The 51,250-nt window shown below is 50.6% G+C and overlaps 1 protein-coding gene across 1 annotated transcript; it reads right to left on the reverse strand.

Moving 5' to 3' along the window:
• Window positions 1–1,757: 1,757 nt before the first annotated feature.
• On the reverse strand, window positions 1,758–28,898 carry ATP1A1 (ATPase Na+/K+ transporting subunit alpha 1). Its single transcript, XM_037135071.2, has 23 exons — window positions 28,622–28,898; window positions 18,868–18,972; window positions 18,212–18,271; window positions 16,317–16,520; window positions 15,502–15,615; window positions 14,931–15,065; window positions 14,711–14,828; window positions 14,026–14,294; window positions 13,319–13,517; window positions 12,962–13,071; window positions 11,054–11,188; window positions 10,394–10,586; window positions 8,963–9,138; window positions 8,029–8,165; window positions 7,095–7,245; window positions 6,472–6,640; window positions 6,190–6,344; window positions 5,755–5,878; window positions 4,392–4,537; window positions 4,149–4,279; window positions 3,885–3,986; window positions 2,459–2,550; window positions 1,758–2,110 (listed from the first exon to the last, which is right to left on the reverse strand). The coding sequence occupies exons 1-23, from the start codon at window positions 28,631–28,633 to the stop codon at window positions 2,082–2,084; spliced, it is 3,066 nt and encodes a 1,021-aa protein (XP_036990966.1). The 5' UTR covers window positions 28,634–28,898; the 3' UTR covers window positions 1,758–2,081.
• Window positions 28,899–51,250: the final 22,352 nt, after the last annotated feature.

The raw sequence follows: 51,250 nt of genomic DNA on the forward strand, positions 1-51,250 counted from the left end.
CAGGTGCTTGCTTGTCTATGGCAGGAAGGAGGGCTAAGGCAGAGGCCTGGACCTTGGACATCACTGTCGAGCGCTCAGCCTATTGAGGTGGCCAAAGGGGCATGTGGCCGTGCTAGGAGGGCACCAGAAGGTCATCAGGAGGACACACTGTGGAGGGTCCGCTGCAGACTTGCAGGATTAGACAGTAGGGGGGCACACACTCAGCACCGTTTGGGTAATGGGCCCGGAGCGGTCTCTAGCTCCCACAGACGGAGCCAAAGGGGCAGTTTGTGTGGGAAAGTGCAGGAATGAGCGAGGCTCTCACTCTGGCTGCTTCTAGAAAGCCTGGAAAAATCGGCCCAGGAGGCCTGGTTTTGGTACTGTCTGTACCCAATGTTTATCTGGTTTCTGAGACCTGACATTTGGCTGCAGAGAATTTTATTCAAAGCACTGTCAAAGAGAAAAAAGGCAGAAATGTCCCACCCCCCTCGGGGTGTTCCTGGAAATCTGGGGCTATTTCAAGGTGCCTGGGAAGCCTGGCCAGGACGCTAGCTGGGGTCATCTGCAGAGCCTGCAGTCTCAGGCTGCTTTAAGTGAGGAAAGCCCTTGACCTTCATCGCTGCATCGTGGTCACTGGTCAGCTCGCCAGAGAACAGGCACAGGGGGTGGCCTTGTTCCTGTCACACAGCTGAGTCAGTGCAGTGCGAGGTGTCCTTGGGGAGGACCCGATGACCATGCTCCTCCTGGCCCTCGGACCCTGGGGTCTTGGCCGGTTCTTTAGCTTCATCCCAGCTCCCTCCCCAAGGGGAGTTCAACGGGCTAAACTGGCTCCAAGAGGACGCGCTGCACATTAGAGACCATCCTGGAGAAAGGTCTCAGGAGCAACTAGCGGGTTAGACTAAGAAGTCGTGGTCCAGCTGGATAGGACAGTGGCCGGCCAGCATGTGGGAACTGGCCATCCCCCTCCAGTCTGCCTAGAAGTGACCAGTGCTCAAGAGCTGCAGACAATCCCTCAAAGGCATGAGCAAGGAATTCAGCTTTTCAGAGGAAAAAAAAAAACCTGACCCCAACCTCGGAGCAACTGGCAGATCAGGACCACAGCTGGGGGCCAAGGTCAGCTGCAGGTGTGGGTGCTCACCACCCTCAGGGTGGGGAACCGGCAGGACAGGTGGGACCAACTCACTCAGTCTTTGAAAACAGGAGTGTTCTCAAACTTGACCCTTAAGTAAACACATCTCTCTCACCTGTAAGTGCCTTCTGAAATGGAGCTACGTGATGCTAAATTAGGAACCAGTTATGTGGCAGGGTGGTGCTCTGTGATGTACACACAGGCGGGCTGTGCAGACTGACTGGCGGAGACACACGGGAGGCTGGTGTGGCGGCCAGAGCCAGATGGTGGGCAGGGCGGGGCCTCCTCTGCTGTTCATCACACAGCGTCTGCAAAGTCCTCCTCGGGACGTGTGTTTCTGTGAAGCAGCAGGCCTTGCGGCAGCCGGGGGAGGTACAGCCCACCAGGGAGGGAACCCACAGCAAAGTGGGGCAGGGGGCTCAGGCGCTCAGAGCAGAAGAGCGTGGGCAGCACGTTTCCTAGTCACCGGAGAGCTTATTAAAACCGACCACTGGTAGCTTCTGGTCCAGTGGCTCTGGGTCGGCCGTGCTAACGAGCTCCCAGGTGATGCTGACCAGGCTGCTGGCCCAGGATGTGGGCTGGGACCCCAGCACCAGCCTGAGCCCACACGGCCGTCGGGGCCACAGAAGGGAGGAGGGCACGGGAGAAGTTCCATTATAATAGCCATCTTTATTTGTAAAAATCCAGATATAAAATGTATTCTTTCAGTCTTTCCATGATTTCCTTTTTACAAAAACAAAAAGGCACATAAAAACCTTCCCCGCTGTCATTCCCGCAGACGGATGTTTGTCAGGCAGCCCTCCCCCCTCCCCCCACAGCTACATGCTTCATTCCAGGACGTCTCGCTTCCCCCACATGCTTCGGTGCTTTCCTACCAGGGTGGAGCTCCAAACTCCAAGACTGAAGTACACAGAGGGGGGCGGGTGAGGGGTGCAGAGTGTGGCGTGTCGCTCCACGGCGTGCAGGACGGGCTCTAGTAGTAGGTCTCCTTCTCCACCCAGCCTGCGGGCAGCAGAGGGGGACGGGGCGGGCTGCAGTGAGTCCTCCTCGCTCTAGTCCCCCCACCTGACAAGGGACCTCAACTGTGCTTTTCGAAGCCTTTTTAGGAGCATTGTGTTAACTGGAAGATGGTTTAGATTCCGACAAAGTTTCCACTGCAGCAGGTTTGGTTTGTTTGATGGGTACTAAAACCCTGAGATTGGATTCTAGGGATGGGACCGTGACTGCGGTCCGTAGGTCTGACAGCCTTAGCCTGTCGGGGGCGGGGGGCACAGAAGGGCACGTCACGGGAGGCACAATGGAAGCCCACAGCCCTGCCCTCCACCCAGACTGACCAGGCCTCTACTTTACCTCCAGGGCTTCGCCTGATGATGAGTTTCCTGACTTCGTCGTACACGAAGATGAGCAGAGAGTAGGGGAAGGCACAGAACCACCAGGTAGGTCTGGAAGAGAGCCAGGCACTGACTTCACGGGACGCACGCAGCTGCCCGGACACGAGACTCCTGCGGCTCTGCACGCCAGGAGGACGCAGACTCCGCACTTCACATGGGACCCCCCAGCCACCCTCAGTCTGGTTTCCAAAAGCAGCAGTTTACAAGGCACGTTTAGACTTTTTGGGTGACAATCCCTGGATTTTGATGACTGGACATTTCTTCCTTCTACAAAGTACTTAAGAAGCCCAAGTCCTCTGTGTGATGAGCTTCGAAGATAAAGGAGCCCCTACAGATCAGAGACCCGAGGAAGCCCAGGGGCTGCAGCCACAGTCCTGAGCTGGAGGCAGGGGACTGTCCTGTGTGTCCTCCACAGCAGCCAGTGGTGTCCTCACCTGACTCAGGCACCAGAGTCACTAAACCACCTTCCAAACTGTACAGAGTCTGCCAAGAGCAAATCCTCAGAGCCAGATGTCCTGAGGCCTGCCCCTGCTTTAGTGACATTTCTTGTCAGCCTTTCAGAAAGCTCTCGTTCACCTAGCCTGGGCTCAGTGAACAGTGGCCCCAGATGCTGGAACTCACTGGGGCTTGGCTTCCTCCCGCCATGTGCGGGCAGCGGCAATGACAAACGAGTAAGGCCACAGAGGAGGCGCAGCGGCACACACCCGGGAGGGCCAGAGCACCTGGGAAACCAGCCTTAGCAGACACACAGGCAGGGGACTGACCCTGGCTGGCCCTGCACGCTCCTGACACGAAGGACGTCAGTGGGGGAGGTGACGGCAACAGGCCGCCCAGACGGCTGAGCGGGACAGGAGACTGGTGTTCTGAGTCACAAGCTGGTGTCGTGTGGGTCCTACACTCGGTGGCTTTTCTTATTTTAATCAAACTGCAGCTGCTTAAGCTCAACCGGTGAGCAGACACCACCAAACACTCTCAGAGTTTCAAAAAGCGACTGGAGTTTGTGGTAAACCCGTATGTGAAAGTTCAAGTTTATCAGAAGTGCAAAGTCATGGTTTAAGCCACATCAAGATGTGAATCTGGGTGCCCTCACTCCAGGAGACCCTAGTCAGCCTCTAAAAAGGACTGGCTGGTCCCAGGGGAGGAGGGGTCTCAGTGCTGGAAGCAGCAGGTGAGCGAGGGAGCTCCCAGGCACGGGAGCTGGTTGCTGTCTGAGGCCCAACCCGAGCACCGCAGACTCACCGCCCCTGCGTTTGCTAGTCTGATTTACTGACGACCCGGCCTTTCCCAACTCTCCGCCCAGAGGAGCTCCCACACACGGCACCCCCCAGGTCTGAAAATCAGAGCTGCTGAGGCGCATCTCGAGGAGCGGGAAGAGGGCAACTCACTTGAGAGGGTACATCCGCAGGGCGACGCCCATTCCAGGGCAGTAGGAAAGGAAAGCAGCGAGGGCCGTCTCTTCGAAGAGGCCAAATATTAAGATCTTGTTCCTAAGATCAAGGGAGAGAGGAGACTTAAAACCTAGGAAACGACACCTTGCCTCCTACTTTGCCCCCCAAACTACACTCCCAGACCCTTGCCACCGGCTGGGTGCTGGGCTTTGGGCAAAGGGTTTGGAAAGGCGTCAGGACCCCGGACTGCCCGCCACTCACTTCATCCCCTGCTGGAAGACTGAGTTCCTCCTGGTCTTGCAGATGACCAGGTCGGCCCACTGCACCACCACGATGCTGACGAAGAAGGCCGTGTGGCAGGTGAACTCCACGATCTTCCTCTGCTCGTAGGTCTGAGACGCGGAGGCAGAGAAAGCTGAGCCTGACGCTTCACCCCCGGGCCGCGGGCTGGGCGGCCAGCGGCCACTGGCCGAGACGGGAGAAGCCGGTCAGAACCTCACTCACCCACTGCTGCCCGTAGCTGTCCTCCACGTCGTTGACCCAGCGGTCATCCCAGTCCACTCGGAGGCCCAGCAGGTGGATCGGGAGGAAGCCATTCTCAGCCAGGATCACAAAGTAAGTGAAGAACCCCCCAAGGGCCTGGATCATCCCTGAGAGGGTGGACCGACAGCGACTTTAGTGTGGGAGCCCGGTGTGAGGCACCCACACTCTGCCTGCTGTGGCGGGCCTGGGAGGGCGGGCTCTGTCACTGGTTCGTGAAGGCTCGGGGTGCTGCCTGCTGTGACCAGTGGGATGGAGGACCCCAGGCACACTCCTTGCCCAATGCCCCCTCCACTCTGAGTCACCTTTTTAGAGCTTAAAGGGATAAGACACATGGGCCCTACTCTTCAAAACCCTCGGCTATGACCTGATCCTCATTCCAGGCATGAATGACCCTTGAGGAGAAAAACCACTTCCCTACTTTTTAATCTCTTAAAAACTGACTTCCCCCATCTCTCAAAAGCTGCAGCCTCTACCAGCCACTGGGGCAATAACGAAGGCAGCGCACCCAGGGCCCTTCTCCCCAGCACCCAGACTGGCCTCACCCCTAAGTGCCTCAGACAAAATTTCACCCCGCGCTCTGGACCTAGATGTCCTTCTGCTCAAAATCAGGTCTTCCTGGCAGAACCGGGATGGGCTACCAGCTGAGAGGCTGTTGTCGGCAACTATTCCATGAATCCGAGCCCCATCTTCCTAACCAACTCACCTGTCCTGTTTTCCCCGCAGGGTCACAGCGAGGCAGCCCATGAATCCACAACAAGGGGCTCATGGCGGCTTCGCCAGGTGCCCCCACAGGGACTAGGCAGAGGATCCAGACCAAAGGCCTTTTCACTGCCCAACACCTAGAGCTCGCATTAGTTGGTCAGGCTCCCCTGGTGGGCGGAGACCAAGCACCAGGGGTAGGGTGCAGGGTCACCATTGGGTGGTGACCGACCAGACAAACCTTTAAACCCACGTAATTTCTCTAAGCCTATCCCTATTCAAGCTAGTGACGGACACTGTGTACCCCAGACAACAGCCCACGAGGTAACACAGTTCCCCAGTACTGGGCCCAGCGTTCCAGCAGGCTCGGGGGTGGGCGGCAGCCTCGCTCTCAGGCAGAGCTCGGCCCTGTGCAGAGCTCAGTCTGGACCGCAGTTCCCATATACCACTGGCCGGGTGGCCAGCTCAGGTTTCTTCTCTCGTGGAGGAGAACTACAAGACACGCCCAGTCTCGCCCTACGTCACAGCTGACCCCAGAGCTGAAGTCTCAGATGTCTGAGGTGGTGCCCCCACCAGAGACACTGCCAACTTGCCGGCTCCCTGCTCGGTGCCGCGTGCCGCTCACCAATCTGCCCGTAGGCCATGCTGATCAGCCGCTCGTTCACCAGCTTGTCCGTTTTGGGGTTTCTGGGCTGTCTCTTCATGATGTCGCTCTCAGCCTGCTCATAAGCCAGGGAGATGGCAGGGACCTGGGGAGGAAGGGATTTAAAATGACCAAAAACCGGGACACTGACACTGTGACCTTTTGTTATAAAACCCTCGCCCTCCCTTTAAAACCCCGTTCTTCATACCATGAACTGTCACAGCACCCCCCCCCCCCCCCCCCCCACCCACCAAAACACAGCAAAATGAGACCCGTCCAGTGGGAGCTGACAGTCGCCCTGAGAACACCACTGGCTCTCTGACACTGGGTGCCGCTCCCGAGAGCCTCTCTTCCTAACGGCGGTCACGTGGACCCTGGGGGCGCAGCACTGGGCTGTCTGGACACTGTGACACTCACCATGTCCGTGCCCAAGTCGATGCAGAGGATGGTGACGGTCCCCAGTGGTAGTGGAATGTTGGCAATAATAAATATCAGGAAGGGAGTGATCTCTGGAATATTACTGGTTAGGGTGTAGGCAATGGATTTCTTCAAGTTATCGAAGATCAGACGACCTGAGAGAGCAAGACGTTCCACTGCTGAGCTCCAGGAGGGAGACCACCCCCACCCCCCACCGTGCAGGAATGGACACAGCCGGCGGCAGCGGGGGGTTTCTCCTGAACACCTTCAGTGTGCCCCCACCTTCCTCTACTCCAGTCACAATGGAAGCAAAGTTGTCGTCTAGGAGAATCATGTCAGCAGCTTGCTTCGACACGTCCGAGCCAGCTATCCCCATGGCAACCCCAATGTCCGCCTTCTTCAAAGCCGGGGAGTCATTTACCCCATCACCAGTCACAGCCACGATAGCACCCTGCCGGAGAGAAGGGGTGCGCGCTGGCAACCACGGGGTCCGAGACAAGCCAGCTAGGTGCGTGCCCCCACCTGCCTCTCCTCCTCAGACACTGCTTTTGTCCCACGGCCGCCTGGGCCGAGAAAAGCTGCTTTTGTCCCAGAGGCGCCTGGGCCGAGAAGCTGCTACGGACCGCAGACTGGAGGCAGGACAGCCTAGAGCATCACCTCCTTTCAACGAGGGCTACTCCCAGTCTCGGTTTGGGTGAATGGCATTCCAAACCCCCCCTGCTCTCATGCCCCGCCCGCACCCAGGGCTCTTCTAGGGCACTTCTCCTGGCCCTTCCGTCGCCAGGGTAGACTCAGAGTCTGAAGAGACTCGGACTCGGGGCACAGTGCAGCGCATGTCTCTGCTAAACCATCACCGAGGCCCCTCTCCTCTGTGCCCGGCGCCGCCCGGCCCAGCCCGCACTGACCTGCCTCTGGCAGCCTTCTACGATGATGAGCTTCTGCTGAGGAGAGGTCCTGGCAAACACGATCTCCGTGTGGTACTTCAGAATGTCATCCAGCTGCTCGGAGTTCATGTCCTTCAGGTCACCTCCATGGATCACGCAGGCCTTGGCATCTCTAGGATCAGGACCGAGGACAAAAAGGTCACCCACCACTTCACCAGTGCGACACTTATCCCCAAGTGGGGATGTTGTCACGTGATGCAGAACATTTTGTAAATGACACAGAGCCGGAGGGGATTTCCCCCATCAGGTGACAGCTAGTATCCAGTATTTTGTGGGTTACAAAGTATCTCCATGTATAGTGTTATCTCGTTCAGGACTCCCAACAACCTGCGGGGCAGCCCCGCCTGGCATGTCCCTGTCCTGTGTTTATGAAATACAGGAGGACCAAGCTTTAGACAGGAGCTGATGGAAGACGAAGCCCTTCCCTAACCCCTACACCCGAATAAAACAGGAAAAACAAATTTGTCTCCACATCTGTTTTAATTTACTGCCAGAATTTTCCTTTCTTGTCCTAAAAAAAGTACCTGGGCAATTGTACCGTCCCCATTTTATTTATTCAGTCGGGACCTGGAGACAACAAGGTACTTGGTAGTGTGCCCAGTGGGTGACAGCAAAATCAGACGCCAGACTGCTGTGAGCTCGGCCCAGCTGAACCTCAGCTGCCCCGCCCTGCAAAGTGGGACTTACACCTACCTTACAGGTCACAGTATCAAGTGCTTAGAACAGTAAGCACCGCCTAAGAGTTGGCTGCTATGACTCGCTGAGGTTGCTTTTCAGAACTGGAGGAGTGTTCCCTATTCAGAGCAGACCCTGCAGAACCTGGCTGACGGTCTTCCACCCCCCACTGTTTGCACATCTGAGGCCGACGACGATGGCTCTGAGCTCCCTGCCTTACCTGGGGTTCACCTGGTTTACTGGGATGTTGAGGCGAGCAGCAATGTCCTCCACGGTCTCGTTGCCCTCTGAGATGATGCCCACGCCTTTCGCAATGGCTTTGGCTGTGATCGGATGGTCTCCAGTGACCATGATGACCTGCAACGAGGAACAAGACAATATACTGAATGAGGCTGCTAAGCCACAACCTTTGAAGGATCTGTAGGTTGGAAAACCTTACTGTTGAAGGTGATTCTACTGGGAAAATCAAACACGTGTCCACAGAAAGAAAATACCAAGCCAGAACCCAGGCTTTATCTTGGTACATGATTACATAGGATGTACAATAGTTTTCCTTTCCCATATTCACATAAAACTATTCAAATGCACCCAGACCGGTGGAAACAAACAGAAATCTGGTGCTGCTGGGACTGCAGGGCAACGGAGCCACAGGGGCCTGGCCGACATCCCCAGAAGGGCCCAATCTGGGGGGGAGAGCAGGATGCAGTAAGAATTCCAAGTTGTTCCTACTCTTTCTGACCCAACAATTACATTTAGAAGAATATATTCAGTGGGGGGGGGGGGGGGTCATTTTTAGTTTTTCAGGGCAGCGTGATTCACGAAAACATCAAGGACGGCTGGTCGGGCCACCCAGGACTGGGACGTCTGAACAGTAACACCCCCCAGAAGACACTCAGAAGGTAAGCATTTCAAAGCCTTCTGCTTTCTTTTGCTCATGCCTTTCCCCAAAAAGAATTATTAAAGCCCTTTCATCTGTTTCTACCAATTTTAGCACCATTTGGTTTTTTTCTGGAGGAAACGAAAGTCTTTGAGACGGAATGCTCCGGGGGAGAGAACCAGCTGGCCAGGGGGCTCCCCAGGGGCAGCCTCTCCAAGCAGGGTGCCCCCAGGCATGAAGGGGTGGCGGTGACGCCGGGGAGGCAGGCTGGGCCTACCTTAATGCCAGCGCTGCGGCACTTGCCCACGGCGTCGGGGACAGCAGCCCGTGGAGGGTCAATCATGGAGATGAGCCCGACAAAGCAGAGGTTCTCCACGGGGAAGTTCACGTCGTCCGTGTCGAACTGGAACCCTTCGGGGAACTGGTCGTCCGGCAGGTAGAAGTGGCAGAAGCCTGCAAAGGGACAGCGGGCAGCCCGTGAGGCCCTGGGACGGAGGCTGTGGCAGGACAGCAGCCCGCTGCCCACGGAGTCTACCTTTTGCTGAATGTTTGTTCTTGGTATCTTTAATGGTCTAGACGGCTTTGTTCAACACACACAAACAGTACAGTCATTTAAAGCAAACAACTAGCAAAAGGCAGACCAGACTCATAGGAAGAGGAACTCAGTGTGGAGAGGAGGACAACGCGTGAATTCCGAGTGCCGGGATCTGGGGCTTCAGACCTGCCCACTCTGTTCTTAGATTTGGCCTACTGTGTAATTACTTGTCTCAGCTGCCCTCTCTGGAAAAACTGAGGCCACGACTCTGCTCACTGTTCATTTATGGAGAATACGTCACACTGAGCTCCGGTGCAGGCCACGGCGATGGCCGCGTAGAGGACGAACGCAGAGCAGACGTGTGCTGCCCAAGGGGTCTAGTCCCGGCACTGAAGGCACTCCCCTCCTATCGGTGATGTCTGATAGTTACGACATGCTTTCACGTGCTCTATGGTGCCATGTGGGTTCGGGGGAGACAGGCTGCATCTACTTCGGGGAGGAGGATGGAGGTGGAGAAACACAAAGGACTTAAGAGTACAGAGCGACCTTCCAGCGGGACAGAGGCACAGACCCCTTGTGTGGAAAGGCAGCAGGTGTGAACGAGCGTCTGGGCACCAGGCAAGCAGTCCGAACTTGTCTAAGCTGAGCTACCTGTCAACCTAGGGCACCTCGCAAAAGCCGCCTTCCCAACCACAATGCACGGCGGGGAAAAGCACCTGTACTCCACAGTGGCTAACAGTGCGACCCAGGCCAACAGCTGACTGTTCGTCCCATTTACGAGCTGACAACCCAGGATCCCATGCAAACGCACAGCCATTCTGTGGCCGCCAGGAAATGGCTTATTCTAAATGCCCTAGGAATTAATTTTAATTTCACTAAGTTTACAGACCATGGATAGAACAGAAAGGTTAGATGGATAATAAAACTCTCCTCCCACCCTCCCAGGGTGTTTTTGGCAAAGAGAACGAACCAGTGGGAGACAAAGGTCTGAGTGTGAGTCAGGAGCGGACTGGCAGGAGACTGCTGCCCGTGGTCCAGTACACCAGACATTCTCGGGCACCTGCTGTTCCCACAACACCAGGGGCAAGTGAAGAAGTGGGAGGGCTGCTCCGGAGGCTCACAGGCCCCAGACCTCATGTGGCGACTCGCTTTGTCCCCAGGGGCCCCACGTACCGAGCACGCGCTCTCCCAGGCCGCCCAGCTCCAGGTAGGCGTTCTGGAAGGCGTCCTTCATCTCCTCGTCCAGGGGCTGCTCCTTGCCGTGGAGCAGGATGGAGCTGCAGCGGTCCAGGATCCTCTCCGGGGCACCTTTCATCACCAGCAGGTGTCGGGGCTCCGACGTGTTGGGGTTCTTATGGATGGACAACTGGAAAGGCCCATCTGGATGTGAGTGGGTGTGGCGGTCCGTGGAGGAACACCCGGCCTCCCGAGCCAGTGAGCGTTTGTTACGCAAAAGACCAAGGCGCCTCAGGTCTGAACTGGGAAGTGCCTCAGACCTTGTCACATATTGTGAATTCTATGGAAAACCCCAGCACAGTGACGTACTACATTCGTAAATGCCTGACCATGCTGGTACCCAGAACTTTCTGGGAGAAAACATTTCAAAGGAGACTTCATTTATCCTACTGATATGCAAATAAATTAGGATTTTCTGCAGATAGTCTAGGGTGAAATTGAAAGTTAAATCTTTCATAAAAAACTCCAAACAGCTCCTTTTTAGAAAGCATTTGTGCCTGCGAAATTCCCGAAGGGAGACTGGTCCTTCCGCTGGCACTCCTCCTTCCTTCCCCTCTGACCTGTGCCCCCCGGCCCCCCGTACCCCGCTCTTCAAACCTGGTACTTGTTGGTGGAGTTGAAGGGGATCTCGACGATCTTGGCGTATCTCTCTCTCATCTCCTTCACGGAGCCGCAGCAGAGCTCAATGCACTTCAGGAGCGCCGACTCGGAAGCATCGCCCGCCACAGCCCGCTGTGAACGGAGGTGACATCTGTTAGTTTCCCCCACGGCGCTGCGCCGAGCCACCGCTGCAGGTTGGGGAGAACGACCAGGAATGCATTCCACTCTCAGAGGTCAGGACAGGGGCTGACAGGACCCCCCACCCCCTTCAGCAGCCAACCCCTCTCTCCCTCCCCGACTCCACATCAGCCTCAAGTCAAAGAAGGGCATCTATCTGAAGGTGTCACCTGCTCTTGGGAGAAGCAAAACACACCCTTCTAACCTATTTTAGCCTATTTTTTTGTCTTCCCCTTGTAAGAAGTCTCAAAGCCAACACTATTCCCAGACACACATTTCTGGTCATGAATCTGAAAATACCTAGTGAGAAAGTAAATGTTTACAGCCCTCTTCATCACCCCACAATTTACAAGAAAATGCCTTAAATTCTCAGCACTGGGAACAAACTGTCTGGGCCAAGGGCAGAGCCGAGGACTTTATAGTCTAAACATAATCATGGAAACCTATCTGGGCCTGGAGGACACGAACAGGAAGGCATTACCAGCTGCAACAGACTTATCATCAGCCAGGGCTGCAGTTAAAATCCACGCTTCAGGTCACACACACTTACAATGCCATTAACGTGGTCCCAACCCTGAAATACCTAGAACATGTCTCCAGATAACCTTTCTGGGGCTCTGACTTCAGGAAAGATTTGATGCTCACGAGGCCCTGTGCTCGCAGCCTAGAGAACAACTTCTCTGAGGCAGGGAAAACACAAGGCTGGCATCTCAGGGTTGATCCCAAGATAACAAGAGCCTCCTGGGACTGATGACAACAGGGCCTCCTTGAGAGAATGAAGGAGCCAGCCCTATTGGCACGACAGAAGCCACCTCAGTCACTCTCTCTCTGACAGTCGTGTCTCTACCCAGAGCTACCACAGGCAGCCTGGCCGAGGACAAGCCAGGCCCAGGGCCGACCTCGGCTCCTCCTCGTCCCCAAGGACCCGGTACAGCTCGTGGCCTTTCTGACACTGTCTTCACTGGGCAGCACACTGAGGCCTCACGAGGCCCAGCTTATTTTTGCACCATTAGTAAGCAAGCTAAGAACAAATAAGATAAGAGAAATAGCTGAGCTATTTTAAGAAAATAAATGGCTTAAGGGATTTACTGGAATCCACTGTGTCCTAACAGGCAAACGGGCTTATGGAACCACACAAGGAGCCCCCGCCCCACCTGCTGGGCGCAGACAAGTAGTGACTCGGGGTTTCATTTACTAGGTTTTGTCTGAAGACTGCCTCCCGCCTGCCCCTGCCCCTCTTTGGTCGTTTTTTTTCACTGCAGACCTGCTTTCCCCGTCAAACTGCGTGGACTGCGGGTACCATGAACACCCCGGGGTCTCCAGGCCACCCAAGTCACACACCGCACAGCGTCATCACATGGACCACCCGTGTCCTATGAGGCCTGGATTTCCAGGCCACCGAGGTCATGTGCTGTTTGAAAGAAACGCTGGCAGCCCTGGCTGGTGTAGCTCAGTGGATTGAGCACAGGCCTGTGAACCAGACAATCGCGGTTCGATTCCCAGTCAGGGCAGATGCCTGGGTTGCAGACCAGTTCCCTGCAGGCCAATTCCCAGCAGGGGATGCATGAAAGGCAACCATACATTGATGTTTCTCACCCTCTCTCTTTCCCTTCCCCTCTAAAGATAAATAAATAAAATCTTAAAAAAAAAGAAAGAAACGCTGGCACGGTGGCCCTTGTGTGGTACTGCCCCCCCACAGCCCCCCAAGCCTGGGGCGAAGAGGCGCACCTTGAGGATGGGCAGGTTTTCCTGGTTGGCCTGGAACACGGCCCTGTTGCAGAGACCCGCGATCTTGGACAGGGCGAGCCAGGTGGCCGAAGACTTGTCGAACGAGACCCCTGAGGGAGTCAGGACAGGAAAATGCTGCATTAGCTTCGGACCCACGTCCCATTGAAACAGAAACACACACCTCACTGTCCAATTAATGAAACGAGCCGGTTTTGGGGACTTCTCAACCACAACTGTATGGCAAATGCAGTTTTTCTAGTAACATGCCAAAAAAAACGTGAGAAACCTACACCCTCGCCTCCTTCTCAAATGACTAATTAAAAAAAAAAAAAAAAAAAACGCGGTCTCGGGCCTCACCGCTCTGATTCTCTGTCGTGTCCGCTTCGTGGATCTGATTGTCGAACCACATGTGGGCCACCGTCATCCGGTTCTGGGTCAGAGTCCCAGTCTTGTCCGAGCAGATGGTGGAGGTGGACCCCAGGGTCTCCACGGCTTCCAAGTTCTTCACTAAGCAGTTTTTCCTCGCCATGCGTTTGGCAGTGAGGGTCAGACACACCTGGAAGGCGTGAACACCAGATCACCCCCCACTCAGCCGGGCTGGGGCGAGCACTGGGCCAGCTCCAGCTACACCCTCACTGAGAAGTTTATCTAAAACCGACTCCACGATCTCCCTCTGAAGTCTCGAAAAACAGTACCGGTTCCACGTATAGGGGCCTCTCCCTCCCGAATCAGCGCTACACTAAGACAAGTGGAAACCCAGGACTTAGCACATTCAGTGTCCCCCACCCAACCCAAGTTCCCCTTTCTCTGCTGTGCTGTTCTGGATTCTGTGGTAACACAGGAGTGAAGTTCGCGCTTGTGGACGCCCACCTTCCACGTCCCAGCACTGAGATCTTCCCATGGCCTGACCCTCCCACGGGGCTCTGAGGAAAATCTCCATATACACACACACACAATGAAACACAAGCTGGGGCCCCCCAGGAGAGGGGACTGGATGAGTCTTCCACACATGCAAGATGACCCGAGTCAGCCCTGAGTGAGCAGCACTTCCCCCGGCCTCTTACCGTCACCGTGGCCAGCAAACCTTCAGGCACATTGGCTACAATGATACCGATGAGGAAGATGACGGCCTCAAGCCAGGTGTATTCGAGGATCAGCGAAAGGATGAAGAAGGACACCCCCAGAAACACAGCCACCCCCGTGATGATGTGGATAAAATGTTCGATCTCTGCAGCAATGGGAGTCTGGCCACCTTCCAGCCCCGAAGCCAGCGTGGCGATTCTCCCCATCACGGTGCGGTCCCCGGTGTACACGACAATGCCGCGGGCGGTGCCTGAAAGCGGAGAGAGGGGTTCGCACCAAACTTTAACTAAGAAGCCACAGGGCGTGCAGCTACCCGGCGTGGTTAAAAAGGAAAACGCAGACACACAGGAAGGGCCAGCTCCTGGGCGTTGGTTTTAAACCGAAGAGCCTTTGGCAGAGGGACTTCCTCCACTGGCAGGAGTGGCTCCTGCTGCCAAGCAGAGGGGCGCAGCCACCGGAGGGGCTGGAGCGGAGGAGGAGGAAGCCGGCCGCACACTTCCCCGGGTTCCCTGCCGGCAGGGGAGCCGCTTCTGCTCTGTGCTTGACCGAAGTGGTCAGATGCGGAGTCAATAAAACGAGAAATCGTGTCTATGGCTCTTCTGGTTTTTGTTACTATGACTAAGACTAATGCCGTGCTGTGCCGAATCATGCCCTCAAACGGTCTACCTTCAACACAGTTGGTTGAAAAGAAGGCGATGTTCCTCGTCTCCAGGGGGTTTTCATTTGTGAAATCCGGAGACCTGGTCTGGGGTTCTGATTCACCGGTGAGCGAGGAGTTATCCACCTGTCGGGCAGAAAAGGAGTGAGTGTCGGCGTGAGCGCACTGGCCTCGGCACGGGTGCTCGGCTCCTGCAGCCCGAACGGCGGAGGCTCCACGCCGACCCACCTTGCAGCCGTTCGCAGATATGATCCTGAGGTCAGCAGGGACCCGGTCTCCGCCTTTCACTTCCACCAAATCCCCGACGACAACCTCCTCTGCATTTATGCTCATTTTCTCACCATTTCGAATCACCAGGGCTTGCTTGAGAAGGGGAAGAGTTCACGCCATTAAGTCAGACAAAAATAGACACCAACAAGCAGGTAGTGTCCATCCAAACACACACAAAATCAAGCAAAAATGATCTGTACTCCCAATTAACTGAATGCATCACAAAGTAGGAACAATTTTTATGTGTACCAATAAAAATATCATGAATCTTTTTATTTGTGCAACGTGCAAAAGCTTGCTCATCAGTGAGCTGAGAGACCATCCTCTCCTTCCTGTCCCGTGTGCCCCTTCAGAGGAGGACAGCTGAGCTCTGGGCTGTCAGGAAAGGTTTGCTTTGGGGTCGGAGGTGAAGGCAGCCCCCTTGCTGAGGGAGTCATGACCTCCTGGGAAAACCTGAACTTCATTCACACTCATTTGCATTCTTGAGGTTGTCAAGTCACCCGAGGGGGCAGGACAAACGAGCAGATACCTGTGGAACCATGTTCTTGAAGGATTCCATGATCTTTGAACTTTTGGCTTCTTGGTAGTAGGAGAAGCAACCAGTGATGATGACAACGGCGGAAAGCACCACACCGAGGTACAGCTGGGAGGGGACACACAGGTTAGGGCGGCGGGGCTCTGGGCACAGCACTGAGGACAGTCAGTTCATTTTTGACAGCATCAAAACAGATCTTTAACAGAGACCAAGGCTTCAGAAATACAGAACTTGTGTCTCCATCTCTCTCTGAGGACCAGGTCCAGGAGAGTCCAAAATGGAATCGCACAGATACCTGGCCGGCAAGACTTTGGGAAATGTTCTAGATTAGTTATTTTCTCCTGCTTTATTAAAACAAAGACATTTCTGGAAAAACTTGTGACTATGGAAAAATGGCGACCGAACTTCTGGACAGGTGTACGGGCCCGTATTAAAAGCAGCCGCCCGAGGCCAGGACCGGAGCAGAGCTGCCTGTTCTGAGCAGCAACGTGCGGGAGCACGGCCGTCGGGAGAAGGCACCCACCCACAGGATGGGAAGAAGAGAAGCCTCGGTCGAAGAACGGACACATGGGTGCTGAAGGCAACAGCTGCGGACACTACTCCCCCCGCCCCCCCCCCCCGCACTAAAAACCATCAAGAAACGAGACACCACCAAGAGGCTCCACGCCTGCCAGGGATCCTCAGTCTCTGGGAGCCAGGAAACCCTCCCTTGCAGACAGATGGCGTCTGTAACTGAAGGTAAATGGGCAGCAAATACCGAGGGGATGCCTATGCGTACACAATAATCCAAAAGAAGAACAGAGACTCACGTTATCGTTATCAGACTCTTCTCCCATGGCAGCCCGGATGCCGTAAGCCAAGAAACAAAGAATCGCTCCAATCCACAGTAACATGGAGAATCCCCCGAACAGCTGCCGACAGAACTTGACCCACTCAGGGGTGGTAGGAGGGGGGGTGAGGGCGTTGGGGCCGTCACGGGCCAGGATTTCAGCAGCACGAGCGCTGGTCAGGCCCTGAGAAGCAGAGGGACATAAAGAAGACAAACGGCTCCAGCACTTCACAGGGTAACGCACCCGCCCAATGGCGGGAAAGCTGCATTAGAGGATTTAGGAGGGAAGCGTTTCGGAAGCCGGGGAGAAACCGGACCAATTCTGGCGACAGTCCCCAGTGCCGGCTCATGTTTCCTTAGGGACCCTCGTCACCCAGTCAGAAATTGCTTCTAAACCTGATCCATGGCCAAATTTGAATCCAGTCTGGCCTCTTCTAAGGTATAGATAAGGGATTCATGGCAAACTGCACCTTTACCAAAATGCTGCCTATTTTAATTAATTGACCTGATTTTGCAAACTAAGTTTAAGCTCTGAATTTTCTGTATATTGAATTTGTCAGGGAAGGGGAAAAAAAGCCCTGTATAAACATCGAAGGAGAAAAATAAAACCTCTGCAGGAACCCAACCTATGACTGGGTTAACAACCCAGTTTTAAGCACAGAACTCTATTCTCTGGATATTAAAACAATGGTCTGGTAGGGGAGGGCTCCCATACGGGCACATCTTAGCTGCCCCTCCCCCCAGGGCCCCTGTGGTTTGTGAAGTATTCACTGGACGGGTCCACCCCACTTTCTACACTGGCCTTGACACCCAGATTCACTGACAGCGGACAGGAGACACAGGCCCCGAACACAAGGGAAAACGTGGACACTTTCACACTGTCAAAATGCCGAGTCAGGAAAAGAGACACCACGTTGACCGAGGTGCCTGTCAATACTACCAGTTTAGGTTCATGTGATTTTTAGTATCTACATTAACTGGGGAGCATGGTGAGATAAAAACCAAGCAGTAAGGGAAAAGGACAAGTTCCCCTTTCTGTTCAGGACCCTCCCTTCTCTGCCTCAAATGCACAGCGTGACCCGAGGCAGAACAGAAAGCACCACGGGCGGGACGCCTGAGCACATCTGCGGGCCGGGCACCGAGTCCAGTGCTTCCAGTCAAAGCACACTAACTTCACACGACAGCCCATTTCAGGAATCAGCTAATCTCACTCTACAAGTAAGGAGACAGATCCACAGCATCTGAGCACTCTGACTCAGGGTCACAGAGAACACACTTCACAGGAACCTCGTGAAGACTCAGGCTTCGGGGCCCACGGGACACACCCTGGGCCCGCCCCACAGTGCCAGTGGCCCGCGCCTCGGGGCTCAGCACCCAGGCCGGCCCGCGCCTCCTCAGAACTCAATCATTTATTGAGGGAACACCTGCTTTACTGAAAGATTTCTCTGAATTGTGTGTGGGGAAAAAAAGCCTTCGAATAAAAGAGCAAGGTTCTGCCCTACTTCAGGGAGCTAGCTGGAGGCGCGCCCCAGTTTGAATGGCCGGAGGCTCAGTTCACCGCGTGGAGGGGAGTCAAGGGCAGATCCGTCGTGGCAAGGCTGGGGTGACCCTGGCTGTGGCGCTCGTAAGTCTCAAACCCCGGTGCACCTGTTTACCGGATCTCACCGACTGTAAAATGGGGGACATAACGAGCCCTTCCGAAGTTTCATGGGAAATAATCTTTTTAAAAAGCACATAAAAGACCAAGCTCTGTGCAGACACCCAGGTGGTGGCTGTCGCCACGCTCTTCCTGGAGTCCCCAAGGCTTGGCCTGCGATGGGGGGAAACGTGACAGGGGAAATAGATTCTGTATAAAAATGTTTCAAATAAACATACTCGGTTCAAGTCTGTTCCATATTTGCGATGAAGTTCGTCAAGGCTAAGTTTATGGTCATCCTGAGGAAAAGCAGAAACAAACGAACCATTAAACACTGTACTACTAAAAAAGATTTTAAAAAAAAAGCATTATCACTACCATTAGGCTCAGTAAACAAGTGTTTCTTCAGTGCAGGCGCTGGAATACCTCTCACTGCTGCCTCGTGGCCCAGCAGCCACGGGGCGACCCACTGGGGAGCTCCCACGGCGCAGGCCTGCCCTGCATCACCAGCGGCCTCACCAGTCTCGGGGGGCGAGCAAGGAAACCCTCCCCCGCCTCCTCTGATAACCAGGCAGATTCCCAACAGACGGCGTGGCGGCTGGAGAGCTTGGAGAGGAAGGTCCCAAAGCCAAGGGCCCGCCACGCGGGCCACAGCTCCTCTGGTTATGATAGCCAGGGTGGGGGAGTAAGTTTTCCAGCCTTCAGACAACTTTTAACGCGAACTCTCTCCTTATTAACTCCTGTGATCTGGTAAGCTCTGTCCAAGTGCAATGACCACTTTATGGAAGATAAACAAGTCTCCGACTGCGGCGGAGGGGACTACGCACTCGAAAAGTCGGACACGATTACTCCTTAGGAGGAAAGCAGAAGCGATCCTCCTCCTCCTCGCACTCACCATAGAAACTTCTTTCTTCAGTTCATCTATATCCCTTTCTTTCTTGACCTTTTTCTTGTTGCCATGCTCTGAAACGGCTGCAGGCTCATACTTATCACGTCCGACCTACGGGAGAACAGGGTGAAGACACAGTTAGTTATAGAAAGCATCTGGAAACCTAACATTGGGAGCAGGGGATTCCGGCCGTCTTTAGGACAGTCGTCATTCCGAATATTCACTGGGAAAACCCTGATGGAAATGTGTGTGTTTGTGCCACACCTGGAGCAAAGCAACCCAGTACTAATGCTGACGCCATAAGCGCCAGACACACCACCGTCGGCCCCCAGGGCAAGAACACTGGCGGGAGAGTCTCCACACGGGCCTCAGAAGGGCCCTGTGCTCTCCCCCACGGGGTGAACGCGGACGGAGAGGGCTGTGCTCTCAAAATCGCTAACGATGAAGCCATCTTTACACTACTGACCTAGAACTTCTGCCTTTGCACCCCGAATCAGACAGACCGGACTTTAAAACCTGGGCTCTCCCACTTCCCAGCTGTGGACCCAGTCACTAAGTCTCAGTTTCAACCTTCTCCTACAGGGTGCACATGACAATAAGCTTACTTGTATTTAGTGTTGTGGAGAGGACTCAATGACACTACATGTCCAAATACCAGTTACTTTTACTTCAATTCTTAGCTTGGCAAAGAAGTCATTAGGTATCAAATGTAAATATTTTTAGGGCTCACATAAGGACTACTCATTAAAAAGTCAGCCTAAGGGTCCTTAAAACTCTTTAAATGAAAGAGCAGAAAAAGGGGTCCCCGCCCCAACTCCTGGCCTGGAAAAACAACCCCAAATGAAAGTCGCTGGAAATGTTTTGACATAAGCAGGATGCAGGAAAAGCATGTGCATTATCACAGAACTCACAGGATCCACCTACGCCTCCTGGAAACTGGAACAATTCTGAGAGCAAGTGTTGATTCTATAGTTTAAAGTTGGATTGTTCCACTCTCCCACCCCATTTAAAATGCTTCAGCTCATCTGCACAGAGCCAGAGCTCGGGGCTGCAAAGCTCGGTCACAGAGCAAAGGCCCGCACGCTCCCCCCGCCCCCCCAGGCACCATGACCGCCACTTAAGAAGGGCAAAGGAAGGAGGTATCATAATGTTCTTAAATGGATGATCTCTGCTGCTATTATTATTCTGTGGCTCTCTCTTACTAATTTTGAACTTTTGGATGTAACTGACCAGCTACTGTGCTGACAATATACTACAAAACTAGAGCAAGTTTCAGTTATAGCTGATACTGTCAAAAGTAAGCACAATATTCACATGGACTTTAAGATACGCTCTGAAGACTCTGCAGCGAAACCCCACCCCAAACGAGCTGGCGCTGCCCACCGGCAGAGGCGCCTGTCACTCACACTGTAGGTCAGCCTCTGCGGTCACAGCCGCAGTGCCCCTCAACTCCGAGCGCCTTCCAATGGAGAGGGCAGTTCTGTAGTTTCGGCCTTATCTGTTAAGAACGAAGCAGGTCTAAAGATAGCCAGCATTCCTGACATTCCCTCCACGATGGAGCAACTGCCCGGGTTAGTCCTCTGTGCACACAGCCCCCGGTGCCAGCTGAGAGCAGGCAGACGGACGGACGCAAAGGACAAGGCTTCCACCAGAGAGGAGCCCCCGTCTAAAACGGTATCTTCTTCACGCGTGTAACGGGAAAGCACACGCTGACAAATTATTTTAAAGCCACTGACTAGGGAGTTCTAAGGCTGTGTGGTCAAGTTTGTATTGATTTTCAAAACACAGCTCACAAATTCTCTTTAAGCAAGTGGAATGTCATTAAAATATACTTCACTCAAATGTATGAAGATCGGAGTTAAAGTCCCTCTACCTCGCCATCAGCGTGCCTGGTCATTAGCAGTCCTTCCCTATTTTCCACCCCACACAGAGGCAGGAGCGGATGACTGGAGCAGCGAGGCCCTGGACGCACACCCACGTTTCAACCCCCTTTACAAAGTAAATACGGTATCTTGCCCGCAGTTCCCAAGGGCTACAGGGTAGCTGAGAAGGAGATTCCCGAATACTCCGCCCCTTCATCAATTCGCGCCACATGAGGCACCGTCTGAAATAAAGGCATTTGTGAAAGAGATATGGGAAGCAGTAACCTGAGGTTTCTTTTCTTCCCTTCAAGACGTTTCACTAAGAAACGTTCGTCCAGAAGACCAGGTAGCTTACACAACTCAGTTCTTCCCTACAAGTAAAATAATAGTTTGAAAGTCGCTTATCTTTATGGGAAACAAATAGTACTTAAGCCCCTATCAACCTCAATCATTACAGCTTCAAAGCAGAATAATTTCTGTGTATGTGTGTGTTTGGGGGTGGGACAGGAGCACAGGGTGAAGAATGGGTGAGATAAGAGCTCAATAATTCTTTCTCTTAAAAGCATCTTGTAAGAACGAAGGTCATGCAAGGGGAGGGGGGCCCTGGTAAGTACAGTGGCCTCCCTAGGCACAGAATTCCTACTTTTTCAAGCAGCAAACTCAGTGCACCTCTCCCACTCCCTCCAGGGACTGGGGTGACCAGTTCCCACTCCCTCCCTGCTCCAGGGCAGGGCACCCCGTGGGGCACTGTGATGTCTCTAAGGAAGGCACGATGGCAGCTCAATGTTACACCCATCTCAAAAGGGCCACTAGTGAAAATGAAGAAGTTGGCTCTGGGTTTTTTTTTTCCATTCTAATTTAGGAAGTAGGAGGTCACAACAAGGGCAGGGGCTTGCCCAGTGTGACCCAACTCAAAACGGGTCATTTCTCAGTCCTGTGAGTCCCAGGGATTCCATCTTGTCAAGGATTCACGCTCCCGACTTTGCTGCCATTTGATCTGGGTTGTGGGAAAGGGACCCAGGAGAGGGGAAGCTCCTCCTCCTCCTTCTCATGAGGAGCCAAGGTCAAGCCATGTAAGAAGGTTCCCTCATTAAAGAACATAAATGGAACCCTTAGGATGAGTGAGGCACCCCTACCCCTTCCTCCTCTTCAGCAAATAACAACCGAGAGGGGGTGGAGTGGGGACAGATATGACAGGCACAGAAGACTGGCTCCAAATTGTCAACAGACACAAAAAAATGCGCAGAGGGTCAGGAGGGAAGGTTCCCTCCCACAGGTTAGTCACTGTTGCCTAAGCCGAAGCTGCTCCCCAAGCCTTCATTCGCGGCTCGGCCACCTGCCTCCAACAGGGCTTGGCCTCTCTCAACTTCGTGCACGATGGACATTCTGGCCACTGTCCCCCATCCATCAGCACAACTCCCTGGGTCAGCAGGGAGCTCGGAGTTCTTCAGACTTCCGAAATTCCAGCTGAGAAAGCACCCCCATTGAGAAGCTGGGCTGTCCACCCCATCTGAGAGTGCTTTAAGTTCATCCCCAAGTCGTTCCAACTCGGCCTATGTCAGCTACAGGGCCTTGACCAGCTGGCTGTGGTCTCCTCACCCCCAAAATGGGAGTGACCCTTGGTGTGATGATGTAAGAATCTGGCAAAGGCATTCTGATGGGCCAGTCTCATTAATCAAGGGGCTGCCGTCAAATCTGAGAACAAAACACCTAGAAACTGCACTGTTTCCCAAACCGACAAACCAAAATTCTGGACCAGTGAGAAGGGCCACAGGCAGCTAAAGTTAACTGCCCCCCCCAGTGCAGCCCACTTCCAGGCTGGCCCAGAGGGTCCCAGAAGTGGCACCTCTGAACCTCACTGGGCCAGTTCCGCCTCAGCAGGGAACTTGGGGGGGGGGTCTGTGACCTGGCTGTCACCTCGAGGCAGCGTCTGGACGACACCCCTCCTGTCTGGAAAAGGTGGTGAGGCCCCAATCTTCCGGGGACCAGGCATCATCAATCATGCATCATCAATCATCAGCAAACATGATTGTTTATGTAAAGGCACTCTGCAAAGTGCTACAAAAAGGTAAAAACTTGGTTTTAATCCGCAAATTATTGCCATTCTTCACTTACTACGAAAATTCCTTTTAAACCTTACTAAAAAAATCTCACTGAGTTATTTATTTCATCTCAATTAAAACTTACAAAACACATAAGAAATGATCGCGCCCAGCTGATTAAACCTCCAGTTGTCCCTCATTGACTAAGTAGTTAATTTACGTATGCAGAATTTTCTAGCCAAGTACCTGAGGACGAGATGGCCCAGTTGGGGGAGAGCACGCACTGCCACCTACCCCAACCCGCCTACCACAAGGAAGGACAGCTGTTTCCTGCACAGGTGACCAGAGGGACCACCATGCCTTCAGAGTCCCCTCACTGCCGGAGTGGCTCGTGTAGGCCAAAGCAGCGGGTCCTCTGTGAGCCTGGCTCAGCACCTCCAAACCCGGGCCGCAGCCCATCAGCCAGCAGTGGGCATGGTCCCCGCTAGCCCGTGGGCTCCCTCAGCCCCAAGTCAAAGAGGCTTGGCCTTCCCTCCCCATCTGCCTGCATGTACATTTTTAACCAGCCTGCCAGCCCACCCTACCTGCAACAGATGGTATATCAGCCATGATTTAAAAGAATTCTAAAATTTCTAAAGAATCAATATACTTTGGATTTATATTGATCCAAAGTGTAAGCATCCCCTTTCAAACACGTGCTTTATTTTCCTAACACAGCAAACTAACTTGCTTTTCACTGGGGCATTAGGAGTTAAAACCTGCCCGTTCCCCCCACCCACCTGCCACTGTCCTCAACCCTTTTCCGTGGTGCCAGTTTGAGAGGCAGAGACAACTGGCAGGAGGGTTGCCAGTGGCCTGAATCAATTTCCAGGAAGCCCTGATCACTTCCCACAGGTAGGCAAGAGAGTCACTCGGCTGCCCGGCTGAAGAGCTTAAGTTAAAGGGAGCACCAGGCCCTGGGGAAATGTCATGTGAGCTGAAACGGTAAAACAAGTATGGCACCATGGAAGCAGCAAGAGGAGGGCAGCAGAACCACATGAGCTAATCCCGGAAGTGCCCCTGGGCACTGGGCTCGGCCCACTCGGTGACCACAGACCCACAACCTCACACTCCGATTCCCGGCCCCCAAACTCAAGTCCCAAAGGCAGAGTACAGCCACTGAGGACCAAGTTTTCCGATCGCCAGAGCACCCACAGAAGATATCTAATAGCTATTACTAAATGGGGTTTGAAGAAACCAGATACAGAGATAATTAATGTTCAGATATAATTTGTTGTAAAGTGAACTAAGGAACTAAGGAATGAGGTCTAGTGGCCAAATTCCCTTGGCTCGGGACCCAGATGAAACCAGAGAGAAAAACTGCAGGGCGGGTGGGGGGCGCTCCACACTCACTGCCGGGATTTGCTCTTCCAAACGGCAGTCGAATAAATGTGAAGAACTTGTGGACTCCGGACAGCAGATTTCAGCACAACTAATGAGGTGAGTCATATGCAGGGAACAGTCTCTCTGATTCCAGCCAAAGAACACACTTCCTCTCACACACGCAATTCCCGGCGACATGAGAAAGTTCAAACCTGACTTGGTTACTCTCCTCTTCCAAAAATGTAGAAAGGAAGGAGTTTAAAAAAAACAAACAAACAGTGAATGGATTCTGAAATTCTCTTGACCTCACTGCCTCACGTCACTGCCTACTGGACATGCATTTTCAGCATCACCCAGAACTGGACAGCTCTGGCAGGGACGAGGGCGCATTCTGCCCAGTGCTTTGCTGTCCAAACACAGCCACTCTGATTACTGTGAGCCCATCTGATCTGACACTCATGTTTCTTCTTGGGGCCCGTTGCCTGGCACAGAGCCCCGGGCTGCTAGATGAAGGCACCGCAGCAGTGTCCACGCTCCTTCCCATTGTGGGGGGCTGGAAAGCCGGTTTTATTCTGCAGGACTTTCACAAAGGCTTTAAAAATGCATAGGCCTGGACCTGTAGTGAGAGTAGGTGCTATGAAACAGGTGGAGGCCAATGTCGAATGACACTTCCGACTGGCTTTCCTCTGGAGAGTAGGAGTATTTCTCATTATTTTCAAACCTTAATGTTTTTCAGGGGGGAAGAGCTTAAGACTAACATGAAAACCCACAGCTGGTGAAGAGCTGGCCTCTCTGTGCCCACTATGAGCCCCAAGGGCAACCACAGCTCACACCTGCCCTACGCTCGCTCTGTCTGCACAGAGCGGAGAGGGCTGTTTTCAGTCCTCAGGTAACTTATTCTGCCTACGGGCTGCTTTTCTTAAACCCGTTTTTGTTTTTAAATGAATAAAACCGATCTTACTTTTCCACACAAATATCCTTCAAAAATTTCACTAAAGCCTATCTCTTTTTTGTTCAGTTTGGATGTATTTAAAACCTAGCCTGATTTGCACAGAAACTCACTCTGCTAATTTGTTGCTAAAATAATCAAAGAGTGATCTAGAACAGTTCTGGGGCAAGACATGGCTGCGAACCAAGTCTACAGTGCTTCATAATGTTTCGCTCCCTTTTTATTTTTAAATGCCCGATTGAGGAATAACACTTCCAGAGGTCTGTATATTTAAGTTTTAGCCTTTAACCTGGATAAACATTTCACTGGATTTTTTTTTTTAAAAAAAACCTCCATTTTATTTTCTTTTTTGGTTGTCAGGTTTAGCCTACTCTCAATCAGATTGTCTGATTTATGAGGTCCACCTCCCCCCTTCTCTACCCTCCCTCCCAAAGGTGAGTCACTGACGTGCTAGGAACTCAGCAGCAGAGAACACTACAAACACGAACACGAAGTTACCGAAAGAGGATACACCCCCAGAACTGGGCATAGAAAGAACACAGAGCCAGAGCAGGGAGCTGTCACACCCGCCCCGAACACGTCCCAGGTAGAGGGTGTGCCGCAAGCCGACCCCGTCTCCATTCCCAGTGCCTCCAAGCCCCAGGGCTGCCCTCGCTGGCTGCCAGGCCTCGGCACCTTTCCACACCGAGGACTCTGCCTTAACAGTGTTTTCAGTCTAAAGTACTAGCTTCATAGCGGCCAGGGAAGATTTAGTCACACCTTCCAGTTGAACTCCAAAAGGGCAGCTGATAATGTTACCATACAACCAGGATTTCTGCTGACATGGGTATCCCTTGTGTAACCTTCACCTGGACCTTTCCCCCCTCCCCTTTAAATCACTACTCACAGGCTCTGATTTCTTTTCTAGGTAAGTAACTAAGTTAATATTCAAACAATGGAGAACAGTGAAGGACCTGGTGACATCCTCACCTCCCCCACTCCCAACCTTTTGTGAACTTGAGAAGAGAGTGTTTCCGTGTACCTTTGACTAGTTGTGGGTGGTAAGGCCTAGCTGCAGATTTAAGCCAAGTCACTGGCAAAAACACCCAATATGAAAAAAAAAAAAATAAGGACAAAATCCTATTTCATCCAGGAATGATTCAGCTGTTCTTTCATTTCCCTACCAAAAGCTTAGGAACTTGATTTTTAAGGAGAAATAAAATCACCTGAAATACCATCAAAACACAGACCCCCCAATGGTAGTGGGAAGAGGAGGGGAAGAAATTAACAATGACCTTAAAAATTAGCTGCCAGCACAGGCTTCCTGGTTAACCAATTATCAGCAGGGCTTTAGTCACCACTCCACCCACACTTTAATCCTCGTGTGGAAAAATCCCAACATTTCAGCATAAAATATCCTTCTGAACATTTGGACTGTCACAGTAAGTCACTGGGGACAAAAGGGGTAAATTTACCCCTTTTGTAAAAAATAAAAGGGTAATTTTATCCAAGGAGAACCATCACACACACACCTGTTCAATGTTCAGATGATCAGAGTATCCAAAATACTAAATACAGCCCAGAAAATCAGCAGCACACCATCTTGTGTTAATCAGCTGTAATTCAATTTTGTGTCTCTAGCCACTGGACATCTTACTAGGATCCATACAGCTTCCTGGCTGAGCCCCATGATGGAGATGTATCACTGTCTTCACCAGTGCTGTTCATGTGTGGTTATGAGAGAGACACACAGATACATGGATGCAACTTAGTTACTCAGACACCTCCCTGATCCCTTCAGCAGCACGAACACCCCAATTTCCCATGTAGACTGACTGAGAGCTCTGCATGTCAGGCAGTGTCAGGAAATGAGTGCCCGTTCAGGCTGGGGAGGCTGCAGGCTGTTCAGGAATTAGGGACATCTGGTGTGTCACTAATGAACCATTTGACCTTGAACTAGTCACTTCACCTTCCTAGGCCTCGGGTCCTGTCTATGATCTCCACACCCTCCCAAGTCAGTAATGTCTGCCTCAGGAAAGACCTTTTTTTATTTGAGGGGATTAGAGATAGAGGAATGAGCTTTAAAGAGCCTGTTTAGAGGGATGACCTAGGTTTTCCTGGTATGGTGCACACACAGGCCACTAACCCAGTTTCCACCGTGGGGAGTAACAGGCTGGCACTCAGCTCCGGGCCTTCAGCTACTTGACCTGGGTCAGCCCTCCACACTTCGTCGTTTTCAAAGGGACAAGCGGGGCATCATTCCCACGTCTCCTTACCAGGTCTTCAGAGCTTTTCATTCACCTCCCTCAAAACCCATTTAGGGTCACGATGCACCCTTCCTCTTTCCCCCACTGCTTACTGCACATTGAGGAGCCCTAAGAAGCCTCGAAGGCCTACTAAGTGCAGGCACTGGAGATAAGAGAGTGGTTTCTCTCCTACCAGTATTCTCATGACCTCGTCATTTTACCCCATGAATTGATACCTTGGGGGTTACTTTGTATTAACTTTTCTCAACTAGACTTCGGCTCCGTTGGGGTCGGGGACCCCGTCCTCTGTCCAGCCTACAGGTTATCACAGCTCCAGGTTACAGAAAGGTAGGAAAGAGATGAGCCCCCTCCTTCCTTCGGGAACCGCTCTAGCTCGGCCCCGCACTGCTACCACCACCACCTACTGCCCACCACCTCCAGTCCCTTTTCGGGTTTATTGTACTCGGAAGCCCTGGTGGGCCAGCCTGTCCTCGTTCCAGGCTCAATAATCCAAAAACTACCCCTCCCAGAGATAGTTGCTTCGGGGCACATCCTGTGTTTACGAAGTCTCTCAGTCAAGCTCTCAAAAGTATACCTTAAAGGCCATCTTAGGGCGGTGAAGACACACCCTTGCTGGCACCAGCCCGCACGACCGGCTCCGCAGTGAGGGGAAGCCAGTTTTCTCCTTTGGGGGAGGATGGCTGCCTCCTCAGGGAGCTGGCTAAGCCCGGCGCCTCCGGGAGAAGGAGCCTCGGACCCCAAGGCCGCCCCCAGCGTTGGAAGCCCCCGTCCGCGCCGGGGGCCGCGGCGGGAACCTCAGGAGCCGGCGTGGGGCCCGGCAGAACGCCTCAGGGGAAGGGGAGGAGCGCGCCCGGCCTCCGGGCACGGAGGGCGGAGGGAAAGAGGAAGGCGAAAGACTGCAGGCGAGGGCCGGCGGAGGGCGGAGGAAAGGGGGCTCGGGGAAGCCGCCGGCCGCCGACTCCTTCTCCGAGCGCCCTCCTCCCGGCCCTGCGGCTCCGAGAGCGGCCTCCGGGAGCCGCGGGCCGCTGCGCGCTCTGACCGCGGGGCCCCCAGCCCCTCTCCGGGGTCCGCGCTCCCTCCCCCTCCCGCCGTCCCCCGTGGCTGCGCTGCCTGCATTTCCCAAGTGCGTCGTCTTTTAAGCCTCGCCGCGCAGCCAGCCCGTGCCGCGCCGCTTCCTCCTCCGCCGCCGCCGCCCCCCGCTGGCTGCCTGCGGTCTTCCTCCAGACTTCCTACCCTCCCTCCTCCTCCCTGGCCTCCCAGGCTCCCCGCGCCCCGGGCCTCGTGTCTCTCGGCACTCACCCCCTTCCCCATGGTGGCGGTGGTCTGCGCCCGGCGCCGGGTCCTGCCACTTGAAGATTAGAGAAAAGAAGAGAGCAGCTCCCGGCCGAGGAAGCGCGACCGGGGGAGAAGCGAGGACGGAGCGAGGGCGGCCGCGGGGCGGGAAGGAGGAAGGACGGCCGGCGGTCGGGCCGACACCGCCGCCGCCGGGGCTGCTACCGCTGCTGCTGCCACGTGTCTACCTCCTACCGCCACTGCTCCGCGCTCCAGACCCGCCGCTGCTCGGGCCCGCGCCTCCTCCTCACTTCCTAAAATATGCAACCTGCGTGCTGGCCCCGCCCACGCCCGTATACGTCACCGTTACCGGAGCAACCTGACACCCGCCGCCAGCCAGGCTCCGCCCCCTCCCCAGACCCCACCCCCCAGGCCCTGGCCGCGCCCGCTGGGGCCTGACGGGCTCCAGGCAGGAGGGCGCCGCGCCTGGAGCGCGCGTGCCCACATCCCGGGAGGCCCTGGCTGCGCCGCTGCGGGGCGCGCAGGCTGGCTGGCCAGCAGGGACTCAGCGGCCGTGGACCTTCCGCGCCTGTTCTTCCGCCGCCATGCGTTACCGCCCTGCTTTGTAGGGCACGGAAGGTCCGCGGTGGGCGCGGGTAGGTTTTCGGAACTGGGCTCCCCAAATCTCAGGGAACTGGGACAGAAACATCGCGCGAAGGGGCCTTCTCAGTACGTCGTGGAGCTCTTCTGGGACTCAGGGACGCGCAGAGGTGGGGTTGGGGGGTCGGGCGTTACTGCAGCCAGCGCTCGCAGGAGAGATTGAGCCTCCCTGAGAGGTTCTGGCCCCGAGCCCGCCTGTGGGTTACCTCCCTTACCCTCTTGGTGTCCTCCCCAATGCCTCCTCTGGTCTGGGAGCCCCGTTATCCACTTTCTACTGGGCCCACAGGAGTAATGGGTCTGAGCTGGCTTCGCCAGAGTTCCCAAGCGCTATCGCCAAGTGACAAACCAAAGGGCATCCACTGAATTCATTCAGGCTACTACAGCGAATGAAACCTTCTCGTCCAGTCTGGTGATTGGCCTCATAAAGGAGCAACACTTGAAGCTTTAAGCATGCATACGGGGCTGGCTCTAAGTTTGAAGACCTGTTTGGTGCCTCTCTATGGCTCCCACCAGGTACAGCAGCGCCTCTTTCAGGGCAGCCTTGGGTGCCCTGAGGCCTGGAGTGCAATGAGCCCCAGGAACCAGGCAGATAGCCCTGGCTGGCTGCGTGGTGGGACTTCCCTCCCATTACAGCTTCTGCTTCTTAGCAGAGACTGCAGTGGCTGAAAGTCTCCAACATTAAGAAAGCAAATTATTATTATTATTACTATTATTATTATTATTATTATTATTACTATTACTATTATTATTAACAATGCTTTCAGGAAGTCAACTATACTCTGGGAAAGTACATGATTCCCAGGAGAAAATTACTTCACCTCTCTGGGAAAGACTACAAGGTACAAGGAAAATATTAACTTCCTAAGCAAGTAAAAGCTGGCCTTATCAACTCTTAAGTATTCATTCAGCATGAACAAATAAAGACTTGAGGCTTGAAAGAAATGAAGGAGGAGGAAAGGGAGGAAGTGAAAAGGGAAGGGAAGGAAGGAAAAACTTGCAACTGTTTTCAGAACATTAGGGTAATTCTTATTCCTCCTTAAAAGAAACTTTCTTCCTCTTGCCCAAGAAAGCATTGTTAAGGGCTGGTGCCTTCTTCAGCAATCCTCATGCTTGGTTAAATCAGTCTACACTGGGAAGAGCAAAGGAATTGTAACCTGAACTCAAATTCATGACAGCTGGGGGAAAGAGCCCCCAAATCCAGAACAGAGTTCCCAACACTGTGAATTCAACAGAAGGCATTTATAGAGTGTTATCAGGACTCTGTCTTCCAGGGTCTAGAAAATGCTTTCTTTACAGCCCCCATAACTGCTAACCCATAGGACACCTTTGCTTGCTAAAGATTTTGTAGCCTGTTTGAGATCAATCATCCCTTGGGCCCTGGTCTAAATGGGTCAAGTGCAGCAAGAACCACCACCCAATGTTGAAAGCAAAACTGAACGATGTAGATTTCTCCTGCCAGCTGGTCTCCCTTTTCTCCATAAGCAAAATGATCATTTTTCAGTCGATAATATAACCCCGATAAATGAAGGCATTGGTTGTTCTTTGTCTCTAGAGCTATTTATTTGGCCGCTGAAGACCTCCGGAGGAATACAAAGTTCCAGCTGTATTCCAGAGTGGGTAACAATGAAGGCATGCTCCCTGCAATCTGTATTTTTGCCTTTGCCTTCACTTAGCACTTGAACCTATAAAATCCCCTTGGAGTCTCATAGGTCTGGAAAGTCAAGGGCTTCAGCTACATTTTTCAGATTGGGGGCTTTTCTTCGCACAAAACCATGCAGGTGGTGACTCGGGCAGTCTGGCCTCCAAATAGCAAAATGGAAACCACCTTCTTCCTTCTGAAGTTTGGTCTCAGAGCACAGCACCAGAGGAGGTGGGGTGCAGGAATAGTGATTGCTTTCCACTCTGCTGTCCGCACGAATTCCGCGGCTTTCCCCGTGCCTCTCCTCTTCTCCAACCGACGTGAACTCGGCTAGAAACCCTGTTCCCATCCATCAGTCTACCTTGCGCACCCTCATCAGGCAGAGAAACACTGTTTTATACAAGTGCCCCATGTAGGTCAGCAAACATTCCCCCACCCCTGCTATGACCCTTCTGATCCCACCTCCACAGGTGAATCCCGTTCCATGTTCAAGGTCTTTGAAATGCCATTTCCCACAGCAGTTCTATGGGAACAAACCTATTGGACAAAACCATTTCAGAATATCAGACAGCACCTCGCTGTTGCCCTTCTAAAGTCAATGCTTCTCTACACACTGCACTGAAGAGCTGTGGCCTAGGCACTTTTGGGTGGTCTTAGGATCAAGTGTTATAGCCGGGACTTAAGGCTAGTTTTAAGAGGTGAAGGGAAAAAGTACAGTAAAGAATCAGGTGTTGGCCAACTTTTTACCGGGAAGAGCGATGGGAGAACAAGACCCCTGCCTGGTTGTAGTGAGGATCCCTGGGCAGGCCTGTGGAGTGAAGACACAGGGACAGCATGGCCAGACTGAGTGTAGACGTCTCAGATGCAAGAGAGCTCCTTTGGCATATGGGCAACCAAATGGGGAAAAGTCCTTTCGCTGGGAAAGATTTCTCCCCTTCTCTTGGGGGTGAGGGCTTCTAAGTGGAAACTTTGAGATCGAACGTGTCCTTCTTTTTTTACAATGAAGAAATCGAGACCCAGGGAGTGATAGGCACTGGATGGTCCCAGGCAAGTGACAGAGCTTTTGCGCACCTTCTGGATCTCCCAGAGCAGGGCAAGGGACAGAGGGTACTTTCAGAAGAGAGGACGGGACAAGTCCTGCCTCTCTATTTCATCTGCCTCCTATCAGCTTTTCCTAAGCGCACAGCTTGGGCGCAATTAAAGGCCTGGCCTGGAGACCGGCAGTAGCGTTTACAGACCCCGAGCCTGCCAAGGGTGACGGCTTCGAGGAGGGTTAACACAGCCGTAGAGGGCTGGCCCGGTCCCTGTGAATGGAGTCAGCAGATGTAAGAAAAATATGATGCAAGCCAGTATTTTGAGCCAAGAATGCTAGCACTTTGAATAAGTACTTGCCGAAATGAATAAACACATCATTGCAATTAAGGACTTGAAAATGTGAGTGGGAGCCTAAACCAAGCTAGCATTTCCCATAAGAAGCAAAATTTGGGGGGGATCAAAGTTTTGCTTCCTATGGAAACCAAAGTGACAGAAGTCTCTTTTGGCCCATGGAAACGATCTTCAACGTGACCTTTGTCTTCTACTGTGTCCCAGCTACCTCAGAAAGCCACTCAGCCGCCGTTCCCAGTGAATTCCAGCCAGTGCTTCTCACTGTGTTTTTCCTAGCCAAGGTCCCTCCCACCATTGCAAATCTGTTTTCCTGTCCAGCAGCAGACATAGGTCATTTTTTTCAATTAATTGATTTTTTAATCCTCACCTGAGGATATGTTGTTTTTTTTTTAAACTGATTTTAGAATGAGAGGGAGAGAGGGAAGGAGAGGGAGAGAGAAAGAGAAACATCAATTGGTTGCCTCCAGTACATGCCCTGACCAGGGATTGAACCCACAACCTAGGTATGAGCCCTGATGAGGGACTGAACCTGCAGCTTTTCCCTGTGTGGGACAGTGCTCCAGCGACCTGAGCCACCTGGCCAGGGCCAGACATAGGTCTTTAAAAGCACAGGTTTAGGCATACCACTGACCCTCAAAAATCTGTCAGCTGCCTAATTCTGATCCCTGTAATTTTTCCTCCAGATTCCATATTCTATTCATCTTAATTCCTTTTAAAGCTCTTCAGTACTCTTCTACAATAAATATATTTTGTTAATGATTGGAAGCCCTCGAGTTTTGCCTCCGGAAATTTAGAGAAGTCAGCCTTCAATGGGTGCCTGTCCTGGGGGCTACGATCAACCACACAGAGTCCAGTCCTTGTCCCCTCACCCTAATCCCAAACGCTATTACATGTTACAATATCCCGGCATGTAAACACTCACCATTTGTTTCCTTCCAATCAACAACCACTGGGATGTTGCAAACCAATCAAATGGCAACAAAGAAGGAAATCTAGACTGAAACATACTCTAGTGCCAGAGTCCCATCTGCACTGAGACAGTAGAGATGTGGCTTCGGGCTGGCTCCCCACTGAGTGCAGGCGAACCTGGCACAGAGGAGGTGGCAGGAGACAACTGTCATCTAACCCTTCTTACTCCCAGGGGAATGCAGCCATGAGCACTGAGGAAATGAGTGCTACCATCGGAGTGGATAGATTTGCTATTCTTGGCTTTTCAATCTTCCTGGGAAAACAATTGAGCGAGTTCTGGGGAAGCTGGTCCTACTGAGAACAGTACTCTCCCATCGGTGGCTCTGCACTGAAACCCGGTTTCAGGGACTGTGCCAAATTCCTAGGGTGAAAAGCCACGTTAAGAGGAAGGCAAACAAAACCGTCACAAAGTGGTTTGGTTCATTTACAAAAGTTTGGGAGTTTTTTGCAACAGCCACAGAAAGTAACCAAAAGGTAGGTCACGCGCAAAAATAGTAACCAGTTCCATCCATTTCTGACGGCTCAGATTTTACTCCGGAGGCTGCCATTGGGTTGGCCGGTGACCCCTGCATGTGGAGACTTACAGATAAGCTTCTAAGAAAGCTGCCCTCTCTTTCTTTCCCTCTCGGCAAGAACCCTCTCTAAGCCCTACCTCTGAGACTGCGCAACGTTTAACCGAAGTCGGAGCTAGTTCTTACAAAAAACCCAGGGCAGCCATTGTTGGGCATCCACTCTGAGCCCTTCAGCATGCTTGATGCTGGTGTCTAAAGACGACCAAGATGCAGCCTCCACCCTTACACAGGTCACTGTCTTAAAAGGGGCGACATGCAAAGAGTAACACAGCAAGAAACTCTATCTATGAAGCATGTCATGGGGGCGTGAAGGAAGACGTGGTCAGCTCCGCCGGCAGACCTGAAAAGCCTTCTCCGGCCGACTGCCTCCTAAAGGATGGACAGGCATTCATTACGGAGGGGGGAGAGAGATGGAGACAGAGAGGTGTGGCTGCCAGCACTAGCTCGGAGAAAACCTTCAGGACACCAGCACACTTGGCCCGTCGGAGGACCGGCCGGCAGCTGAAAACGGAGCCCAAGCTGTGTGAGAGACAGCTGCAGCAGATCGGCTGGAGAGGCGAGCAGGGTCCAGCTTGTGGAGGACTTGGGTGCCGTTCTGAGGGCTTGGACTGGATCCCGTAGGCCAGAGGGCAACTCGGCAGGGTTTGCCGCAGGGCGGTGGCATGACCAGGTCTGTGCTTTGGAAAGTTTTCTCTGGCAGTGCCGGCCCTCTGGGATAAGCCTTTATAATCAGTTACTTGCCAAAGCTTTTCTGATCATGTTATCGAATGCAGATTTTCCAGACACCTCTGTCTCCCCACCTATCTTTGGGGAGATGGTGTACTAATTTCATTTTTGTGTGTGTACACACGCATGCATGTCTTACTCCTCATTATAATCCCGGTTATCCACTACTTCCCCCAAACAGAGGCTTTCAAATTGCTGCATAGGATGAAAACCTGGAGTTTGGATGTGAGTTTACAATCTGTTAGCACATGACAACCTGACCCCGGAAGGGAGTTCAATTTGCTGGGAAGGTTCGGGCATCTTCCCCGGTTTTCCTAATATTTTTGACTAAACTGAATTCCAAATATACCAAGGACTGCTGGCTTCCATTTCTCTCAGAGACCAAGACCTGATGCAAGTCTGCTGAGTTCAGAAAAGGTAAGCCACCTGGCTCCCAGTTCCACATACAAAGACTGAAACCGTGGGGACTAAAGAGAACAGTAAAAGACCAAATGAATGACTAATGGGGCTCTGATTGTCCAGACAGTTCAGGTAAAAGATGTCCTTCTGTAAACAAATGTCAGCTCTCTCTCTCTCTCTCTCTCTCTTTTTTTTTTTTTGACAAGTCCCTGTCAATTTGACATTTAGCATCTGGTAGTGTACATGGCTGTAGAGGTGGTGGGGGTGGTAGAGGGGGTGGTGGAGGGTGGGTGGGAGGTGAGGGGGTGAGGAAGGGGGGATGGGGTGGTCCAGGGGGTAGTAGGAGGTGGCAATGAGGGCAGAGGTACTAGACCCAAAACAGTTGATCAGATAACAGGACCCCAATCAAACACCTCCTTTAAGCCACAGCATTGTCCTTGCTTAAGTGGAACTTTGGAATCTATTTTATCAGTAACTAAACCCCCGGACTGCTGGGAGGGTCAGTCAACATGATACACTGGAAAGACTGAACGTACCGCCTGCCACAGAGTAACTGTTCAAGTATAAGGGCTCGTCTGGACTTCAAACGCCTAGTCAGCCTGGAAGAAACACGTTCCAAGAAAGGATGAAGGCAGCCAGGAAAATCTGTCTAGAGAAGAGGGGAGAACAGAGTCTACCTTATGCTGGCTCTCCTCTCCCCTCACCGCCCCCCACCTCCTTTGTCCATCAGTGGCCTGTCTGCGGACACTCAGCCAGCCTGAGTGAGAGCAGGAATGAGTGCAGGTGTGGGGGTGGGGGGTGGCGAGGAGGTCGGTCAACACGCCACCTGCCTAACCAGGTCTGGTCGTCGCCAACCGCAGCTGAGGACCAGGGACGCAAAGCCACCAATGGGCAGTGCCAGCCCAGTGCAGAGATGTTCACCTTCAGAATAAGAAGTCTGAATCTCCATGCTTCCAAAAAAAAAAAAAAAAAAACCCCAAAACCAAAAAGAAGGACACCATCTGCTACAGCAATGGCTAATTAGAGAGGGAGAGCTGTGAACGGCTTCCTAAGAACAGACCCGAGAGGAGGCAGGGCGTCAGGGCCGCGCTCCGGTTCCTGGAATAGGTGCCGAGTGGGCCAGACACCCTGGTGCAGGCCTCAGGCCAGGGATCCGCTTCCCTCTAATGCCTCTAATCTCATAAACCACAAGTACTCAGCCTCCATGTATTCTCTTCCCCCTCTCATTTTCGTAATGGCCATAAAAGATGGGGGGGGGGGGGTGATGTTAAACTTTTGAACTGAGAAGCAGCTGCCACCTGGGTAATTGAATTCTGCTTGAAGCTGGTCATCTGGTTCACTCCACTGGCTCCTGGCAGGTATGGAAGTGTCAGCTAAGGCCCTGAGCAACTTCTAAACACAGGCTCACAGTTCACGCGCAGTGCAGAAACCCTAATTTCCAAATAACAAACACTGTTTTATATCAGATTAGCTCAATGCATGGCAGATTTCTTAGGCTGCAGACATTTAGAACTGTAGCGGCCATGTCCATCTTGTCCATTCCCAGACACATGTTAAAAATACAGAGAGTAAAAAGCCAGTTGCCTTCAGCTTTCCTGTTTGGACATCCATGTCATAAAACATGTGTGACCGAAACCACCTTGCTCTCCTATAGGATTCAGGAGGCTGAGTGTTTCCAGCTCCTCACTAACAGAGACGGGGCGGGTGGCCCAGCCGGAATGTCAAGGCTTTGTCTACAGGCTGGATGCCGTGCCCCACCCTCCTCTGCAGCTTTCTGGGTTGCCAGCCATTCCTGTTCCCCAAAAGGAGACACTGTTAAGTCCTTGTCCCCAACCTCAGAGGCCCTGCACATCAAGGGAAAAGAAACTGAACAGTTTACGTGCCACTGCCAGTCAGGGCGGCCCGAACCAAGTGCTTTTTCCATCTCCAAGCACAGACAGAGCTGGTGTCGGGTGGAAGGGCTGGCAAGGTCACGATCTAGGAAGGAACAGCACTGCTAGGAACTTGGGTGGTCGGTCTTTGAGTCCATTTCCCACGCTTCTGAAATGTCTACCCCAGAGCCCAGTGCAGTTGGGAGTCTTGCTAGGTAGCACTTGATTCGTGAGTTGGGAGGGGAGCTAAGCGTTGGGGAGAAGTCTTGCTCATGGGCAGTTTGGGTTTACAAAGGTCGCTATGTTTACGGAATAAGAATTTGGCACCAGAAGGAACAGCGAGCCCAACCCCTCTTTTCCAGAGCGGAGCTGAGAGGTGTCCATGCTTCCCCGGCCTCAGAGAGTCCCCGCTTAATTATGAAGGAAGACCCCATAATTAAGTTTGGAGACCCCAGGTCCCAACTCCTTCCACTGCTTTGTGCTGTTTCTTCAGCTTTGGGACCAGTAGAAAGAGTCAGAGCTGAGCACAGAAATAATGTTTTGCTCCCAAAGAATAACATGCGGGTTATCCAAAACATGCCATTTAAAGGACCACCAGAGCTTTTCAAATAAAATTTTCCATGATGCCCTGGGAACTCACACAGATTCATCTTTAAAGTCCCTCTTGTCACACTTTTCTCAAGGGAACTGTATCTGAACACACACGCACACATACTCTTACATTACTAGTTTGAATTTGAGAGAATTCAAGGATTCCTTTTTTCAAAATGGCGCCAAGGTAAAATTAAGATCTCTTGCAGGCTCAGGAAGACCCTCCCACCCCGTTCCTTTGCTGGGAAGCCTCTTCTTTCCTCAGTGACAGTCCCCTGGGCCCCATCACACCTGCACCTCACTCCCTGGCCACCTTGGCTGCACCCCCTCAGACATTTCCCATGTCTCTGCCAGCCGCTGGAGGAGGAGGGTGCTGAAGAGGATGTGGAGGGCGGTAGCTTGGGGGCCAGGGCCCGAGTGTGGAGCTGGGCTAAGGCACGAGCAGATAATGGAGGCTGGGGATGGGGTTGGGGGGGGGGCTTCCTCATAGCCAAAGAGGCCCCAGTAGCCTGTTCCAACTCCCCACAGGCTCACTTTGATCTTTCTTAATCCAGTGAAGGGGCAGTTGCCTGAATTTGAAATGGTGCCGTAAGATTATTTAATATACAATATCCTGTCCTGAAGCAGTTAAATCCACCCACCAATTTTCTCTTCTGGTTTCCGTCTAATAGGACTCTTTCAATATCGATCTAGAGTCACTGATATCACGGCCTCTGAAGCATTATTGTGCTTTACTCTTCTCATTCTTGCCAAATGGACAGTGTCTCAACCCTCCTTGTTCCTTCGCCCAATCTCTCTGCGGTCCCAACATCCATCTCTCTGCCGTGGCTCCTCTGCAAACGCCGAGCAGAAGAGGCTCCATCTTCAAACATCTGGACCCGCACTCACTGTGCAGGAAACCAGATCCCCTGTTTGGGAACAGAGGGATGGGGAGGGGGGCTGGCTCCAGCTCCAGTGGCGGGAAGGCTGGAGGCCCGCCCCCCCTTGAGCCACAGCGCCCCAGGGGCGAGGACTGCTGGCCTGGTGGCAGAACTATCCATTTTGCAACATGGTTATCAAGATTTCTTTGGCAACCTCATTTCCCTTTTTAAGGATGCTTTTCTTACCATAAATCATAACCCACTGGTAATCAAAGTTGGGTTTCATAGAACTATACTGTGATTTCTCCCTGGGTTGCTGCCCACAGCCTCTAAAAACATCAGGAGCCCTGGCCAGCGTGGCTGTTTGTTGCAGCATCATCCCATGGACAGAAAGGTTGTGGGTTCAATTCCTGGTCCAGGCGCATACGTAGGCTGCGGGTTCGATCTCCAGTCCGGGCATGTGCAGAAGGCAACCGATCCATGCTTCTCTCTTGCACTGACATTTCTCTCTCTCTCCCTCCCCTTCCTCTCTTTCTAAAAAGCAGTTAAAATATGTCCTCAGGTGAGGATTTTTTAAAAATCAAGAAAACAAGTCTGGAAAAATACTGGAAATTGTTTCTCTGAGATTGGGAGTGAATGACTGACACCCATTATCACCACTTCTACCCCCACAACAGAGGCCCTGGGACCAGGGGGCCGGCCAGTGCCTACCAGCTACGTCCTTCTCCCTGAGGGGTTGGCCCCTCCAGTAAGCTGGCACCCGGTTTGTCCATTGCTGGTGGTTCCACATGTCTCTGTGGTGGCCACAGCAGCTCCGAGGAGGTCTGAATCTCAGCCTTGGCAGCGGGAAAGGGACCCTTCTAAGTTCCCAAGTGCCTTCTCTTCTTCACACCCCTCTGCCCCAGAGGTAGGAGCTGATTTTGGCAGTTGCCCCTTCTGTGCCCTGATAATTCTCTACCCTTTTACGTAGGCATCTAATTCTCCCTGTTGAAATTACTAGCCTGGTTTCTGTCTCTTCACTGGACCCTGACTGATACAAGACCAAAATAATCACAGGCACAAATAATATTCATGGATTAGAAGATTCAACATTGCAGAGAAGTCATTCTCCCTAAATTGAGCCATCGATTTAAGAAACAGTTCTCTCCCAGGTGCTTCTTTTGAGGGTGCTGGGGTACTGGACACATACAAAGTGTCCAGCAATACTTGACTACCACTGTGGTACATATCCGGGACTCACATGGAAAATCCTAAATCTGATCTTACCCATGGGATCTGTGTTACAATTGGATGTTGCATTCTTGACCAAAAACTAGGCATCGAATGACCATAGATACCAAATATGTCATAGAGGCAAAAACTCAAACTTTAAGTTAGTATTTCTCAACCCTGGTTGAGTAATAGAATCATCAAACAAGATTTTTTTAAAATAGAAATACCTGGACCCCACTGGGGACCAGTTAAAGCCAAGTCCTCATGGGTGAGCCCAGGTAAAACCTGGAGGGGCAGCTTTCTCCCAGACAGAAGTGTTGGCAGAGGCCATTGTTCATCTTCTGAACCCTCTCTCCAGAGAGCCAGCAGATGGGCACCACATCCAGTTTCCATCGCCCTGGTTCACACTCTTTGTGCCGACCTGGTGATTCCGAGACCCAACCCCACCCAACTTTCAGGCCCACCCAAGCTGTTTCCAATGGATTTTCCATATCAACAGCTCCTGCTTCAGACTTTCCTAAAATCTCTCAGACAAGCAGCCTCTGGCCTTGGTGTGCCTTGAACCTCTTGCTAAGTGGCCCCAGGCCTGGCACTAGTGGCAGCTGGCCTTGGTTCATAGCTTGGCCTCAGCTGGACACCTCCAAGCCCAGCACAAGTAGCAGCCATTGTGGATCACTCTGTAGCTCTTGCCAGATAGTTCTGGGTAGAAAACAGGTGGAGGCTGACCTTGCCTGTACCTCCCAGGAGGCCCAAGAGCCAGCACACCCAGTGGACAGCTTCTAAACACATCAAAGTACCACTCAATCTCTCCCACAGGGCCACACTCAAGAGGTAGGCACCAGAGCCCCACTGAAGTAAGTCCTGCTCTGTGGGCTCACTACAAGACTCAACTACAACCGGAGGGTGTACACAGCACACACCAGAGGGTGGGGTACACCTGGAAACACCAGCTTGGGTGATTGGGGAAGATGTGCCACTGGGCCCTACGGAACATCTACTACATTAGGTGACTCTAGTGAGCCCGGGAGATGTAGCAGCTCTACCTAAAACATAGGAACAAACGCAGGGAGGCAGCCAAAGTGAGGAGACAAAGAAACATGTCTCAAACAAAAGAACAGAACAAAACTCCACAAAAAGAACTAAACGAAATGGAGACAAGCAATCTACTAGAGGCAGAGTTCAAAACATTGGTTATACGGATGCTCAATGAATCTAGGGGAAAAGTAGATGAATTTAGTGAGAACCTCAACAAGCAAATAGAAATATAAAAAGAGAACTAATCGGAAATGAAGAATACATTACAGGGAATCAACAGTGGAGTAGATGAAGCAGAGGGTCAAATCAGAGATTTGGAATACCAGGAAGCAGAAAACACCCAATCGGGATGGCAAAAATTAAAAAAGAATCCAAGAAAAATGAGGATAATATAAAGAGACTCTGAGACAGCTTCACGTGTACCAACATTCACATCATGGGAGAGCTGGAAGGAGAAGAGAGAGAGCAAGAAATTGGAAACCTACGTGAAAAAAAGGGTTGATGGGAAACTCCCCTAACCTGCTGAAGGAAACTGCAAGTCCAGGAAGCACAGAGAGTCCCCAAGAAGATGAATCCAAAGTGACCCACACCAAGACACATCACAATTAAAATGCCAAAGGTTAACAACAAAGAAAAAAATCTTAAAGGCAGCAAGAGAAAAGTAGTTAGTTACCTACAAGGGAGCTCCCATAAGACTGTCAGCTTATTTCTCAATAAAAACTTTGTAGGCCAGAATGAATTGGCAATAAATATTCAAAGTTAAAAAAAGCAAGGACTGACAACCAGGATTACTGTATCCAGCAAAGCTGTCATGTAGAACGGAAGGGCAGATAAAGCGCTTCCCAGACAAGGTAAAGCTAAAGGAGTTCATCATCACCAAACCATTATTACATATGAAATGCTGAAAGAGTTTTCTTTAAGAAGAAGAAAAAAAGGTGAAAAATATAAATAATAAAATGACAATCGATACATATCTATCAACAATTGGATCTAAAAAACAAAATAAGGGAACAAGCAGAACAAAAACAGACTTATAGATACAGAGAACATTTTATTGGTTGCCAGATGGGAGGGGGTTTGAGGTGATGGGTGAAAAAGGTGAAGAGATTAAGAAGTACAAATTAAGCCCTGGCTGAGCTCCAATCCCTGGCTGCTGTAGCTCAGTGGATTGAGCGCTGACCTGCAAACCGAAGGGTCGCCAGTTTGATTCCCAACACATGCCTGGGTTGCAGGCTGGGTCCATAGCTAGGCACATGTGAGAGGCAACTGGTCGATGTATCTCGCACACATTGACATTTCTCTCCCTCTTTTTCTCCCTCCCTCTGCTCTCTCTAAAAAGAAATAGAACCTTTAAAAAAGAAGTACAAATTGGCGGTTACAGAACAGTCACAGGGATGTGAAGTCCAGGATGGGGAATATAGTCAATCATACTGTAGTGACTTGCAGGGTGGCAGATGGGGACTAGATTTATCGGGATGGTCACTTAGTTACATAGTGTCTCATCACTGGGGTGTACACCTGAAACTCATATCACATTGCATGTCCACTATAATTGAAAAATAAAAAATTATTTAAAATAAAAAAAAACAAAACCAAAAGGAAATCACAAGATTCATGGACTCCCCAGTGAGGGACCCCCACACCGAAGAATGAGTCATCCCACGTAATAACACAAGGCATATCACGCACACTGTCCACAGGTCCGAGTCAGAACTCATGCCTGCGAGGTGCAACGTTCTAAGTCTGATGGTTACTGAGTTAATGAGTATTTGGAGAGACTCCATGACAAGCGTGATAAGTCCATATTGGGAAACTGGCCAGGAGTCTTTGGAAAAAAAGTAGATACAGTCTCTGCTCTTAAGAAACGTTCAAGGAGCAAAGGGCACAGCGATTCTGAAGTTTGGCTTCCACTGATTTAGCAACTCAGAACGGTGCCCTTTGCAGACGACAGCACCGGTCGTCTGAAATGCTCTCAGCCGGATCGATCAGGTTGTTTATACATCCTGATTGATAATCCAGAGACGCATTTTGGGATTCTTCCCTTCTCTGGACAAAGGGCTGGAGAGAGCCAACTGGGGAGGGGACCACCGTTCACGCTCAGGGTCTCCTCCAGGCGCAGCACCTGCCGACAGGGAGGCAGCCCCTGGGAGCCGGCTGCCAGGGACTCTGAGAAGAGGCCAGCCTGTGCGTCTGCCCCCAGGTTTAGGTACGTGCATCTGGGGACAGTTCTGAGGGGTTGGTTCCTATTTCAGATTCCAATTCTTTGTTATAAATTATATGATTTGAGGCAAAACATTTTTGATGCCTCAGTATACATCCACTTAAACATGAAAAAATAGCCCTGGCTTGGCGATTCAGTCAGTGGGAGTATCGTCCTGTGCACCAAAAGGTTGTAGGTTTAATTCCCTACACACCTAGGGCACACGCCTTGTTCATGGGTTCAATCCCCATATGGGAGGCAACTGGTAAATGTCTGTCTCTCATCTCTCTCTCTCTCTCTTCCTCTTCCTTTCTCTGTAAAAATCAATAAACATATCCTCAGGTGAGGATTTTAAAAAAAGAAAGGAAAAGAAAAAATATTGTCTATTTCCTACCTACCACAAAAAGCACCTTAAAGACAAATTAAATTCTATCAGAAAGATAGCTGAGCATTTTTATAACCTTTTCTGATAAGAATGGCATCCACTGAAGAGAATTTGGAAATTATGGAGAAATAGTTACATAAAATAAGGAAGAAAATAAAACTCACCCATAATCTATTCATAATCCTATAATCATTATTTTAAAAGATTTTATTTATCTATTTTTAGAAAGGGGGGGAAGAGAAGGAGAGAAACATCAATGTGAGAAAGAAATATCCATCAACTGCATCTCCTATGTGCCCAGACCAGGGACTGAACCTGCCACCCGGGCATGTGCCCAAACTGGGAATCAAACCAGTGACCTTTTGGTTTTCAGGCCAGCACTCAAGCTATTGAGCCACACAAGCCAGGGCCACAGTCGCATCTTAAAAATATGATTTCAAATATAATTTAATGGCTGCAAAATATTCCATTGTATGGCAATACCATGATTTATTTATTCATCGTAAGATATACAATATGAATATTTTAAAACATAAGGGAAAGTTAATCATCCAATAAATGTTCGTTACTGTTATTTATAACGGTACATTTGGAAATTTAAAAAAATATACAGATAACCATTGGAAACAATCTCCGGGCACAGAAAATGAGATTTAGAAAACAATCAAGAGCAATTTTATTCTTAAAGGTCAATTTGTTTACCAGGGACACAGAGAACATGCAATCATTGCCTATAACTACATTTCCATCGACTACTGAGTGGTAATTTTATCTTTAACACCCCCTACTGGTTTGCTTCGTGGTTTTAGTGGTATCATTAAAAAAAAAAAAGAATTATGATTTCATTAGAAATCTGAGACCTTTCCAGTCTTATCTTCTTCATTTTTTCCCTCAAGAAATAAGTGAGAGAGGTAGGAGCAAAGACGAAAACAGAATGGGTTATTAAACTATATAAATCGTCCCCACCCCCAATGCTACCTACTAGGGAACAGCGGAGGCTGGGGAAGCCCAAGAGAATAAGGAGGAGCCATCCTCAAACTGTCTTTTAAGGTCTTCGTAACTTGTTGCATTTCCCATTCATTTCAAGACCATTACCACAGGGTCTGTATCTCAGATTACTGTTTATCAGAAAGATAAACTCAGGAATGTGTCCGTTCCCTGGAACCAGGGGTTAAGTCAGGTCAGGAACAGTGCGCATTTCTTCTTTTTATTGCTAGAATTCCAGGAAGATCAATTCAAAGCGCTCATCGAGAAGCCGCTTTGCTGAGCGGTGCCGGCACTGTCAAAGCATTTTACAGCCTCTTCCATCCAGCAACTTCCCATTATGTCCCAAAGGTCAGCCGCTGCCCCTGTGCGATCCGAGGAAGTGAGGAGGGTGAGCCAAGTGGCCAGTCTGTGCACGCTACCAGCCTAGGCACAGGAACAAGACAGACCAGGTCCCGGTTCCTACGGATCTTCCGGCTTAGGGGAAAAGATGAATGATAACGAAGCAAAGAGATTCCCATTTGTTTCCATTATACTTTTAAACATGTGTCTCACCACACACAGCAGCTTCGTCCTCTACTAAAATGACCAGCTTCTGAGTGAGGGTGTCACAGGCTGCTTTAGGGTGTCCAGGGTCAGTGGTGGTGGTCCTGGGGGTGGGAGGCTCTCCTTTCACCCACAGCTTTAAAAAAACTCTGACCAAAACACTGGGTATCTGCAGACAGGCTCATAAATCTTTCACGTCCAGGGCTGGAGTAAGTTGGGTGCTGATTTTTAATCATCGGGAACAGTTTTTGTGTTCACTGTGGTTGCTCCTCTTTTGACTGTAGCTGATTTTGATCCAAGTGTCTCTTGCCTTTAGATTCAGATAGCAGGTATTATTTTCACACGCCAAGGTACATCTATTTTCTCTGAATTTTTGTGATAATGTCCTTCGTCCTGGGTCAGGAATGAGAAGGGTGAGACGCAGAGGGACTAGGGACTGGATCAAAGTCAGGCAGAGGAGGACTGCACTCCAGGCTTGTTTCCAAGGGCACTGTGCACCCCTCGGTCTGCGCCCCCGCCTCCTGTGTGTGCACAGCACAGAGCGGCATCTAAAGGAAACGTGAACTGGAATGAGCAGAGACCATCTTCACGAAAACTGGAGGCTCACCTGGGTCAATGGCACTGAGGAAACAGGTTAAAGACACTGTGTACTTGAGTGTATAGATATTAAATACGGTTACAGATAAGAGGGGGAAATCCCTTAGGTGATGGCTTCCTCTTCTCACATACAACCTTGAAGAGTTCAACTTCATACTTGAAGTATAAAGAGACAATGCAGTATTAACTTATAAAATCATATGAGGTCTGTCCAGAAAATGTCCAGCTGTAAATATAACCAGAATGGCTTGCATGACATCAATAAAACCTGGTGGCCAAGGACAGTGGACTGGAATGTGCATGTGTGAACAATGACAACTTCACTGTACTAGTCAGTGGGAGCGGTAGATGCTGGTGAGTGAGCATGTGACTGTGTGACCATCGCATTCAAAATGACTGAGTGAGTAGAGCAATGAATCTGCATCAAATTTGCATTAAGCTTGAACATTCCTCCATGGAAACCATCCGGATGATTCCAGAGGCCTTCAGGGACGATGACTGAGTGCAATGCAAATAAAAGTGTGGCGCAAACGCTTCACAGATGGTCAAGAATCTGTTGAAAGTGATCCATGTTCTCTGGAAGGTTTGCAACAAGCAGAGCACCTCATTGAGAATGTTGAACGTGTACGGGCTGCAATCAACAAAGATCAGGGACTGACAGTGTGAGAACTAGGAGCTGATCTGAGGATTCCCAAAACTACTGTGTCCGAGATTTTGATGTAGGATTGATGAGGCCACAAATGAGATTCAGGAAAATACAACAGGGAAGCTGATGGCAATCCCAAAGAAGGATTCTGCAGAGTTTTTTGAACAGTGGAAGAGACACTGGGAGAACTGTGTGAGGTCCCGAGTTGCCTACTTTGAAGGAGACTGAAGTGTCATTGTCCTATATACAATGTTTCTTGTATCTTCTTCAATAAATGTCTCATTTTTTCATATTATGTGGCTCGATACTTTCTAGACAGACTTTATATATGGAAGATATAAGCTACTAAAGCAACAAGAGTATCTACTATTATTCCAATAAACATCGTACAGGACTGCAACTGAGCAAAAAGTAGCTCTACTGCTTTCTTAAAAGAAAAAAGAAGAGAGCAAAATGCATGACGGGGGTGATTTGGTAGTGCTACAATGTTGATGGTCCCCAGAGCGCTTTACACGTCATTTCAAGTCCAATAAAAACTGCAGCAGGGATTTCTGGGATTGAAATGAACTGATTTTTAAATTTTATATGGGAGAATAAAGGCTCTCAAGCAACTAAGTGACTTTGAAACAGGAGAAAACCATTCTAATTGAAAACGAGACAATGGAGAAAGACATAGTAAATGAAGTTATAAGACTCAGGTGCACAACAAGCAGAGGGTTGGAAGGAAGGAATGGAAAACCCCTCAACAAAGCTGTGTGTCTATGAGAAGTGTACGATAAAGACAGCTTAGTGCACAGTAAAACTATAGACTATGCACAACTTTTGGAAAACATGTTCTTAAAACGTTGAGAAAAATGAACTTAAATCTCTATCTCAATGCACTCAAAAACACTTCAAAAGGCATATATTTCAAAATGTATAAGTAAACACCATAAAGCTAACAGAAGAAAAACTTTAATAGCTGTGTTGCCCTCAGATGGTAGAAACATTGTTAAATCAAACCTTAGAAGCTCAAGAGGTCTAGAGAGAAATTGATGAATGTTACAATAATAAAGAATGAGTTCCAGGGAGAGCAGACGATCACCCGCCCCTGGGAACGGCTAACTGCCCAGGACAGGGAATGTGGCAGCTTCTTTCACCCAGTCCTCCCTGAATCTCAGAACCCTCACTGCACCCTGTTTACTCCCTGGTACACAAAATCTGGACTGGAAAGAGAAGATAAAGATGGTCTGTTAGGGTATGAACCCGCCATCTTCTCAGATCACTGGCCATTTGAATAAAATGCCCATAAAGATTCAAATAATAATAATAATAATAAGGAATGAAAGTCTTGGGCTCAGTGAAGGATGTCACAGATAAAGTTAACAGGGACAGGTGGCTGGTAAGTTTAGAAAATATCTGCACTGCCTCAAACTATAAGGCATTGACAGCCAGAATATACAGGGAATGAACGAAAGTCAGCAATGAAAAGATGGACACAAATGATAAAAAAAAACAGGCCATGATATGCACAGGCATCTCACAGAGCAGGGACCTTCAGCGACTAACAATCACAGGAGGAGGCCAAACTGCAATGTGCCCAGCAGTCAGAGACCAGCCCAACGAAGCCCCACTGGGTATGGGCTTCACCTCGTCAGGTTGGCAAAAATCCTGAAGTCTTACAACACCAACTGCCGGTGAGAATGAGTTCAAGCAAAACACTTGTACTCCTGGTGTGGAAAGGTAACTCCTGCAGCTCTTCTAGGGAGCAACCTGGCAATTGTTTTTTGATCCTCACCTTAGGAAATAGTTACTGATTTTAGAGATAGAGGAGGCAAGGGGAGGAGAGAGAGAGCGAGAAAGAAATGCGAGAGAGGAACATCAATTGGTTGCCTCCCATATGCACCCCGACTGGGGATCGAACCTGCAACCTAACCTAGGTATGTGCCTTGACCAGGGATCAAACCTGCAAACTTTTGGCGCATGGGACAATGCCCCAACCCACTGAGCCACTTGGCCAGGGCACAACCTGGCAAATTTTTACTGAAGTGTGTGTGATCCTATGATCCTGTGACTCAGCGATCTGCCTCCTGGGTGCATACCTCAGAGAAACTGCCCATACGGAGACACTACACCTTCCTCTTCACGGGCAGTTTCTCTGCCCATCGTAAAGAACAGCGTGTCCCAGAAACTCACACGGATGCTCAGGAAGTGTTTTGGAGGCAGCTGCGGGGGGCCACAGTGCAGTGCGTGGAAAGTGCACTCGGCATGTGCGTTTGCTAGTGCGGCTGCAGCGGGCGGGGGGCACACGGGTGTCTCCCCAAAACAGAAAGCCAGAGACCGAAGTAAGAAACAAAATAAGACTTAAAGCACAACATTTTTTTAGTATAACTTAAAGACAAACATATAAACACTTAAAAACAATAAACGCGCTTTTACCTAAACACAGGACTGAAGGACATGAATTGCACCGGAGTAGGCGCTGGGGGAGGCGGGGAGTGGGTGCTGAGGCTGAAGAGCGGACCAACCAGAGGCAAAGACACAGAGGCAGACCCTGGACAGAGCAGGAGGGCCTGGCTGTGAACCAAGGAGAACGAACGCTCAGTTCTGCTCAGGGCCCTCAGGGAAGGGAGGGGGGCAGGGTGGTCCGGGAAGACCCAAGGATTTTTCCAGGGAGACCTGGGAGGTGAATGGGTCATGGGTAAAGTAATCAGTGCTTAAAGTGACAATAAATCACTTCCAGCATTTCCAGGAAAAGAGATTCCCACTGAGAGTGAAAGTAGAAAGACTCTAAAGGGAACAGAACGCCCTACATGTGAAGCGTCTTCATTTCAACGACATTGCGTGTGCTTCCTCTTCTCATCAATCCCGTTTTTACAACCTAAATTCATTGCTGGCCGTTACTAGGAAGCAACGTTTAGTGGCAGTGCTCACTCTTAACAGCCTTTCACGTATTAAAGATACGCTCCTGTGTTGATCATGAAAAACAAAATATATGGTTTTGTAGGTCTTCTACATCAGTTTTATTTTTGAGATGCTTTTTAAAAAAAACATTTCCTGCATTGTAATCGAGTCCTTGTATTGCTTATGGAAAAGTACAAATTCATTTTGCTTCTGAAAAGACAAGAAAAAAATAATGACTAAAACAATCTCACTTTTCAGATATTCTGACATCTGAAGTGGCAATGCCAGGTAGGTGAACTAAGACGGCAGACTTAAAATAAAAGCTGATTTTTACAGGTGACAATATGGGTCTCAGGGGACAAGGTAAAGTTCAACAGGGATAAATGTTAGCTCTAGAATCTAAGCCCAATAAAGCCAACTGCCCAGATAGAAAGTGGGAGACACCCAGTCCACGATAATCGATGAGAACAGGATCTGGGGGACTAGGTCGACCACAGGCTTCATTCGAGGCTATGGCATAAGGTGCCTGCTAGAAGAAGTCAGCTCCATTTCCTGCCCGCAGGGTAGAAGCACGGAGTCCGAGCCGCAGGCGACCAGACTCTCACCCTCCGTGCTGACCAGGTATCATCTGGATGATGGGGTCCAACGCTAGATATCAAAATAATTCCCCAAAATAGTTTTGTTCATTGTAAAGATGATACATGTTGGAAAAAACATACAAATGACTGATGAAAGCATATGAGAAAATGCTTTATGTTGTTAGTCGTTAGGAAATGCAAATTGAAACCGCAGTGAAAGGCCACTTCTCACCCAGCAGAATAGCTAGAACAGGAGAGATGGACGACAGCGGGGGTTGTCAAGAAGGCAGAGAAATCGAAGCATTTGGAAACTGGCGGTGAAAATGTCAAATGGAGCAGCTACTGTGCAAAAACATTTGGTAGTTTCTTAAAAAGCCAAACATGAACTTGCTCTATGACCCAGCAGTTTCATTCCTGGGCACCTGAGAGATAAAAATACATGTCCACACCAAACTTCGTCTGCACTTGCACGTAGCAATATTATTTGCGGTACTAAAAAAACAAACCCCTCCCCATTGCCTACCAGATGATGAATAGATTATTTTAAAAGGTAACGACATGAGGTGATGGATGCGTTAACCAAACTGGTTATGGTAATCACTTCACAAAGAACATGCGTGTCAAATCATCTTAGATTATATATATAGCATATATATATATATGCTATTGTATTTGTCAATTATACCTCAACAGAGCTGAATCATTGATTTTTTAAAAGGCTGATGAATGGATTAATAGTATAGCATTATCCAAGTAATGAGATACCATCTGCAGTAAAAATGACCAAAGTATACGCTACAACACAGGTGAACCTCAAAACTATTATGTTCAGTGAAAGAAGCCAGACACAAAATGCCACATATCATATAATTTCATTCATACAGAAAGCCCCCAAAATAGGAAAATATACAGAGACAGAAAGTAGATTAGTGTTTGCCTATGGATGGACGAGAAAATGGAAAAAGACAAGAAATAAACATTAATCATAAAAACTCAAGAAACATAAAAAACTTAACAGTACATGAACCATAATGAAGAAGACAAATAAAAGTCCCCTGAATTCCATCACTCGGAGATAGTCACAGTCAGCACTTGGGAAATATTATTCTAGGTGCCTTTAGAAGCATATTGAGAAGAGGTACAATTCTGCCCAGTGATCTCTTATCATATGTGCTGCCTCTTTTGTTACATTATCAAATCAGATATTGCTTGGATTTAGTGGAATAGGTGGGATATTTTTAAGAGATGAATAAGGCCCTGACTGGTGTGGCTCAGTGGATTGAGTGCGGGCCTGTAACCCAAAGGGTTGCCGGTTTGATTCCCAGTCTACGCACATGCCTGGGTTGCGAGCTAGGTCCCCAGTAGGGGTGTACAAGAGGCAACCACACATTGAGTTTCTCTCCTTCTCTTTCTCCTTCCCTTCCTCTCTCTCTACAAATAAACGAATAAATTATTTTTAAAAAGATGAGTAAGAAAGGGGGGTCCTGAATCTAGGTATGTGAGTTCGTATTCTGCTCTGCCACTCGCTGGCTATGAAACTCTGGCAAGTTCTTGAACCTCTCTGAGCCTCGGTCTTCTTATTTACACCTCACGCAGATAACGGTACCTACCTCCCCGGTTGTCATAGCATTAATGAAACAATTAGTGTGAAGAGGCCAGCATAGTAGTGGCACAGAGCAAGCATTCCATAAGTATTTGTTGCTGATTTACAGTGATTATTACCCTAATATCATTAACGCATGAAGAGTGGGAAGCCAGGGATGATAAAATCCAAAACCAGACCAAGAATGGTTAACAGTTACTGGAATGGTTCACCTGCAAAGATGGGTAAGAGATCCTATCGAGACTGTGTTTGAAGGTCAACAGTAAATCCAAAAGATATAACATGTGAACGGCAATGAAAACAAAGCTAGATTG

This window comes from Artibeus jamaicensis, unplaced genomic scaffold, assembly GCF_021234435.1.
Source record: "Artibeus jamaicensis isolate MK-2021 breed Jamaican fruit bat unplaced genomic scaffold, CSHL_Jam_final scaffold_1689, whole genome shotgun sequence".
Lineage (NCBI taxonomy): Eukaryota > Metazoa > Chordata > Mammalia > Chiroptera > Phyllostomidae > Artibeus > Artibeus jamaicensis.

Coding starts and splice junctions, on each gene's coding strand:
- ATP1A1 (XM_037135071.2), bottom strand. Junction 10,587..11,053: donor ACTCCACCAACAAGTACCAG/GTTTGAAGAGCG, acceptor GGGCCTTTCCAG/TTGTCCATCCATAAGAACCC. Junction 7,246..8,028: donor GTAAACCAGGTGAACCCCAG/GTAAGGCAGGGA, acceptor TCCTGATCCTAG/AGATGCCAAGGCCTGCGTGA.